The following is a 72,089-nucleotide window of genomic DNA, read 5'->3' on the forward strand; positions in this document are numbered from 1 at the left end:
TTTCTTATTCAAGTTTAAATTACGCATATATGTAATCTAATTTCTATATTGTTCATCACCTGGAACCCGATTGGGTCATCAGTCCTTCGAAGGTCATCAATTCCATGGATTGGGGTTGAGATCTGTTGGACAGTCAAGATCGAGGTTAAGCTCGCAGTATAACTGGATTGGATTATAAGCACCACAAATAACCATATTACGAGCACAACACGTCCAAGTGTGCTTATGGTGTCTTCTTCTGCAAAAAAATAAAATAAAAGATGGACTTGTTACCAGCCTGAAGAGGGTACTAATTATACTAATTGGGGAAGTCTATTGAAGTGAGGCAAGAGAGTTCACTTACTGTGGGCGAAAAAAAGAGTAGAGAAACTGAACCTACACCAGGGTATAAAAAAAAATTAATCAGATCAGAGTGTTAATATACTAATTAGATCAAAATTATCATTTTTTACCCTTATCAAAGAACATCAATAGCACAATTCAGGTTGAATGTGTTTTGCAACATTTATCAATGTTAAATTCATCGCAGCTAAGGCTTATTATATCAAGAAGTGAGATTAATTGCAGAAAGATATAAACAAGTGATAAAAGTGTTACATACTATTTTGAGTAGAACTAGGGTTTTCTTAAGCTCACCAAGTCCTTAGTAAGCTTAACTTCAAAACCTATCGGATTGACTTTAAATGACAAATTCAAATCATTGAAACTAATCTACTTCACGGGTGATGCATTTACATGCAAAATTTATAAATTTTCAAATTAATTTAGTATAAAGTCCAACGGACAAAAAATGATGAAAAATGAATGCATTAAAATTAACTTATAAATCTTCTTTGTTTGACCACTTGACTTTATACTAAATTAAATCTGAAATTTATAAATTTGACATGTAAATGCATCACTCGTGAAGTAGATCAATTTCAACAATTTGTATTCATTGTTTGAAGTCATTCTAATAGGTTTTGGAGTTACGCTCACCAAAAGCTTGGTAAGCTTAAGAGCAACCTAGTTCTACTCTACACTTTTTCTAAAATGAAAATTAAATGAGATGAAATTAGAATTTCACCAAAAGACAGTGATGAGCTGCTTTTTTGGGGGGCCTCGGAAATCATCATTGATCCGGTGCTCCAAAATCCACACAACCACACCAACAAGGAGAAAAAATACCCCTGTGATGCCCCACATTGTCAATGTGAAGGGTTGCAAGAAAGCCCATGCATCCGATTTATCTCTCTTCATTGACACCAACACCACCAGCCCCGACTCGGCGAATGGCTGAGTGAAATCAGCAACTCGAGTTCGATTTGTAACGATTGCAATGTCGCCTACAGCACCATCAAGTTCCTATATAAAAAAAAAAGGTTGGACTTCCAAAACTTAAAGGGGGAATTTCATGTATACCCCGCACAAACTTTGAAATTACGTATTGCCCTGCTAAAATTCATAATATCATATTTACCCTTCTAAATTTAAAAAATTCACAAATATACCCATTTTATTGTCTTCTTTGTTAAAACTCATTTAAAATTTATAAAGTATTCATTTTAATGTAGCATGTTTCAGAAAATGTTAATCTACTAATTGGTCAGTTTCTAAGGGCAAACTGGTCATTTCTCATGCTTACAAAAGCATATACCTAAATGTCACTGTGTATGCATCCCAACAGGTTTTGGTGCTATTGAAGATGGCAAGCAAACAGAGGATATCTTTTCATGGGTTAACTTATGCTAATTACCGACAGTTAAACCATGTTATGCTCGTAAAACCTTTTTTTTTTTTTTTTGTGGAAGTAAAGACAATATAATAAGTCTTAGCACAAAAATAGATGCTCACATTTGAGACAACTGCTTGCACAAGCTCGCTGTAGCTTGGGTTCTCTTTGCCATTTCCGAAAGGTATAAACGTGTAAGTTATGGGATATGGCAACAAGTTCACAGCTGCAACAAACACATCAATGCAATACCCGGTAACCGTACCAGTACTCCGTACCTCTGTCACAAACTCATGGAAACTAACACGGTAAGGAACTCCAATTCGTAATTGTCTGCCATTGTTACCAAAGACCCAACCCCGTGGTATTTTTATATCCCCGCCTGGCCAAATTACAGGTTGTAACTGTTGATTTGACCAGGTTGCATTAGGCGGCTTAGTATAAAGTGTCTCAGGAGAAACAACTGATAGACCCGAATAGTTTGACCAGAACCCGATAACCCGAAACCCTGTTCCAACTATGTTTAGTATGTCATAAGCTGGTTTGATTAGATGTCTCTCGCCATTGAATTGGACTGGTCCAGTTACTCCTGTAAAGGAGATATTTTGGATATTATCAAGTAATATTTGACCACCATCAAATGCACTCATGGCGTCTAGGTGTAAAGATCCATTGTTAGGTTCTGATATTTGCAATCTTGGGTCAGCAGAAAAGGAAATATTTCCACCATTATTGAAATATGCATTTAATGCATGTGCAATTAACCAAACTGTATCATATGCATACAATCCATATGTATTAAGTCTTGTAGTCTCGCCAATTTTCTCTCTCTCAACTAATTTGCCCCAGTTTGAGATTAACGCACGTTTCTGTTTTGAATCCGGAGTGTGCTGGCGCAATGCAACAACCCCTTGAATCAGATCCATAAATCCATCATCAGCATGCGGTGCTGAATCCAGGTACGAACTCAACCAATCAGTTACAATCCATACATACCCTTGTGACATCATGCCGAGATACTTGGCAACAGAGAAAACCAACAACCCGGAACTCAGATCTGCATGTAAAACTATAACCCGCGATTCCATTAAGGCCAACCTGACAAGCAAGTTAGCTATGTCACTCCTATCAGCACCGGGTCGTATACCAGATCTCTTAATAATCTTTAACCGTCTCTCGGCAAGCTTGTCGGCCAAGGCAGCAACGCCATTTCTTCCGAAATCATCATCTAAATAAATAGCAATGACTTCTTTCCATTGGTAATAGTCGATCAAGTTAGCAATTGCTGTCATTTGAAAGAGATCGCTTTGGGTTGTTTGAATCAAAAAGGGGTACTCAAGAGAAGAGAGTGTGGGGTCTGTGGCTGCATAGGAGAGGAGTGGGACCTTCAGCTCATTTGCCAAGTGAGTAATAACATGTGCAATAACCGAGGACTGTGGGCCCACTATTGCCACTACATCTTTCTCCATGAATTGCAGTGCTGGGAAGCAAAAAGGATAAATTTTCAAATAATTGTGCGATAATTTGGAAATTTTCCCTGCTATACAGGTACCTGTCTGTATAAATTACTGGTACTGACTTGGTTATTGATGAATTGAACAGAGTATTATAATATTATCCAGCAACGGGACCAATAACAAATTACCACTAATGCTAAATGGTAAATCAAGGTACTGACTTAATAAAAAGCCTTCACCTTGGATTTTACATTGTAAGGTACATATCGTTACAGCAATGGTAGTTTTTTTAGGCTTATCCTTAGCTGAATTGGGGCGGTCCGATGCCCGGTAGAGCCGGTCGATCTGCATCAAGATGCGCCCCGATAGCATTACGATTCGTGCGATCAAATGCGCACCAATCTTGATGCCGATCAAACAGCTCTCACTAGGCATCGTACCTAATTTGGTTCGATGCACATCAGACACCCCCCCTCCCCCCCACTATCCCTATCCTTGGGTTTTAATTTAAGCCTCAACTTGGTCTTAGCCTACAAGGTATGTACCAGTATTGTACCGATTGGTACGATAATAAAAGAGGCTAGAGAAGGTTATGCGTACCTTGTATAATGCCATCAAAAGCATTGCATTTTGAGTCTTGCATCTCAACAACCAGCTTGGTGCCATTTAGAACAGTGGGATCATTATTTACATCATTTACAGCAGCTGAAATTGCAACCTTGGCAACTCGGCCGATTGTCGAATTGAATGTGAAGAGAGCTCCTATATTCACTACCTTTGGTTTTGTGGTAGAATTGGTACTTAACCCAGTAGACATAAGGCAACAAAATATGCCTAAAGAGAGAAGAGATTTGAGCCCAGGAACTAGCATTTTCAATAATGATTTGTTCTTAAGGTGAAGTTTTAATAGGTTTTTGGGTAACTTTAGAAAATAAATGGGTTTGTCACAGAAGGATTTCTGAACTCGAGAATAAAACATAGAAAAAGAAGCTGTTTGAAATGGCTGAAAGTAGCAAAGACATGCAAATGTTTAAGTTTAACATAGTACAATTTTGGGGAGGGCATTTAAGAGGAAATGACAAAAATCCATTTTATAGTTTTGCCAAAATTAGAGAAGAGAAAGCTTAAACTAACAAAAAAAAAGGAAGGAAATTCGAAAGAAGTAGTGATTTGATTCAAACTTGAGAACCCAAAAGAGAAACAGTTTGTGGAATTTTATAGGTGGAAAAATGGGGCTCACGAGGAACTTAAATTAATAATAGCCGATGGTGACATTAACCAAATCAATAATTTCGAGAGCTCTCTCTTTCCTTCCCTTGCGTGATTGGATTGCAGGAGACATTAGAGAGAGAGAGATGCTGCCATAATTTCAAATCAGCTCGGTTTTTCAATACGAAACGATAATTTATAACTCCTAAAGTAAAAGAAATTTTGAGTTTAGATCAAGGCCGTGTAACTGTCTTTGGCACGAACACTAAAGGGATCCGATTATAATCTGACTGTCTAGATCTAAGCTCAAAATTTACGTTACTGCAGAAGATGCAAAAGGACAGGGCTGGGTTGATCTGACCCGTTGATTTCAGACCACACTAATCAGTAAATCGAGGGAAGGGACTGTTTCTCTATTGGTCAGACATTATTCCCTTCAGATCTGGAATAAGGGCGTGTTTGGCATGTTAGAATTGTACAGTATGGTTCCTTAATGGGTTTCGATGGGTTTGCTTTTTGTCTTCTAATGGCACTGTTCTCATGGGAAAAAACAAATTGAGTTGGAGTTCATTTTTTTTTTCCAATTAGCTTAACGGCTGCTTAATGTGATTATGTTATTTTATTATAATTATTATAATATTAAACTAGATTTAACTAATAGTTTCAAATTTTAGTGCTTCTTGATTTGTCTGTAGAGTGTAGCACGTAATATATATATATAGAGATGGGCTTTGGTGCATTGCAATGCATAGGTCATGGTGTGCATTGGACCATAAATCACCGATTCAAAGTTCAAATGACCGATCCAAACCGTTCATCTTGTTCTCCATATTAATATGTGCTTGGAGACCAAATTTTACATTTTTTGGAATTTTTTTACTATTTATTAAGCCACTTTGAAAATCGCTGATCCAACGGTGGCTTCTGATTTTACTGTTCCAAACAGTCACCGTTGGATCAGCGATTTTCAAAGTGGCTTAATAAATAGTAAAAAAATTCCAAAAAATGTAAAATTTGGTCTCCAAGCACATATTAATATGGAGAACAAGATGAACGGTTTGGATCGGTCATTTGGACTTTGAATCGGTGATTTATGGTCCAATGCACACCATGGCCTATGCATTGCAATGCACCATAGCCCATCTCTCTCTCTCTCTCTATATATATATATAGAGGTTGGCTAAGAGCAAAGTGGTAGTTCCTGAGCTTTGGTGCTACCAATTCATTTTTTAATTTTTAAAGTTCAAAATGTCGATCCGAACCGTTCAAGTTGTTCTCCATATTAAATTGTGCTTGGAGACCAAATTTTACATTTTTATGAATTTTTTTACTATTTATTAAGCCACTTTGAAAACAGCTGATCCAACGATGGCTTCTTATTTTACTGTTTTGTTAAGCCACCGTTGGATCAGCGATTTTCAAAGTGGTTTAATAAATAGTAAAAAAATTCAGAAAAAAATGTAAAATTTGGTCTCCAAACACAATTTAATATGGAGAACAACTTGAACGGTTCGGATCAATGTTTTGAACTTTAAAAATTAAAAAACGAATTGGTAGCACCAAAGCTCAGGAACTACCACTTTGATCTTAGCCAACCTCTCTCTCTCTCTATATATATATATATAAGAAAAAAAATTTAAAAATTATTAATATCTTATTTTTTATTTGTTTATAAATATTTTATAATTTATTTGTACCCGTCTTCTTATATTCTTATTTTATTTAATTATAAAAATATTTATATTTTATAAAATAATAAGTAATAAGTAGTGTTATGTTAATTTTTAATCTATATTATTTAATTACGTTACTAATAATGTTATTAACAAAAATAATTATAAAATATCAAGCATTTTAGAAATAACAAAAGACTTCCCACAATTAATTCTATGGTACAACCGAACACCTATTTCAACACATTCTTATAATTAATTCTGTGCGTTCCCGCACTCATGGGTTCCCGCTTTTTCAAAAATGGATTTCCATCCCCATCAAATCCCATCCCGTATAATTTCTTGACATCCGAACAGGCCCTAAAGGAGATTTTTCTTGTATGATTGCTGTACGAGTTACTGACAGGCCGACCCCATAGGAATTGAGCACTTATTTTAATGGAATTGCACTTGGGGGCCCATTCATCAGTGAATCGAATCGGACTTTGGTGAAACATCAAACAATATGATGTTTGTTGTTGTCCGTTTGAATTGAATTGCGGGCATGATGAAAGGACCGACATTTTTATTTTTACCCAATTAAAAAAAAATTAATAATAATAACCATGATCCAAGAACATTTTTAAAACTACCCAAGCCGTGGAATTTTTTCACGGTTTGGAATTAAAATTTCATGGTTCCAGCTTTTTTTTTTTTTTGCAAAACAGAATTTTTTTTTTGAATTGAAATATTAGAAATGTTGAATATATTTCTTTGAAAATAGATGAAATATAATATAATTTGATTTATTAGAAAGACTGTAACAAATAACTCGGATCAATATTTTTCAGGCCGGATTTTTCACGGCTGTAAGAAAAATTAATATATTTCATTATGTGTTATTATAAAAAAATAAAAATGCTTGGATTCTGAGTTATTGATCCCGATTCAAAAGTCACTTCTAGGTAATACAGAAAATATTGTTATCTTTCTGGTACATTTAATTTCTAAAAAGTTGTATCTATTTTGATAATTCTTTTTGAATAACAATCATTAAATAACATAATTTTTTTGTTTTTTTCAAAAATAGATACAACTTTTTAGAAATTAAATGTACTAGAAGGATGATAATATTTTTTGTATTACCTAGAAATGACTTTTGAACCGGGATCAATAACTCATAATCCAAGCATTTTTATTTTTTTACAATAACACATAAAGAAATATATTAATTTTTCTTAAAGCCACGACAAATCCGGCTTGAAAAATGTTGATCCAAACTATTTGTTGCAGTATTTCTAATAAATCAAATTATATTGTATTCCATCTATTTTCAAAGAAATATATTCAATATTTCTAATATTTCAATAAAAAAAATTATGTTTTGTAAAAAAAAAAATCAAAATTCAATGAATTCAAACCGGTTTTTTTTTTTTTACAAAACATAATTTTTTTATTTTTTATTTATTTAAATATTGGAAATGTTGAATATATTTCTTTAAAAATAGATGAAATACAATATAATTTGATTTATTAGAAAGACTGTAATAAATAACTCGGATTTTTCGCGGCTGTAAGAAAAATTAATATATTTCTTTATGTGTTATTGTAAAAAAAAAATGCTTTGATTCTGAGTTATTGATCCCGGTTCAAAAGTCACTTCTAGGTAATACATAAAATATTTTCATCCTTCTAGTACATTTAATTTCTAAAAAGTTGTATCTATTTTTTTGAAAAAAATAAAAACTTTAAGTTATTTAATGATTGTTATTCAAAAAGAATTCTCAAAATATATGCAACTTTTTAGAAATTAAATGTACTAGACGGATGACAATATTTTCTATATTACCTAGAAGTGACTTTTGAATCGGGATCAATAACTCAGAATCTAAGCATTTTTTTTTATAATAATACATAATGAAATATATTAATTTTTCTTACAGCCGCGAAAAATCCGACCTGAAAAATGTTGATCCGGGTTATTTGTTACAGTCTTTATAATAAATCAAATTATATTGTATTTCATCTATTTTTAAAGAAATATATATTCAACATTTCTAATATTTCAATTAAAAAAAAAAAAAAATTGTTTTGTAAAAAAAAAAAAAAAGTTGGAACCGTGGAAAAATTCCACGGCTTGAGTAGTTTTAAAATTGTTCCTGGATCATGGTTATTATTATTAAATTATTTTTTTAATTGGTTAAAAATAAAAATGTCGGATGAAAGGATGTTGAAAGTGTAATAATTTATAATTCAGATCGCGTTCAGTAGGACGTGAGACTCCAAGGATTTGTTTATTTTTTTTGGATTGAAAGTCGGTAAACACTTACATTAATATAAAAAAGTATAACGTAGTTATTACATAAAATTAGACAACTAGTGTCTTGTGAAAACATACAGCTAATAGCTAAAAAATACACAGGAGATCTCAAGGAATTGTGGAGTTCAGATTCAGTGCTGTACCCTACCGTATAAAATGAGACCTGTATCATCTTCTATTCTTCTTTAAACTTACACGAATTTTAAAGCAAATCCCCTATAATTTAAATAGATACCTACTAATATCCCAACTGCGGTGTTAGTCTATGTAAGTTTCAGTATATCATTAGACGAAAATGAAACCATGTAACTAGGGATGCAAACGGATCAGATACGGATCTGATAGTGATAAAATCATATTCGTATCCGTTTTTAATTTTTGGATACGGATACAGATCGGATATTAGACGGATACATATGGATACGGATTGGATATCAGATATCCGTAGATATATACATAAATATTTTCATAATTTATTATAAACTATATGGTATATATCTATTATTCAGATACAGATAATTAAAATTAAAAATCATTTCCGTAACCGTATCTGCATGGATATTCAGATATCGGATATCCGTATCTAATTTTCGAATACGGATACGGTCGGATAATATCCGACCCGTTTGCACCCCTACATGTAATGTAACCCATCAATCATTAAATATGGGAAGGTAGAAGGCTTTTAGTTAAGTCAAATATTACTAATATCTCTTTTTGAGTAAGGCTACGCTACTTCGCGAATTAAACGGGTTGTTTTAATTCGCGCTCATATCTCCATTTTTGAAGTCCAAATAACCGATCCAAACCGTTAGATGTTTAATCTATATTAAATTGTGCTTGGAGACCAAATTTTACATTTTTTGGAATTTTTTTACTATTTATTAAGATGGTTTGAAAATCGATGTTTTTATTAAAATTCTGCACCATTAAAAAACAACAATTTTCAAACCATCTTAATAAATAGTAAAAAAATTCCAAAAAATGTAAAATTTGGTCTCCAAGCACATTTTAATATAGATTAAACATCTAACGGTTTGGATCGGCTATTTGGACTTCAAAACTAGAGATATGAGCGCGAATTAAAACAACCCGTTTAATTCGCGAAGTAGCGTAGCCTTACTCCTCTCTTTTTTATGTATATGTAAACCTGCATATTTGTACTACTAGTATCATACCCGTGCATTGCAACGGGGACATATTATAAAAAAACAAATATATCAATGAAAATAATAATTATCTAAAAATTAAAACATATGTTAATAGAAAATTTATATGATTCTGTATTTTTAATTAACTTTAATCGTGATCTTTGATAACAATTTGATGATGTGATGATTTTTTATTTTTAAGTACCAATGATATCAAATAATAGCTCGATTCGAATCTAATATCAAATATTATACAACAATTCAATATCAACATATAATATGATGTCAAAAAACATAAATAAAAAGTGTTATCGTGTGTATGTATAGAATATACATACAAACACACACATATTATAAGAAAAATATATATTCACACACACATTCCAATTTATATTCTTTTTTTGTTTCCAATTGAATACACACACACACACATTGATATATTCTAAATTGCCCACACAAATATGTATAGAAACAAAGAAAGAGAAATAAGGAAATAAAAAAAATGATTTCTATTGTGATCCGTATATAAACGAAGAAGTAAGGAAACAATAAATAAGAAAATGGAATGTGGAGTCTTCTCAATTGAAGAGGAGAAATATGGAAATAAAAAAAAATAAGGAAACAGATAAATATATCGCTAAATTTCAGAATTTATTCAATTTTAATTGTAACGTATCGTGTGGCAGCATATGTGGTGGGTATGTTTTTAACTAAATTTAGACTTCTATACATAAAACAGATGCATTTAATCAAAAGAAAACAAATTATGTAATTGGAGAGCTGAGATCAAATCCGAAGTTTCATCTTTCAATCGTAGCCGTTGGCGGATCGGACACCCAACGTGCTTAATAATAGAATAGAGATAGAGATATTATTGTTTGAATAAAAAGCCTATGGACTAGTGTATTGAAAATGGACCGGATCGGGCGGGTACGGATCAAATCCGCGCAGGCGGGGGTTGGCATGGGTATGGGTTGTTCGGGTCCACGGTTTTTTTTTCTTTTTCCTTTTTCCTTTTTCTGTTTTTTTTTCTAAACCAATAAAATATAAATCAAAATTCATTTAAACTAATGGTTCATTATTTCTATAATTTCGTTATACAATTCATTATTTCTTTGTTTCTTTGTTCAGAGTTATTTATATAATGGTTCAAATAAAATTTTTTCTCTTACCTCTTCGTTGTTTTGAACAAAAAATTTACTGTTAAAATCTACATCCATCAAAATTTAGGAGGATATATGAAGTATTTACTCATGTAACATAAAATATTTATTATTATGTCTCAGAGTATTTATCATTGGGTGAGGGGATTATTTATTTAATGGTCTTCAGTTGTGCGGGGACAATCCAAAAAAAAAAAAAAATTTTGTGCGGGGATAAATGACAAGCATTTATGAGGGGATTATAAATTTAATGGTCCCCAGTTGTGCGGGGACGATTCAACAAAAATGAAATTTTGTGCGGGAACAATTAATTGATTGATTTATTCTTTCGTAAATAGAGTTTATTGCAGAGGGTTTAATACCTGACAAATTCAAGATAAATACTAACAGTTTTTTAAACGCTCATTAATGATTGAGCGGTCCCCCCATGTTTTTTTGACAGTATCTGCAGGGATAAATGCGGGATGGAGACTGCGGGATTGTTCTCAGCATCCTAATTTGATAGGTTTGCATTTGCATAAAATTCACAATTACACATAATTCATGATATATAATTATATTTAAATAAGGCCTATATATATTCTAAAATAAGGTTTTTCTAATTATGATAAACATATTATATTGCAGATTACATTTGATAATTCCCAAATTGACCCGTATATGTGATATTTTGAGTAACTGGCAAGTAACTAAAAATCTTATCCATCTACACGTGTCATCAGGACCGGTCTTGATCCAGGATACCTAGGGTGATGGTCCTGGACCTCAAAACTAAAAAAAAAAATATACATATATGTTAAAAGCGTAAAAATAAAATGGAACTCCATTTTCAGACAGCGAGCCGACGAGGCCCAAAAATTTTTCTAACCTTTTTCGTTTCTTCTCCAAAAAGAAAGAATCATAATCCTTCCTTTTTTTATTTCGTTTTTCCATTTTTTTTCGTTTGTTGCTAAAAAATATTTCTTCACGTGGAAACCTAACAATTCAACCAACTAATTCAACAATCAACAGCAGCCGAATTTCTTCACCCAAAATATTGAAAGTCTAGTTTGGCCGTAGGAATAAAAAAATTGAAATCTAGTTCCGTCGTTTCTTCTCTATAAATCAATAAATGAGGGAAGAAAAAAATTAACAAATCTAGTTCTCAACACGAGCAGCAGCAACGAGCCAGCGATTGGATTGGGTAAGACAAAGCGGCGGACCGCGGTCTCTGGATTGGACTGTCTCTACCTCATTGTCTAAGTTTTATCCTTCTATTATTTTGTTTTATTTTTTAATTTAAAACAATGTTTTCTAAAAAATATGTATCAGGTAGTGTAAAAAGAAAAAAAAAAAAAGAGAGAAAAAAAACTAAAACTTCAAAAATGTTATATTCAAAAACTTTGGAAGAAAATTATTAACTCATTGTATATGTAGGTAGGTTAATCATTAACTCATTGTATATATTTTATTTTGAGGGGTATTGGTTTTATGTTCTTCCTATTTTGTATAATATATTGATATATTAATAAAAAAAAATTGTTTATATTAAGATCTCAAACTTTTCTCTCGTCCCGGATCCTAAAATCTTCAGGACCTACCTTACGTGTCATGTTTCTCACTAACCTTAATTAAAACAAAACCCTTGCCCATGCTTAAAATGGAGACTTAATTAAACACTCTTCTTTTGCATTTTGCAACTCGGTTGGTTTTATCTTTTGACTTGCTTTTCATTTTACACCTTTTTATTTTCTATTGACCTTACCATAAATTGTTTTATTGAGATTAACAAATTGAATGCTGATTATTGCCATATTTATAAAGTAGTTGATGCCGTTTAAATTTGTGAATAAGGGCTTAGTTAAATATATGCTGCAGAAATAAAATTTCTTAACTATTATCATAAATTTGACAGTTCCTCTGTAAAGCTTCTTATCCAATGTAATAAGTCAGATAACCTTAACTAAATACTATTCAAAAATAGAATTAATTGTGAATAAAAATTGAACCGATATGGTCCGATACTCCGGTTAACTACCATGTTTATGTATTACAGTTATAATAAATTGATCGGCTATGTCATAAGTAAAATTTCTCAATAAATTACAGTGTGTTGGTAAAAAGATAGCACCTTTTATTTTATTGTGATATAAATTACAGTGTATTGGTAAAATCCACTCAAAAATTAAAACTCAATAATAAATTAGTTGCATCATTCCAACTAATAAAACTCTTTTAAATTTGAATTTTAAAAAAAAAATTGAATTTTTTGGCGGTTCGGGTGGGTACGGGTGGGCAGGTGGGTGGTCTGGTCCGAGCGGGTACGGGTTTGGCACGGTCCGGATTATCACGGGTTTTTTTTTCAAAAAACCGGTCCCGGTCCGTTTTAACCCTTACTCGGGTTACCCACCTATCCGTTCCAAACCCGGCCACCGGTACAGTCCGGTCTGGTACTGACCACGAGCGGTCCGGTCCGGATCTGACCTGAGCGGGTTATTTCAATACACTACTATGGACGGCTTTGTCAAAAAAAAAAAAAAAAAAAAATCTGTATAATCTCCTATTCTGGACATAGAAGATCCGCTCACCTGACATATATATTCTTCTTTAACTATTACCAGAATCCGACAAAAAGAAACATCTGAAATCCAATATATATGGAAATTGGAAAGCAACGAATTTTAAAATGTGGCTTAAACGCTAAGATCGTTGCAGATATTGCGAATGAATACTTCCCGGCCATTTTTATTAATAACCCAAAAAAAAAAGTTTTTTACAAAAGTAACCCCAAAATCTGAGTTTTTCCAAATATAACCAAACCGCCAGGGATGCTGGTGGTCCACTTCTATAGCAGACCGCCAGGGACATGAGCGGTCTGCTAGGGACCAGACCGCCAGTGTTCTGGGCGGTCCGCTTTTTTTTTTTTTTTTTTTGTGAAGTTTTAGTTTTTTTTTTTGCTTAGGGTATTTGCCAAAAAATTAATTAGAATGTTTAAAACATAAACAAAATTTTTATTAAAGAACTGGGAGTTTAAAATTAGAACAATTATAATATTAGTCTGAAATTTCGAAACAGTCAGACCTAATCGAATTTTGAAATTTATATCTTATAACTTAAATTATATATGTATATATATAGTTGTATGTATGTGGAGTTATATACATATATTCTTCTTTTATTAATATCAAACAAGTGGAGGGGCTATTTAGCAAATTTTCAAAATATGCAAATCAAATATTCATCTTTTATTCTTCTTTTATTAATATTCTTCTTTTAGGCGATTTTGAGGCGATTGCTACATGTATTCATTGTTATATTTCATTTTGATTTGATTTGCCAAAAATAACGGACCATTTCAATTTTGGATAATTTTGGGCGATTTTGAGGCGATTGCTACAGGTATAAGACCGTTTCGATAGAATTGCTTAGTTTTAACACTTGATTAGTTATAATTTGACGAAATAGACACGTTGTAATTTCAGAAGACCGTTTCGATGTAAAGTAAAAAAAACATAAAAACCAACATAAAATATAAAATAAAACTGCAATCACAATAATGCTATAGTCCAAAATACATCATAAAAAAACTGCAATCATTTCAAAATACATCATAAAAAATTAATCGGTTACAAGCAACAACATTTAATTTACAAATTTAACCGATTAATTTTTTATGATGTATTTTGAAATGATTGCAGTTTTTTTATGATGTATTTTGGACTATAGCATTATTGTGATTGCAGTTTTATTTTATATTTCATGTTGGTTTTTATGTTTTTTTTACTTTACATCGAAACGGTCTTCTGAAATTACAACGTGTCTATTTCGTCAAATTATAACTAATCAAGTGTTAAAACTAAGCAATTCTATCGAAACGGTCTTATACCTGTAGCAATCGCCTCAAAATCGCCCAAAATTATCCAAAATTGAAATGGTCCGTTATTTTTGGCAAATCAAATCAAAATGAAATATAACAATGAATACATGTAGCAATCGCCTAAAAGAAGAATATTAATAAAAGAAGAATAAAAGATGAATATTTGATTTGCATATTTTGGAAATTTGCTAAATAGCCCCTCCACTTGTTTGATATTAATAAAAGAAGAATATATGTATATAACTCCACATACATACAACTATATATATACATATATAATTTAAGTTATAAGATATAAATTTCAAAATTCGATTAGGTCTGACTGTTTCGAAATTTCAGACTAATATTATAATTGTTCTAATTTTAAACTCCCAGTTCTTTAATAAAAATTTTGTTTATGTTTTAAACATTCTAATTAATTTTTTGGCAAATACCCTAAGCAAAAAAAAAACTAAAACTTCACAAATGAAAATATAAAAAAATCAGATCTCTAAAATAAAAAAAATAAAAAAAAAGCGGACCGCCCAGAACACTGGCGGTCTGGTCCCTAGCAGACCGCCCATGTCCCTGGCGGTCTGCTATAGAAGTGGACCGCCAGTATTCCTGGCGGTTTGGTTATATTTGAAAAAACTCAGATTTTGAAGTTACTTTTGTAAAAAAACTTTTTTTTTAGGTTATTAATAAAAATGGCCGAATACTTCCAAAGGAGGAAGAATAATTATTGCGAACCAATAGAACAAAAAAGCATGTGTTGAGTGTTGACACAAATTGGATAAACCAATAGAACAAAAAAGCACGTGTTGAGTGTTGACACAAATTGGATAAACCAATAGAATGGCATCATCACCCAAGTTTGTCGGGTAGCAAAGAAGCCTAATAAGTAATATGGCACTAATAATTAACTAGAATATAACAATCTTAATAGTTCTAATCATCTATACTCCATACAATTAAGTCTCTTAGATAACTAGTTCAAAGTCTAGTGGTAAAGATACATGATCTTTATGTGAGAAGTTATGGATTCAAAATTTGAATGAAAAAAATTCTTTGTTGCAACAACAAGAATATGTAATTTGAAGGCTTGATCTTAATTTTTTTTTTTTTTTTTGTAAATCTCTAAAATTTTCATCTATTAGGAACATAAAAAAAAATCATTAGGTGATAGGATGCATCACGACGTAGAAAGGAGTCTGCATCATCTATATTAACTCAAAGAGCATCTTTCGAGTTAATAAATATTGGCCGTTTAATTGTAAACGGAGCTCATCGGGCGATCCAAGTGTATTAACTCAAAAGATTCCTTTTCAATTTAATGCAGAGGATACGAATTCAGGAGAAAGCAGATTCCCATTGTCATACCTGGAGCGGACCCACTCATAGCTTTCCAGTTTCCATTTTTATTTAACTTTATGGGACCTCCTACCTATTTACGATATTTTATCATTGCATTAAATATCACCAACCAAATTCTCAGGCGGGTCGGATTGGATCTCTTTAAAATAATCCAAATTTTGAATTTTGGATCCGGGCCGTCCGATCATAATCCGTATCAATTCCATCAATGTAGAAATTCACAGACAGTTCTTTTAAAACTGGTTGGATGGTTCGAATCCAAACTAAAAAAAAAATGAGCTAAATTAGGGATCCGAAACGAACTTAGATCTAGCGCGGTAGCGGTACCTTACGGTGTAGAATGAGATCTACATCTTCCATTCTAATCTAGCATGAATCTTAAAACAAAACTTTCTATAATATATAAATAGATCCCGAGTTTGGCTAATATAACATCAGTGTCATTTGAGCCTATATAACACTAATTCTAAAGTCTATCAAATTGACTTCGAACGACTATTCCAAACTGTTCAAATCGATTTACATTATGAGTGATGCGTTTACATACAATTTTTTTATATTTTCAAGTTTCTTTAGTATCAAATCAAGCGGTAAAAATATTAAAAAATTAATGTATTAAAATTAACTTAAAAACTCACACATTTGACTGCTTAATTTAATACTAAATAAATTCGAAAAATTATAAATTTTGCATGTAAACGCACAACTAATGAAGTAGATCGGTTTGAACGGTTTGGATTCACCGTTTGAAATCAATTTGATAGGTTTTAGAATTGGTGTTATATAGATTGAAATGACACTGATGTTATACTAGCCAAACTCATAGATCCCAAAATAATTTTGATTGGGCTGAAAACTATTCTAAGCGGTAGGATACCCAGAGAATACTCATCTCATCTCAGTATACCAGTAAGGCAGTAACAGTCAATTTTTGTTTTGTTTCAGGTTGTTGGTTTCAATCAATTTCAGAATCAGCTAGCAGACAATATAGGTTTGTCTAACCTGGCGCGCTTCCACCATTCCGACATTTCCAACCACTCTACCAACTTAATATTTTTCCTTTTTCTTTATATGAAAAAGTACAGTGATCAACTAAGATTATATTCTGAGATATAAGCAAAAACTCCAATATACACGATTCTAATCTGAATTTTCAAAATCCAGAAAAAGACAACTACGTATCCCTGAATCCACCTAATTATTCACTAAACAAATCAAACAAGCATCTACATACGCCCAGAGGTGCACAAAATGTTCATAGTTCGTGATTCGATTGAGTTCAATTCGAAAAAAAATTCGGTTTGAAACGAATCAACCTAGCTTAGGGCTGTAAATGAGCCGAATTTGAGCGAGTTATCCCCAACTTGAACTCAGCTCATTTAATAAACGAGCAAGTTATCTCCAACTCGAACCCAGCTTATTTAATAAACGAGCGAGTCAACTCGAGTTGAGACGGTAATAACGAGCTGTAGAGCCAACTCAAACTTAGCTCATTATCAACTCGAGTAGATTCGCAACTCGTTTAACCAATCAAGTTATTTGATATTGTTATACACTAATATGTGTTTATCTATACACAAACAATTGAAATGACCTAGTAATAATTTATCTAAATATAAACAATCTAACACAGAGATAATAGGTCAACTCAAAGCAAACAACAACTTAGAATCCAACAATTTTTCATATAACTTAGTACATAAGTTGAGTTATGTAACTCGAGTTATAAATGAGCGAGTTGAACTCAACTCAAACTCAAACTCAGCTCATTTATTAAACAAGTCAGCCAACTTGAGTTGAAACTGACTCGAGTTGTAAATGAGCGAGTTAAAGCGAGCCATTAATGAGCGAGTTAAGAGCGAGTTGCGAATTCGATCAATTTTGTACAGCCCTAACCCAGCTCGATGATGAAATGAATCAAATTCAGTTTGGTTCGAAATTGGTTCAAATCAGACTCAAACTGAGTTTAACTCAGTTCGAAACTCTTCTTTTTAGTTCTAAACCCTGCTTCAATTTCAAACTAGTTCGATTCAAAACTGGTTCGAATCAAGTTCAAACTCTTCTTTTCAGTTCGAAACCCTGCTTCAATTTCGAACCAGTTCAGTTCAAAATTGATTTGAACTCGAACTCAAACTGGATTTATATTCAGTTTGATTCGTTTGCAGCCATACATACGCCAACAATGAATTATGTCATACATAGAACTTAATTGTCAAATACAAATATATGATGCCCGAGAGGCCGAGACAAAATCACAGCTCTCATGAGCCAGATCTAGTTTTCTTACTAAAATAAAAAACAAAACAAAAAAATAGCTACTCTATATATCCTTCTCGGCTAAAACATTAGAATACATGGATTAATTAAGCAGACTTACTCAAGACTCCAAGCGGGGTCTCTTTACATTACTTTGATCAATCTTTTCCGCATTGTTTATCATTTCAATTCCATTTTCGATTTTATTTTCATCTGGTTGGCGCTGAAATGCCCATCCAGGAAAATCAGATTCTGAAAAGAGAGAGATCGGTGTGGTGAGCGACGCAAGGCTCTAGAATGCAAGTGGGACCTGTCACACCTCAAACTAGGAATACTAAATTACAGTGTGATCAATCTCATCTCGTGCTTAATTAATTATTAAGCAAGCAAAGTTAATGATAAATAAAATAATAAATCAAACAACAGAGGAAGCATAATAATATAAACTATCAAGCATTAGTCACATAGTATATAAATAAACATACATATCATACAATACGATCTGTTTCGGATCCAAAATAACTTCATCTAATGAAGGGAATACATGATCTATCGAGCCCGTATATATAACACAAGAAATACGGGACTCGTAAACCTAATCAAAAGCCCAACTCTAGCTAATCAAGCGGTGTGGCCATCGGGGACAGCTTCTGACAACTCCTGCTGAGGATCGCTAGATGTTGTACCTAAAACCCACGAAATAACTTGTGGGTGAGCGACAAATCACCCAGTATGTGACCCAGAATTATCCCCTCAGGGATCTACGGTCAAAACACTTTTATTTATAAATCGTGTTCAGTTTTGAATATAAATTTAAAATATGCACAAGTGTGAACCTATATCAATATCTAAGAATTTACAATACTTTTAATTTATACCATGATGCGGTTAATCTATTATGCCAACATGCAAAATAAACTCAAAGTCAAAATACAATATCGGATAGAAATCAAGTCAAAATCCAGTATTTCTAGCACTGTGTGCCCCAAATATAATAATAGTAATAATAATACGAATTAAGTAAATCACCCCGTGTCGTGCCAATAATATCAAAATAATAAAATAATATAATCCAAGGACTGTGATCAGAGTGCAATGATACACGTTGTCTAATGACATCGTGCATTACCCACAAGATTAGCATTACACTAGAACACTAGCCGATGGTTATACCTTTGCCAATAGGATCAAGTGATCCGTAGCGATATAATCCAAGTACTGTGATCAGAGAATAATGATACACGTTTCCTAATGGCATTGCGCATTGCCCATAAGATTAACATTACACTAGCATACTAGCAGATGGTTATATCAAAATCCGGTGTGTCATCTCGCCTAACGATTCATCACCCAAACATATAAAATAGGAGAAATCATACAATGCAAATTGTAAAATTGTTAATCTCTTCCCTCATGAGCAGGAGAGAACTCTACCGTCCAGCCAGACCAATAGGATCAGGGGCTCGCATCCGGCCCTGTGCATCAAGGCTCGAGTCCGGCCTTATGCACCGCACATCATTTTATAAGACCCGCATTGGGCCTTTGGAACTTCCGTTCTAGGCAAAGTAGCTCCTAATGTAAGGAAGGAATAAATCCCAAATTGTTCGTGCCACAGAACTCGAGATCGGAATTGCTCACATCAAATAAAAATGATATATAATTAAAGATTATACATATAATATAAATCTTAAAGCCATCCGAGAGTCAAGTGATGCTCGACTCAGTGGCAGTCGGGCCGTCCCATGCCAAGTGACACCAAGACGGAACGAAGTCACTCGGCTCTGCTCAGCTCTCACCAATGCATGCGTATGTACGTAAAATAATAATATATTGTCTTCTACGAGAAGAAGACAACTAATAACCTAATATTTTAATAATCTATATATAATATTATTTAATTATTCTACTTCTAAAATACAGTAAATTTGGATTTTTCATGGTTTATGCAATTCTACCTACAGTGCAGAAAGGGTAAACGTGCTCTACAGTTTTAATGCATCTACTTAAAAATAAAGTGCGGATGTCAGGTCCGATGGATCGAATGGTAAGAGTACGCCCACGAAAAAGATAATTCAGTTATCCCACACCTCTATGGCTGAAGACGCGGCGGCAATCCCTCAGCAAAATCAGCGGGATCCGCGTATGCTCCGAACTGCGTGTCAACCGGATCAGTCCACGGATCAAACTTGTATGGAATCTGTTGATATAAAATTACTTAATTTACACTAATTAAAATATACAGAAATGAATAAATAAATATGAATTTGAACTTGAACTTATCTATATATTTATATTTCTGCAGTACTTGGTATTGAAAGCCCTAAATTTATACATCTTTAATCTTTTAGTAAATTTATCGTAAAAAAATTTAAAATAGTGGAATGCTATATGCTTCTCTCCCTATAAAAATCATTTTGTCATTTGTTGATAAATTGAGTAGTTTTATTATATTTGTGGGAGAAACTTTTAATTGATTCAAAAATTTATTTTTATATTACGTTATTTAATATGTATGTGTGAATTTTCACTATATAAAACATGTTTTTTATTTTAATATTTATATCTCATAAATATATACATATAAAAAACAATTGAACCAGTTGATCCATTGGTCTGACCGGTGAACCATTAATCCGAAGCTTTACTGGGTTGACCTCCGGTCCAGTTATGATAACATTGTGCCAAAGCAAAAGTAATACTTGCTAAAAAATGGTTAAATTTCAAGACCCCTAAAACATATCATGTCATCGAATTCTAATCCTTAAAATCATTAGTTGTCCTCAAATTAACCATTAATTATCATCAAATATATTATATGGCTGAAATTTAGTCAAAAATTTACTAATAAATGACTACTGTGAGATTATCAAATTAATCATTTATTTATTTATGTTGAATTTTATTTAATAGTATATGTCGTAATTTAAAATTTAAATTTCTTCTTCAATACGTTTTTTTTTTGGGAGATGAAGCTCAAAAAATGAACTTTCAAGAGGGATCTCTCGATAGCCTAAAGGGCAACTCAAAATACAGAATCATCAGCAATTTGTAGTCAGAATAAATAAAAAATTAATAAAGAATTAAGAATATATTTTCTAATAATAAAAAATGTGAATATATTATCATACAAAATTTTGGAAATAGCTCCAATTGTTCAATTTTTGTATAAATTGTAAACATACAAATTTGAACTCTCGACGTGCAATGTTTCTCAGTAGATGATACTGAAATGAATTTAATACCAGTAACAGAAATAACAAGGTCATGCAATCAATGAAGAAATGTTATAAAACAAAAACCAGGGGATTCCAAGTACATATAACCTGCTTTAATTTAGATATCACTACATATATTGCCAATTCCTCTAAAAAATATAAACTAAACTCTATATACTACTACATTGTACATATGTTGCCAGTTCCTCTAAAATAGATTTAGATATTGCCTTCTACACTAAAATATATATGTACACAGGCTATACTACATGCCTCATTGCCTCAACTCTTTCAATTATGCACAATTATCCCAATAAATAACAAAATTATAATATGCTTTTTTTCAATTTTCTTTCCCATTTTGCATTGTAATTTCAAACTTTTTTTTAGCTTTCGATATCATGCCTGTTAGTCGATGCATCGGCTTGTGACTTTCTCGATCCACCGGTCACCGATTCATCCTTGGTATCCACAAATGAAAGAAACGCCTGAAGGCTGCGCTTCGGTGTACCGAGGCTTGAGCTTGCTGACCTGGATGAGTCCGGTTCGTTCTCTTGTGCATGTTTGCAGAATTGTAGCAATAAAGTGATAAAATATATTGCCAGAGCAATTAAACATGCAATGCCACAGATTAGAAAGAGTCCAGAGAAGCTGTTGAATTCGAGTCGGTTCGCTTCGAGCAGGTCGATTTGGGTACTGCATGGGGGTCGAGTGAGCCACTTGTTGTGGATCCTTTGGAGGTCCCCATTATCTGATAGTTTCAGAATTGCTGTTGAAAGGTCTACTGCTAGCTCAGAATCTCGCGGGAAAGCCTAAAATATTTACAGACCAAATTATGTGAGTTAAAAGAAGATAAAGTATCAATTAGAGATCAATGTAATAGTATTAATTAGCAAATATAGCTGTAGCCTTTAATATTATCAATTAGCAAATCATGTAAAGGGGAAATATTTTACTTATAAGTAGTTCTTTTCCCTCAAAATTCAACATGATACCAGAGTTTCTTTTAAATTCTCAAATAAATCCCCTCGCACATCAAAATTGCAGAAAGACTCTTATGCTGGAATTTTCAAAAAGCCCCTCTACTTTAAGGAATTCAAAAGTAAACCCTGCTGTAACTTCCTATCCAACATTTGCTGTTAACTGAGGTATAGAGAGAAGATGAAAAACAATCCAAGATTGCCCAAGTTAGACTGGTTTGCATCAGAAAGTAACTGAAGGGGTCAATCTTTAATTCTACGATAATAGGGCGTAACTCATATTGCCCATCAGGTTAAGTTTTGAAACTTACTGTGAACTGAACATTGGAATCAACAAAAGAGGAAAAGGAAAGAAAGAAACTTATAGTAGCTTTAAGGAACCTAATAACAAAAATGAAGTGCTGATAGTGACCGAGTCCGTATCCTATGAGATATCTCAAATTTTCAGTGACCAAGGGGAGGCAGAAGAAGAAAAAAAAACAAAAGCATAGCTGAGATTCAAAAAGATCTGACAAAACTGTGAAGTAGAAAAGTTAAAGAAGGGACAGAAAAGGTATACAATCTTCAAAGATCACCTGTCAGTTTAAAAAGGCATGGTGAGTCAAAGGCTCAAGGTATAAAGCTACAGTTGAGTGAGGCTATGGCACTGTGCACAGCACACATTGGTCATACTATGAATCAATATCGTTGTTTATGAAGTTTAAATAGTCAATCTGAACCGTTCAACATGATCACCATATGAAAAATGTATTTGTAGATCAAATTTTACATTTTTTAGAATTTTCTTACTTTCTTTTACTATTTTTTTCATATTTCTTTTGATCAAGAGATTTTCTAACTATCTAAACAAATAGTAAAAAGATTCTAAAAAATGTAAAATTTAGTAGTGTAGCCTCGCTCGCCACAGTTTGACAACTCCTATTTAGATACTGGTTCAAACTTAAGAAAAATTGATTTATGTAAAAAAGAAACATACAAACCCCCAGCCGCTTTTGAGAATTCAGACCCTACAACCGTATAGTTGCACTGTTTTGACAGGAAAAGGTCGATGTATGGCCGTTCGTCAATAATAGCTGCAACTCCACCATGATGTGGGCCCAGCTCAAGAGCTTTTGTGTAAGCTTCTTTTGTACCCAATGGCTTCAGTCTCGATCGCGAAAATCCTAACTCCTCTACGAGATAGTTTTCCGTAAATGATCCGACCTGTTATGTAAAGAGAATATTAAATTTTCAGATGTGGATTTTATGCAAATATATTCTTCATCGGTTGCAGGCTCACTAGCAAGTAGACAATTGACTGTGACTAGGTTAGCATTTATCTGATCTAATACTTGAGTTCAATCTAGATTAACACATAATTTGAATGTTTTTCTGGATAGGTAAATACATCATCATGTCTAGGTCAACAGTTCATATATATGGTATGTGAACCCTAAAATATACCAAAGTTGTCACTTGTCTTGAGAAAGGCCAACAACAGCATGCAATCCTCTTATTACTTCGGCATCAATGGTAGGATATTTGCAGGGATATTTAGTACTTTGATTTCTTATTCAAGTTTAAATTACGCATATATGTAATCTAATTTCTATATTGTTCATCACCTGGAACCCGATTGGGTCATCAGTCCTTAAAAGGTCATCAATTCCATGTATTGGGGTTGAGATCTGTTGGACAGTCAAGATCGAGGTTAAGCTCGCAGTATAACTGGATTGGATTATAAGCACCACAAATAACCACATTACGAGCACAACACGTCCAAATGTGCTTATGGTTTTTTCTTCTGCAAAAAAATAAAACAAAAATAAAGTAAAATAACAGATGGACTTGTTACCAGCATGAGGGTATTAATTAATTAGACTAACTGGGGAAGTCTATTGAAGTGAGGCAAGAGAGTTCACTTACTGTGGGTGAAAAACAGAGTGGGGAAACTGAACCTACACCAGGGTATAAAAAAAAAAATCAGATCACAGTATTAATATGCTAATTAGATCAAAGTCATCATTGTTTACCCTTGTTAAAGAACATCAATAGCACAGTTCAGGTTGAATGTGTTTTGCAACATTTATCAATGTTAAGTTCATCCCAGCTAAGGCTTATTATATCAAGAAGTGAGATTAATTGCAGAAAGATGCAAACAAGTGATAAAAGTGTTATATACTATTTCGAGTAGAAATAGGGTGTTTGTAAGCTCACCAAGTCCTTAATAAGCTTAACATCAAAACCTATCGGATTGACTTTAAATGACAAACCCAAGCCATTGAAACTAATCTACTTCACGGGTGATGTATTTACATACAAAATTTATAAATTTTCAAATTAATTGAGTATAAAGTCCACTGGTAAAAAAAAAATTAAAAATGAACGCATTAAAATTAACTTATAAATCTTATTTGTTTAACCACTTGACTTTATACTAAATTAAGTCTGAAATTTATAAATTTGATATGTAAATGCATCACTCGTGAAGTAGATTGATTTCAACAATTTGTATTCATTGTTTGAAGTCATTCCAATAGGTTTTGGAGTTACGCTCACCAAAAACTTGGTAAGCTTAAGAGCAACCTAGTTCTACTCTACTCTTTTTCTAAAAAAAAAAAATGAGATGGAGTTAGAATTTCACCAAAAGGCAGTGATGAGCTGCTTTTTTGGGGGGCCTCGGAAATCATCATTGATCCGGTGCTCCAAAATCCACACAACCACACCAACAAAGAGAAAAAATACCCCTGTGATGCCCCACATTGTCAATGTGAGGGGTTGCAAGAAAGCCCATGCATCTGATTTATCTCTCTTCATTGACACCAACACCACCAGCCCCGACTCGGTGAATGGTTGAGTGAAATCAGCAACTCGAGTTCGATTTGTAAGGATTGTGATGTCGCCTACAGCGCCATCAAGTTCCTACAAAAAAAAATGTTGGACTTCCAAAACTTAAAAGAAGGGCGAATTTCATGTATACCCCTCAAAAACTTTGAAATTACATATCCCCGCTAAAATTAATAATATCATATTTACCCTTCTAAATTTAAAAAATTCACAAATATACCCATTTTATTGTCTTCTTTATTAAAACTCATTTCAAATTCATAAAGTACTCATTTTTATGTAGCAAGTTTCAGAAAATGCTCATCTTCTAATTGGTCGGTTATCAAGGGCAAACTGGTAATTTCGCATGCCTACACAAGCATATACCTAAATGTCAACAGGTTTTGGTACTATTGAAGATGGCAAGCAAACAGAGGATATCTTTTCATGGGTTAACTTATGCTAATTACCAACAGTTAAACCATGTTATGCTCGTAAAACCTTTTTTTTTTTTGTGGAAGTAAAGATGATATAATAAGTCCTAGCCCAAAAATAGATGCTCACATTTGAGACAACTGCCTGCACAAGCCCGTTGTAGCTTGGGTTCTCTTTGCCATTTCCGAAAGGTATAAATGTGTAAGTTACAGGATATGGCAACAAGTTCACAGCTGCAACAAACACATCAATGCAATACCCGGTAACCGTACCAGTACTCCGTACCACTGTCACAAACTCCCGGAATTTAACACGGTCAGGAACTCCAATTCGTAATTGCTTGCCATTGTTACCAAAGACCCAACCACGTGGTATTTTTATATCCCCACCCGGCCAAATTACAGGTTGTAACTGTTGATTTGACCAGGTTTCATTAGGCGGCTTAGTATAAAGTGTCTCAGGAGAAACAACTGATAGACCCGAATAGTTCGACCAGAACCCAATAACCCGAAACCCTGTTCCAAATATGTTTAGTATATCATAAGCTGGTTTGATTAGATGTCTCTCGCCATTAAATTGGACTGGTCCAGTTACTCCTGTAAAGGAGATATTTTGGATATTATCAAGTAATATTTGACCCCCATCAAATGCACTCATGGCGTCTAGGTGTAAAGATCCATTTTTAGACTCTGATATTTGCAATCTTGGGTCAGCAGAAATGGAAATATTTCCACCATTAATGAAATATGCATTTAATGCATGTGCAATTAACCAAACTGTATCATATGCATACAATCCATATGTATTAAGTCTTGTAGTCTCGCCAATTTTCTCTCTCTCAACTAATTTGCCCCAGTTTGAGATTAACGCACGTTTATGTTTTGAATCCGGAGTGTGCTGGCGCAATGCAACAACCCCTTGAATCAGATCCATAAAGCCTTCATCAGCATGCGGTGCTGAATCCAGGTACGAACTCAACCAATCAGTTACAATCCATACATACCCTTGTGACATCATGCCGAGATACTTGGCAACAGAGAAAACCAACAAGCCGGAACTCAGATCTGCATGTAAAACTATAACCCGCGATTCCATTAAGGCCAACCTGACAAGCAAGTCAGTTATGTCGCTCCTATCAGTGCCGACTCGTATACCGGCTTTTTCAATAATCTTTAACCGTCTCTCGGCAAGCTTGTCGGCCAAGGCAGCAATGCCATTTCTTCCGAAATCATCATCTAAATAAATAGCAATGACTTGTTTCCATTGGTAATAGTCAATCAAGTTAGCAATTGCTGTCATTTGAAAGAGATCGCTTTGGGTTGTTTGAATCAAAAAGGGGTACTCAAGAGAAGAGAGTGTGGGGTCTGTGGCTGCATAGGAGAGGAGTGGGACCTTCAGCTCATTTGCCAAGTGAGTAATAACATGTGCAATAACCGAGGACTGTGGGCCCACTATTGCCACTACATCTTTCTCCATGAATTGCAGTGCTGGGAAGCAAAAAGGATAAATTTTCAAATAATCGTGCTATAATTTGAAATTTTTCTCTGCTATACAGGTACCTGTCTGTATGAATTACTGGTACCGACTTGGTTATTGATAAATTGAACAAAGTATTATAATATTACCCAGCAATGGGACCAATAACAAATTACCACTACCGCTAAATGGTAAATTAAGGTACCGACTTTATAAAAAGCCTTAACCTTGGATTTTGCATTGTAAGGTACATATCGTTACAGCAATGGTAGTTTTTTTTAGACTTATCCTTAGCTGAATAGGGGCTCTCCGATGCCTGGTAGAGCCGTTCGATCTGCGTCAAGATGTGCCCCGATAGCATTATGATTCGTGTGATCAAATGTGCACCAATCTTGATGCCGATAAAACAGCTCTACCTATCCTTAGGTTTTAATATAAGCTTCAACTTGGTCTTAGCCTACAAGGTATGTACCAGTATTGTACCGATTGGTACAATAATAAAAGAGGCTAGAGAAGGTTATATGTACCTTGTATAATGCCATCAAAAGCATTGCATTTTGTGTCTTGCATCTCAACAACCAGCTTGGTGCCATTTAGGACAGTAGGATCATTATTTACATCATTTACAGCGGCTGAAATTGCAACCTTGGCAACTCGGCCGATTGTCGAATTGAATGTGAAGAGAGCTCCTATATTCACTACCTTTGGTTTTGTGGTAGAATTGGTACTTAACCCAGTAGACATAAGGCAACAAAATATGCCTAAAGAGAGAAGAGATTTGAGCCCTGGAACTAGCATTTTCATTACTGATTTGTTCTTAAGGTGAAGTTTTAATAGGTTTTTGGGTAACTTCAGAAAATAAATGGGTTTGTCACAGAAGGATTTCTCAACTCGAGAATAAAACATAGAAAAAGGAAGCTGTTTGAAATGCCTGAAAGTAGAAAAGACATGCAAATGTTTGAGTTTAAGATAGTATGGAAAAAGATTTAGAAAGTATGAATTGCAAACAGAAATTTCAGTTTAGTACAATTGTGGGGAGGGCATTTAAGAGGAAAGGACAAAAACCCATTTTATAGTTTTGCCAAAATTAGAGAAGAGATAGCTGAAACCAACAAAAAAAGGAAGGAAATTCGAAAGAAGAAGTGATTTGATTCAAACTTGAGAACCCAGAAGAGAAACAGTTTGTGGAATTTTATATTATTACAAGTGGAATGGGGCTCACGACGAACTCAAGGTTAAATAAATAATAGCCGATGGTGACATTAACCAAATCAATAATTTCGAGAGCTCTCTATTTCCTTCCCATTAATTTAAATCAGTAAATCAGGAGGGAAAGGACTTCTTCTCTATTGGTCAGAGTTTAGAAATTGAGCACTTGGGGGCCCATTCATCAGTGAATCATAGCAGCGATTATAGCACGCAAGTAGAACAGTGAATCGAATCGGACTTTGGTGAAACATCAAAGAATATGATGTTTGTTTTCCATTTGAATTGAATTGCGGTTATGAACTTATGATGACTTCATGAGCTCCTTTCTTTCAATCAATTAAAACCATGTACAAAGTGTAATAATTCAGATCGCATTCAGTGGGACCTGCCGACCTCATGGAATTGGAGTGCGTTTCCTCTGAGATATCTCCTATTTGGAGGTAGCCCAGGGGCAGTATTATTTTAGCTTCGAGATTCGTGCAGAACGTATTTGAACAGTTCAGATTTTCCAAAAAGTCACGCAAAATATGAGATATCTCAGAGGATAATTCATGGAATTGTGGAGTTCAGATCCAGTGTTGTACCCTACCGTATAAAATGAGACCTTTTTTTTTTTTTTGAAAAATTTGGCTGTAGCAGCTAAGAAAATATAAAATGAGACTTGTATCATCTTTTTTTAACTTACACGAATTTTAAAGCAAATCTCCTATAATTTAAATAGATACCAAATTTATTTTGACTCGAGTGAAAGCTAATTCTACTAAGTGTGGTATCTCAACTATGGTGTTAGTCTATGTACGTTTGGATGCACTAGAGAATAGCTAGAATAGCTACTGTTGAGAATAGTAGGAGTAGGTTAAGAATAGCTACTATTTAAGAATAGCGCTAACTCAAAGTTATTCGAAATGTTGTTTGGATTGAATATTTAGAATAGCGAGAACAGCGATTGAACATTTGAGAGAGTACGTTTGCTATTTAGAATAGCGAGAATAGCGAGAACAGCGAGTACAACACTATTCTCGTTGTTCCTGAGTATGTTTGGATGGATCAGAACAGCACTATTCTCGCTGTTCTCGCTGTTCTCGCTACATCCAAACATACCAATTTTAGTTAACTCAAATATTGCTAATATATACTCTCTCTTTTCTGTATATGCAAACCTGCATATTTGTACTATATTGTTGTTTGAATAAAAGTCTATGGACAGCTTTGTCAAAAAAAAAAAAAAAAAAAACTGTGTATAATCTTCTATTCTGGACATAGAAGATCCGCTCACCTGAGCGATTCTTCTTTAATTAATACTAGAATCCGACAACAAGAAACATTTGAAATCCAACTATATATGGGAATCGAGAAGCAACGAATTTTAAAATGTGGCTTAAACGCTAAGATCGTTGCAGATATTACGAATGAATACTTCCAAGGGAGGAAGAATAATTATTGCAAACCAATATCACAAAAAAGCATGTGATAAAAAAAAGAGTCAACACAAATTCGATTAACCAATAGAATGGCCTCATCACCCAAGTTTGTCAGCTACCAAAGAATAAGCCTATGGCACTAATAATTAACTAGAATATAATAAAAATAAATAACTAAATAAGTGTGATTTTTTGCTGGATCAAGCAAACAAGAATGCCAGGATCGATTCTGCTGCTCTTCAAATAGGAGAGCAAAATTATGTTATTCAAATTCTAATTATTGATTTTTTTCATGCACAAATCTCAACATAGATAAACAGTTCGATTTTGAATAACAGGGTCCTGCTCTCCTATTTGGAGAGCAGTGGAGTTAGTTCCAGAATGCCAATGAATCCCTTAAGATTCATTTTGATAACACGGTTATGAGTAGATCTATTAAAACATAGTATCATTTAAAATAAACACATAAAATAAATAATATTTTCGTTACATCCGAACCGTACAGAGCTCAACTCAGAATCTAATCATCTATACTCCATACAATTAAGTCTCTAAATTTTTCATCTATTAGAAATATTAAAAAAAATTCATTAGGTGATAGGATGCATCACGATATTGCATGGTCCCATTACGATATATCATGACATGTCATGTGATATATACGCACTCGAGTGAGAGAGAGGTCGAGGAGAAAGGAGTTCGATTGTAAGCGGAGCTCATCCAATCCCCCGTTTAAAATATAGGAGTCTTTAATATTAGTGCGGATCTAATTTGCTTGAATTTTTTCACTCAAAAAATTTGCTTGAATTTTAAAACTACTAGGACGGTCCAGGTGTATTAACTCAAGAGATTCATTTTTTTTGAGATAGAAACGAGGGTCAAGCCCTCCTTTCATTTTTAAGTTAATGCAGAGGATACGAATTAAGGAGAAAGCATATTCCCATTGTCTTACCTGGAGCGGACCCACTCATACATAGCTTTCCATTCATTTGACTTTATGGACCTCCCTATTTACGATATTTTATCATTGCATTAAATATCACCAACCAAATTCTCAGGCGGGTCGGATTGGAATCTCTTTAAAATAATCCAAAATTTGGATTTTGGATATATTCCGTATCAATTCCATCAACGTAGAAATTGACACAGTTCCTTTAAAACTGGTTGGACGGTTACGAACTCAGATCTAGTGCGGTTGCAGTACCTTACGGTGTAGAATGAGATCTACATCGTCCATTTTAATCAAGGCATCAAGCATGAATCTTATAACGAAATTTCTATAATATATAAATAGATCCCAAAATAATTTTGATTGGGCTGAAAACTATTCTAAGCGGTAGGATACCCAGAGAATAATATCTCAGTATACCAGTAACAGTCAATTTTTGTTTTGTTTCAGGTTGTTGGTTTCAATCAATTTCAGAAACAACTAGCAGACAACATAGGTTTGTCTAACCTGCTGCGCTTCCACCATTCCGATATTTCCAACTACTCTCTCAACATAATATTTTTCCTTTTTCTTTATATGAAAAAGTACAGTACAACTTAATTGTCAAATACAAATATATAATGCCCGAGAGGCCGAGACAAAATCACACCTCTCATGAGCCAGATCTAATTTTCTTAATAAAATAAAAAACAAATAAATAGCTACTCTATATATCCTTCTCGGCTAAAACATTAGAATACATGGATTAATTAAGCAGACTTACTCAAAACTCCAAGCGGGGTCTCTTTACATTACTTTGATCAATCTCTGCCGCATTGTTTATCATTTCAATTCCATTTTCGATTTTATTTTCATCTGGTTGGCTCTGAAATGCCCATCCAGGAAAATCTGATTCTGAAAAGGAGAGAGATCGGTGTGCTTCTGTAGAATGCAAGTGGGACCTGCTTTATCCTTCTCCTTATCTGAAATATAATAAAAGTTAGTTCAAATACCATCTAATTTCATTTTTCCTTTCCTTTTTCAGGTGTCACATGTACCAAAGTTTAAAGAGTGAGGCTATGGTACTATGCATAGCACATATTAGTTCGTACTATGGATCAATATCTTTGATTTCAAAGTTCGAACAGTCAGTCCGAACCATTCCACATGATTTCCATATGAAAATGTAGTTACAGACAGAATTTCACATTTTTAGATTTTTTTTTTTTAGATATGTAGAAAACCACTACTTTTTTAGAATTCAAGTGATTTTCAACCTATCTAAAAAAACAGTAAAATTTAATCTCCAAGTACATTATGAACAGTTCGGATCAGCTGTTAAGACTTAAAAATGGAGAAATTGATCCATAGTTTGGACCAACATGCGCTATGCATAGTACCATAGCCTCACTAAAGTTTAAATGCATGATATGTAGGTTAATATAATACCTCGTCTCTAAACACAGTAGCATAGGAGCCGGAACTAAAATCTGAAGCTTTCATTTCTGTAGTCTTGGCTTTCACAGTTAAATCATTCTCAAGCGAAGCAACAAATCTGAGAAAATTATCAAATCAGAAAGACGACAAAGGATAATAAAAATAATAATAGCTTTGACAAAGCAAAATGGTGTTACCGAGACACTGCTGGAGAATAATGGTGTCGGAGAGAATCAATTTCCCATAGAGAGCTTCCTGCCAAATTAATACACCAAATGTCATTTATGTTGATACAAGACGAGTCGAATTCGAGATGTTGGGTGCAAAAACAGAATTCTAATATCTAAGTTTACGGATGACCTTTATGTTGATGCATAGCACAGATTAGTCCGTACTATGGATCAATATCTGAGTTTTGAAAGTTCAAACAGTTGATCCGAACTGGTCATCTCTATATAAAAATGTACTTTTATACAAAATCACGACTATGGATCAATATCTGAGTTTTGAAAGTGCAAACTAACTTTTACATATTTTAGAACTTTTTACTATTTTTTTCAGATAGGTAGAAAATCACGACTATTGAATGGTCTAGAATCTTTAGATCAAGTGATTGTCTACCTATGTATAAAATAAAAAAATTGTAAAAAATGTAAAATGTGATCTACAAATACATTTTCATTTGGAGATCATGTTGAACGGTTCCGATGAACTTTATGTACTTTGAAAATGTAACTATTAATCCATAGTACGGGCCAATATGCCTCACTCAAGGAAGAGAAACAAATATCCCAGAAAGGCAATAGAAGACTTACGCATGGCATTAGACTTGACAGGATCTGTTTCGTCATTGTTGAATGGGTCAATGCCAGGCCTTTTCTTATGCTTTCTGGGTTTACAGTCGGTCTCCTTCGCATCATCAATAGATTCATTTACTTCACCAGAATCAGCATCTTTCTTCTCTTCCTCGGTCTCCTGGAATATAAATAGTAAGCTATTAAACCATAATTCTCAGATATAAAATTCAAGGAATAACTCACTATACACAAACTACTCATGGTAAAGATCATGATTGGTTAACAACTTGAAGGTATAAAAAGTTGAAGGGGGCTATGAGCCTACGATGCTTTGGGAAGTAAAGCCCCTATTTTACTTCAAGCCCATATCTTAGTTTTCAAAGTTCAAATAGTCGATCTGAATTGTCCAACATAATCTCCATATTAAAATGTGCTCGGAGACCAAATTTTACTTTTTTTTGGAAAAGAATTGCTATTTTTAGAATTTTTGAAAATCACTGTAACCATAAAAAAACAGTGATTTTCAAAAATACTAAAACAATAGTAAACAATTTCCAAAAAAATATAAAATCTGGTCTCCCCGAGCACATTTTAATATGGAGATCATGTCGAACGGTTCGGAAGTTTAAAATTGCACAATATGGACGGGAAGTAAAACATGGACTTTACTTCCCAAAGCACAGTAGCCCACCTCTAGAAACTTTGGATTATTGTTTATTGCCAGTAAAATTACATATGGAGAAAACACAAGAACTGGGCAAGGCTGCAATCTGGTAAAGTGACTCATACTGATGCAAAGTTGAAGTAAAAAGGGGGAGTAATATGTGAAAAATCAGGACAATAATTTATTTCCATCTCATTAGCATTGGGTTTAATTGAGGCTTTATAAATGCAATCAACAGACAATAATTTAGTTAAGGTTTTATTACTACGGTGTCTGTGTCCATGTAAGTATGAGAGAATAGATAGATATATAGATAGTGAGAGAGAGAGAGAGACCCAGTGAACAAGGAAATTTATCGAGGGATGCCGACGTAAGAGATTATGAGTCAGTGCAATAATGATAAGTGCTCCAGATGGCGGTACAGAGAGTGCTAATCTACTCAACTTCTTTGCAAATGACGCTGCTAGATATGCCGGCAGATACGATGATTTTAAGCATGAATCAAGTAGCTGAAAAGAACATAAAATATTCTCACATTAGCATTGATTGCCATACTACATTACAGTAATGTGAGGGCGATGGATGCATGATTTGGTTCATCAATTTATCAAAATTTATTCAAGTTTTCAATATAAAAGGTCCAGATTTCGGTCCAGATTTCACACAAGATATCCACATGCCTCCATTTTCATGCCTTCCCACTTTTAAATTATTTATAACAAAAATTCTAAAACTCAAATAAGGAAATAAAACCATTAGATGTGATATGTATTGGTTTCTCTTCACGCACATAAAAACTATAACTTTTCAAAAAAATTATATATATGAATTAATACTTGTAAAATCGACGTCAGGAATTATCACATCAATGCATTTTTGTAAGCTTTTGATGCCAATAAAATTATCAAAATAAAGTCGAAATGTCGTTGTCATCTTTTGTGCGCATAGAGCAAATGATACAGATCATATCTAACAATTTTATTCTGATATTTGAGTTTCAAATTGAGCTATTAAAGTTTTAAAAATGACAGCAATAGTGGAGGCACCAAAAATGGAGGCATTTAAACCCAACTCTTTATTCAAAAAGGTTCAAATTTCAAATGCTAAGATCTTATAATATCAAGTTCCCGTATCCAAATTGCACCAGAAATGTCACAATCAATCAATAGCTATTTCTTCTAGCACTAATACTACTTACTTGAAAGAAGACAGCACGATGCTTGGCCAAAAAAACAGATGGTGTCAGTAAAGCATAAAGCTTTTCATAAAACTTGGGATACTCCAAACCATGTTGTGTCATGAGAATAAAGAGGCCACTAAGTGCCATCACACTAATCACTCCGCCAATATCATATGATCTGGTTAAGAAGTCACTTTAATTAAACACAACAATGTCAGTGTAAAATAGAGAAAATTAAGTAACTGGTAAGAAAAAAATAAAAGAGAAAGATGTCTAACCATAAAATAGCAGGATTTGACATGAATGGAATCACGTTTTGATAAAGTGTTGCAAGGACCTGAGTGTTAAGTTGATGCATATCAGTCATGTTACAAAAGTTAACTAGAAAATAATACAATAGGGTTCCTTTCCGCAAAACGCTCCCGAAGTTCACTATATTTGCAAATAAGACCCCCCCCCCACCACAACAAAACAACAAATTTTAATTTTTGAGGATTTTGTGATAAAAGCCAAAAGTGCCACTTTGCTTTTCTTATTAACTGAATTGACCTGATAAAACCAATTCATGTTACTACAAATTTAGAACCCATTTAATAGGGTACACCTTCAACATTCTGAGCATAAAATGGTTGGGTATTGTGCAAATATTAAAAATATTTAGGACAATTGTTGCAAATAAAAAATATATATATCTCATATGAAGGATAAAGTGATACCTCCTTGTACAAGTCAAGTGGAAGTGGTACTTTGAGGAAAGATAGCCAGGCTTTTGTGAATTTTAACTTTAGTTTTTTTGTGATGACACTTGTAGAAGAAGGCTGTCAATGGAGAATTTTTTAGTATTAACTTATTATAAACCACAAACAAAAAATAAAGCTTTTCATGAATAGAAACTAAACCTTGGTAGACGTCTTTGTCTCCTTTGAAGAAATTCCTGAAACCAGCAAAGAATCATTTATTAAGAATAGACCGTGTTAGAGTTGCTTTAGGTTAGAAATCATATTATTCATCTGAAATGATTTATACAAAATAATTTACTAAATATCGATAAAATAAAATCACCGTTTTCGCTCCACATCTCATAGTTAGGTTCAGGGCCAAGATCTAGAGGAGGTAAACTAGACAAAACACTGTATGCATTGCGAATGGCAATTTCATTTCTGTAGGACAAACAAAAAAGAGAGGTAAATTATCCAATTAAAAAGATCATTTAAATAGAAAAAACCTCAATAAAAAAAAATGTACACCTGAATTTCAACTGTTCTTCGCTGTCTGAAGTCGGCATTTTAGTCTCTGTGTTAAAGAAGAACAAAAACAATCAGTACATGCAAATAAGAACAGGAAGGTAAATAGTATTTAACCAGAATAGATAGCAAATCACCTGTTTCTTTTGTGTCAATAGACTTCACAATTTTCTCCATGCTTGTATAGGTGAAATAACTACAAAAGATATTTATTACATAAAAAAAACAGTTAGAATAAAATACACCATAAACTTATGTGGTTTACCCAAACAATACTTATATTGAACTAACATTTTGTAAGGAAACAAAAAAGAACTACGATAGATGTGCTACATTTTAGTATATAACCCTTTTTTCTATTAACATTCTGTATAATATTTTCCCTTACAATTGCTTTATAAGTCTACTCCTGCAATTAGCTTCAAAAGAGTTTAATGCTTTATAAAAAGTTGCACGAATTGATAAATAGCAATCATATCACATCGAGAACAGATTACAACTTACCGAACATCAGCATACTTGAAAAATTTGGACTGAAGCAAATTCAGTAAGTCGTCTATGGGAGATGCAGAATGGATCTGCAATGAACAGCCTTCAATGATTAGCAAAATTCATCCTAGTATCTAACATGTTAGTATCCTCTACAGTACCCTACCATGTAGAATAACTCATAGCCGAGCCAAAATCATTCAGTGCCAGTTTGGGTTATAGGGGTCCACTTTAAGATTTGTGCCATGTTAAAACGGACGGTGCAGACCTCATTCTACATGGTAGGGCACCGCACTGGATCTGAATCCAGTATCTACCTAGACTACCAGGACCTTAGTAGTGCCTCGGCTTAATCAGAACCTTTACTGACATGGATTAAGCTAGTTACTACTTACAACTTAAATTACTAACCATAGAAGAAATGCATACCCAAACTACATAAAAGCTTCATCTTACAAGCGGGAAATTTCATGTATACCTCTTAAAAACTATGAATTTACATATTTTCCAATCCAAATTCTATCATTACATGTTTACCATCCTAAATTCTAATAACTCACATATTTAACCAACATAATTTAAATATATATATCAAATATACCCAAAGCTCAATTTAATTACATATTTGGAGGGGGGGATACGTATTTCATAGTTTTTGTGTGGTATATATAAAATTAAACTTAAAAGAAATCATCACATGAGAGCGGGGGGGGGTTTGCGTTGCTGTTTATGCTGAGGAATTGTGGGATACGAGTGTAATGGGACTTTGATTTACCAATAAAATTATTGGCAGCTCCTGTCAACATTTTGAAAAAAAAAAAACAGAGAGAGAGACTTGCAATGCTTTTTATGAGGTTCTGATAAAAGTCGAACTGAAAACTTCCATTCTTCCCTAGCTTGATAATATCCATAAACGTATCCAAAACAACTTCCTAAAAATCAAAAGATTAAACAATTATTATAATTTCATCAATTCTTCTATATATATCAACCGAGTTAATGAAAAAGTTTTCACATTGAGTGCATCATCGGTCTCAGATGACACTGCCACCTCAACAAGTGACCTCATAAACTCATTAAATCGCTCCTTTAGCCATGATTTAAACACAGTTTCCGGATCCTGGTCGTCTCCAGTTGATTTCATCTCTGAGAGAAGCGGCACAAAGAACGACTGGATAGATATCATCGCCTCCACAGCGAATTCACGGGAGTGCGGTGAGGGTGAGACGAAGGAGAGGAGCACGGGGAGATTGTTGAGGTGGACCCGGGAGGAGAGGAGATCATTTCCCAACTTCCTTACTTCGTCTAGCGTCACCGCTTTATTATTTTTTTCTTTTACATCTCGTTTTTTAGGGGATTTTGTGGAGGATTTTTCCTTTCTCGGTTTCTTTGAGGGAAGAGTAGCCATGGTCGGGACTCGGGAGAGACGGATAGTGGCGGCGTAGCGGGAAGAGAAGAAGGGTTCTATTGAGGTTTTGTTTTAGAGATTTTAACAGATTTGTTTTGGCTTCATGCAGTGAATCGAGTATAGAATCAAAAGAGCTCTGCATTCGATTCGTGCACTGCATGAAGTCAAAACTACTATGTTAAAATGGAGTGCGTGTCCTCGGAGATATCTCAACTTTTGCGTGACCGACGTGTCCGGTGCCTATTCGGGGGTGATGTAGGGGTCAGTATTATGTGTGCTTTGAGATTTGTGTAGAACGTATTTAAACTGTTGAAATTTTCTATAAAGTCACGCAAAGTTTGAGATATCTCAGAGGATACGAATTCGTTAAAATGTGTATCGAGGTTTTGTTTCAGACTTTCAGCTCCGATGTGCATCGGACCAAAACCTTCCAATGTAGTTTATATCCATCCGATGTGTTGTGCAAACATTTTAAGATTAATGTTCACTAAAATCCACACGAACTTAAAAAGGATCGGACGGTTATGATCGGGTGTCGTACCGAATTTAGTCCGATTCCAATCGAACCGTCCTCCACTCCTGCAGGGGACTGGATTTGGGCCGAGTTTTCAAATACGGGCTTCAAAATAGATCAAAAACTAAAAACTTCATTTTGGGGGCAGTGTTTTATTTTTTCTTACAAAAAACCGCTGTTTTGGTGCCGATTTTTTTATTTATATCCAAAAAATAAATTGAATTTTAAAAACTAACTGAACTGGTTGTCAAATTTTAAATCTACCCAAACCGGTTAACCGTTAACCGGACAAAATTTCCGGTTAACGGTTAACCGGACCATTTCAAAGGATCCGGTTAGCCATTTAGCGGAAAGACGGGTTCGATTAACCGTGAACCGGACAGAGTTGGTTCGGTTAGCCATTTAGCGGAAAGACAGGTCCGGTACACGGTTAACCGGACAGGCCTTTTTTTTTTTTTAACACGTGGGGGTCATGCTACGGGGTGTCGACACGTGGCTAACCGAACACTGTACACCCGTGGAGCTGCTGAAATTGTGTTCGAATTTGAGTGAGAGTTTGCCATTTCCCTTTTGTGCTTGTGTGCGGGAAGAAGAGAAGAGAAGAGGAAGCTTTCAGAGAGTAATCAGGTTTTTTTTTTTTTTAATATTAAAATAGTTTATGATATTAATTAGAATAGTTTAGAATATTGATTAGATTGTTTAGAATCATGGAATATTGTTTGGATTGTTTAGATTGTTTAGAATTATTTGGAATATTGTTTGGATTGTTTAGATTGTTTAGAATTATTTAAAATATTGTTTCGATTGTTTGGAATTATTTGGAATATTGTTTAAGATTATTTGAAATATTGTTTAAGATTGTTTGAAAAATTATTTGGAATATATTTCAAATATTTATTTGAAAAATTATTAGAATAATTATTTGAAATATTATTTGGAAATAACAAAAATGCATGTCTCTGTACCGAAAAGTGAAATTGAAACTGTTCTAATAATTATTTGGAATATTATTTGAAATTTATTTGGAATATTTATTTTGAATATTATTTGGAATATTGTTTGGAATATTGAAAGATTGTTTAGAATTTGTTTGAAATATTATTTGGAATATTGTTTTGATTATTTTGAAATGGTTTAGTTCTGTTTAGAAAAATTTAAAATAGTAGCCTGAATAATTTAGAAAGTTGCAAAATAGTGTAGAATAATTTAGAAAAGTTCCAAAATAGTGTAGAATAATTTAGGAAGTTCCAAAATAGTGTAGATTAATTTAGAAAATTTTAAAGTGGTGCCCGAATAATTTAGAAACTTCCAAAATAGTGTAGAATAATTTAGAAAAGTTCCAAAATAGTTTAGAGTAATTTGTAAAATACCAAAATGGTGAAAATTAATTTAGAAAGTTCCAAAATAGAGTAATTTGTAAAATTCCAAAATGGTGAAAAATAATTTAGAAAGTTCAAAATAGTTTAGAATAATTTAGAAAAGTTCCAAAATGGTTTAGAGTAATTTGTAAAATTCCAAAATGGTGAAAAATAATTTAGAAACTTTCAAAATAATGTAGAATATTTTAGAAAAATTTCAAAATGGTTTAGAGTAATTAGTAATTTGTAAAATTCCAAAATGGTGAAAAATAATTTAGGAAGTTGTAAAATAGTGTAGAATAATTTAGAAAATTTTAAAATGGTGCCCGAATAATTTAGAAAATTCCAAAATAGTCGATAATAATTTAGAAAAGTTCAAAAACGGTCTAGAATAATTTAGAAAATTTTAAAATAGTGTAAAATAGTATAGAAAATTTAGGTAATCTAAATTGGTTTAGAAATAATTAGAAACATCCAAAACGGTTTAGATTAGTTTAAAATTTTTGAAAATAATGAATTAACTTTGAATTAATTTTGTAGCATGGCCGACGAAATCAATGATGAAGTACCTATGGCGCGGGATACTTTTAGCGATCTGTTGTGGATACCGCATAGCAGTCGCAGGGTGTGTCAGGCTTCTGAGGAGGTAACATCTCCTGCAACCTCCTAGGTTTGCATTTGTTCACTCCAGCTATGAACCTATCGCTAACCTCTCTCTTACAGCCCACGTGCTTGTAGAGATTTTCGGCAACATGTTGAGAGCAATACCGGTGCATACATTGATCGGTAGTCTCATCCCACCCGAGATTTGGATCCTGGAACACGGCTTTAATTTCCAAATGTCTATCCGATATGACACAAAAGAATCGATTATCTCCAATTACTTCCAGCCTCAACCATCTCATAAAAAAAACCCCAGTTGTCAGCCCTTTCTTTCTCCACAATTGCAAAAGCCACTGGAAGTAATTGGTTTTCGGCATCGTACATACATGCCATCAGCAGCCTACCTTGGTACCGTCCCGACATTAAACATGCATCGATACTAATCACTGGTCTGAGGAACGGTATCGCTGCAATACAAGCTCCAAATACCCATGCCGCTCTGTGGAAAAGCCTGTCAGTTTCTCCATCAATCGGGGTCGAGGTCACACAATACTTAGTTCCTGGATTGTTTCTTTTGATGGCTTCTAATAGTGGAGTAAGCAAGTTGTACGAGTTCTCCCAACTCCCAAACAGATTTGCAATAGCAAGCTCACGGCCTCTCCATAATTTATTGTACTTGGGGGTTACCTTATTATATTTCTGCATGACGATATCTCGGATATGATTTATAGGAGAGCACACATCCCTTCTAATAGTCTTATCAATTGCAAGGGCAATCATCTCTGCTGTCAGCTGACAATGATCAGTACGTGTTGCTGATACTCTGCACGTATGAGGATACGCTTGTTTGGTAATAATCCAAGATTCTGAAAGACCGTTTTGCTTGGCGCATAATTTAAATTTACAAAAAACATCTCTTCACACCACCTCGTAACGTATGGGTTCGCTTCTAAGAATCTTGCACTCACAATTCTTATCGAGATGGAACTCATTGATTGTTATCCTTAGAGCCGTTTTTGACTCATAAACTACACCCTTAGCCAACGGATTATCGAATGTTTTTTTTGAGCTGCCGAAAAAATCGACATCCGCAGGCCGAAAACCGGATATGTCATTGAAACTATCAACCGGATGTGTCATATTTTCTCGACCAGTTATCGGGTACTGTGATTGACAGGATTGTGTTTGACGAGACTTTGATTGTGACTAGCTGAGCGGTTCAATATCATCGTCGGAACCCAATGACTCATCTGAGAGCATCTCATCTCCACTTTCCAATCTATCAGAATCAATTTCATCCACAGGTACATGCGAATAATCATGTACCTGTCTACGGACCCGACTGGTACTGGGTCGGGGTCTAACTAGTAAATCCACAGAGTTTCGACTGGTACTGAGTCGGGGTATAACTGGTTGATCCACAGAGTTGCTACCGATACTGGGTCGGTGTCTCATTGGTACATCCACAGAGTGTCGACCGGTACTGGGTCGGGATCTAACTGGTATTGGGTTGGGATCCACAGGATTTCGACTAGTACTGGGTCGGGATCGAGATTCAGGAATCTGACTGGTACAGTTCGGTGTTAGTGTAATAATCTAGAAGTCAATAATACGATAATTTATCATAAAGCTTTGTTCATGAATTGGATGATTAATATCATTTTGTTGCCTTGAGTATTATTGAATTTATGGATCATTTCGAGTTCATGACTGAAATTGTGAAACTCCATAATATAGATAATATATACTCTTAAAAAGTCACTGACCAAGGTAATTAGCAGGAACACTAATTACCGCGATAAGGTTAGTATGTGGATTAAAAGATGGTTAAGTTTTACAAACCACCTGACACGAGATGTCATTTTAATCACATAGATACATGTTCTAGGAACATGGTATTTGACAGACCCCGAATGAAACATTAAATAGAATTGTGTTCGTGTCATTTATGTTTTCATTCAGTGTCACGTTCTACAGTATGAGGTATTTATCGTTCCCACTGAGAAATATGTATGTGTGATTGTTATCTACCGCTGTCCGTAAAAAGCAGTCATAACGGTAGCTTTTCCATATGTATAGCTTAGCTGAGGAAGTGATAGTTTACCAAGAATACTATTTGTCCCTCGTATCTCTATACGATCTATGGCATCACTGGGCCCCTTGATAGAGTAAGATTATCTGCTAGCGGTATAATTACAAGAGTAATTATATTTGATAATCTGCTCAAGATCAAGAAAAGATTCAGTTAGCAAGGATGACACACATCTACCTTGAAACTAATCTGATAGCTATGAGACAGAAGAACAGACACAAGTAAATTGTTTACTGGATCGTGATATTGTACTGTACAACATCATCTGTGTAATTGGATGGTCATGATGTGTTGCCAGATGCCACCCATGATTATAGAAGTTAAAACAGTTTTAACTCTATTTACCAACATAACACAGATCCTATTGGGTCACGCCATACAGGAGTTAATCGGAGAATCTTATTGTGATTGATTATAAATTAGTTATGATCAATAGTAAGATGGTTATAATTAATTATACGTGTTATAATTAAATTATAAATGTTATGTAAAAATAACAAGCAAAAACATTGGTTAATTTATAAACGTGTGTGACACGTTGTATAAAAGTTAACCGATTAATTTATAAATGTGCAGGACACATTGTATAAATTACCGAAATAACAACCGCAAGAAAAATATATATAATTGTTCAGAATAATTATACGAATATTATTTGTATTCGGGCCGAGGGCATTCGGGTCTTTTCAGATTCGTCTTATCCGCATGACATGTCATCGATCCTATCCAGATGACACGTCATCGATACCGAAACAAACAACCGAAGAAAAATATATATAATTGTTCAGAATAATTATACAAACATTATTTGTGTTCGGGCCGAGGGCATTCGGGTCTTTTCAGATTCATGCTTATCCGTATGACATGTCATCGATCCTATCCAGATGACACGTCATCGATCTTATCCACATGACATGTCATCCTTATCCATTCAATGGCATATCTTGTAAATAGGCATAAGTTGAGGGGTATTTCGGTCTTTTGCGAACCTCCTCAAAAGCCTATAAATAGAGGGGTGCATGTAGAGAGAAAAATCACTAATTCACTTGTATCGTTTCGTGCAGAATTGAATCGGTATTTTCTCTCTTTCTCGGTTTCTCTCCCAAATAGTGTTTCGGTTGAGAAAAGAAAGTTATACGTAGTTGACGTATAATCTTGCGGGTTGTTGTGAAGTATATTTACGGGATCGATGAATAGTGTTTTACCAAATTTAGCGGTATGTCAGTTTTGCATATTGATGAAACTGAGCAATCGAAAATTCGTGTTTACGGGTTTTCGTCTTTTCCCCGTGAATAGTGTTTTTGCATAATTCCGCGGTTTACGGTATTTCTGGCAGAAGAAATAAACCGCTCTCTGGTTAGTCCTGGTGGATAACCGATAGAGGTATCACACGTGTGATACTCCGAGTCGATTCCTTCCCTGGTGAGGCTCTACTCGCTCGGTCTGCATTCCAACTGTGATTTGGAAACAAGGTATAAATATGTTATATTAATCTATTTAATTGGTAAGTAGATTAAAGTTTTAGAAATCAATCATGGAGTAGATCTGTAAAAGGATTAAATTGGGTTTTGATGCCAAAGGAATACTGAAGGTGGACCGCCTTGGAAAGTTTCCTGACATACCCCGTTTAATCCTGAGCTTAAGTTGGCTGTAGAAATTTTTTTTCTACGGTCATTCCACACCTTAAGCCTAAACGGGTTTCATGTTAGCACCGCGCAAAACCCAACATTCGGTTCCAATTCTACATATAACTCGAGAATTGGTAACCTTTGTGAAAAAGACGACACAACTCCTAACATGAATTCGAACGATTGTTGGTCCATTACCGGTACTAATTGATAGTCACGTTGTCCATCGGTGGACATATTAAACCTGGCTTGAATTTCCAGATTTGCTTGACTAGCATTGTACCCAACAAATTTATAAATTTCATTATGAAGATAATCAAAATTGTGGTTCACGGTTAGCGGTAATGAGTATTTAGCTCGGGTACTGTAAAAGACCGCATCATCATTGTATTGGATTTCCCCTTCAATAAAATTTTTCGCACAAATGGTTGTCATTTTTAGTTTCGATTGGTCTGGCAATTTAAAAAATAACAACATATAAGTAATTATAACTTGTCTGGACCTCTAAAAATTATTCTATATCATTTTCCATTTTTCTAAATTATTCTAGACCATTTTGGATATTCCTAAATTATTCTACACCATTTTGGAATGTTCTAAAAAATTCTAAATTATTTCGACAATATTCTGAACCGTTTAAAATGAACTAATTAATTATATTATCAATTAAAATAAATAAAAAATACCTGAATCGAAGAGCCGATTGATCAGACAGTCAGAGTTCCGTAAGGGTTCCTAAAACAATTCTAAATCATTTTAGAATTTTTTTGTCATATTCTAAACTATTTTGGAACCTTGGTAGCTACTACCAAGTTTTCAAAAAAAATAGAATCCGTAATTTGTTATTAATTTTGAGTATTTATAAAAAAATCAGTATTCTTTATCTGTTTTGAATATTTTCTGAATTAAATAAAATTGATTATAAAAAAAATAATAAACTACAATTTATAATAAATTAAATAATAAGTAACATTCTTTCTCCATTACTTTTGATTTATATTTTTTATAACAACAATGAACAATTTGTCAATTTATTTTATTTATAACAAGTTGGTCAAAAAAAAAATTGTGGTACATATTGAATAACAGTAATATATGCAAATATTACGGTTATAATATGTTGTATTTTGGTTGGAGATCATGTTTTAACTTCTTCGTCTCCAACAAAAAAATTTCAAAAATCGATAGTTAAAAAATTAACTTATATAATTTACAAATTAATTATAAAAAAAAATTACCTCCTTTTTTCTTCTTTTCTTCCATTCGTCTCTCAAACAGCGGTTTTTTTTTCTTCCTTTTCTTCCGTTCGTCTCTCAAACAACGCTTTTTTTTATTCCTTTCATCTCTCCGTCGGATTGATATATATATAGAGCAGATGTTAAAATATTTCTGGTATACCAAAAACCGAACCAAAATGGTTGTTCGCTAAACGGCTAACAGAACCGTTCTTTCCGGTTCACGGCTAACCGAACCAGCATTTCCGGTTAACCGTTAACCGGACCCAAACCAAATTTCCGGTTAACGGTTAACCGGACTATTTCAAAGGGTCTGGTTAACGGTTAACCGGAAATTTGGTCCGGTTAACCGTGAACCGGTTTGGGTAGTTTTAAAAATTGATGGCCGGTTCGGTTAATTTTTAAAATTCAATTTATTTTTTGGATATAAATAAAAAAATTGGGTTTTGGTGACACAACTAGAATTAAATTTTAATCTATGCTACGGAATTTGTGTTCAATTGTCTTAATCTAAAACTAAAGCTAAGGATTCTTAATTTAAAGGTAGAGCTGCCTTAAAATCTAGAAAGATAATTAAAATCCGGACAAAAAGAGACTAAGAAGGTGATCTTAATTTTCGCTATGCAACTAATTTTTAACAAAATTAAACGAGTAATAAAGCTAAAGTACATAAAAGAAAGTTTGAGGAGACTTAATCCTGTGTTATTGGACAACTGTGAATTAGATGGACAAAAGAAACACTGTCTGATAATTAATTACTGTATATGATCGATTAATTATAATTTTATGGACAATATGATATTTATAATTTATATTTTAGTATACATAAATATATGTAGTTTAAATAAGAATCCTTTTAAGGTATTTTAAAATAAAATACGTACATTTTAATCTAAAAAAGGAGTATCCAGAAATATAAGCATCTGAAAAAGGATTTTTAGTTGGCTTGAAATTAAAATGTGCATCTTCTTATTATTTTGTACTTTTTAATCAAATAAAAGGTTTTGAAAAATCATCATCTTGTTGTAGAAAATAAAACATAACTTAATCTCTGCTCTTAGTTATATACATTTGTGAAGCATTAACAATACAAAAAGAAAATTAATCAATTTACTAAATTATAAAAAATTCTCTAGCCATTAAGAAGCAAATTATACCCGATTTTTTTATTTATATCCAAAAAAATATATAAATTTAAAAAACTAACCAAACCTCTTGTTTAATTCGAAAACTACCCAAACCGGAAAAAAAAATTCCGGTTTCAATACCAATTTTCGGAAAAATTTTTTTTCCGAAAATTGGATATTAAATCCGGAATAATTTTTTCCGGATTTAGGATTTTTTTTTCCGAAAATTTTTTTTTAGGAAATTTTTTTTTCGGATTCTTTTTTTTCATTTTTCACTTTTATAATTTATTTATTTTTTAGTCAGTATGTAAATTTATTGTATTTTCAGAATAATTTTAATCAAATATGTAGATGAGATGTATAATTGTGGCAATTTGATAAATTTAATGACTTTAGAGCGGTAAATAACTAATTTCATGTTTTGTGGTGACAATTTTCTAATTTTCATGTTTTGAAGTGGCATAAAAAAAAGTTTCCCTAGAAATAAAAATTTGGGTCTAATAAATATAAATCCGAGACACTTCCTTTAGAGTGCGCATCCCCTGAGATATCTCATATTTTGCGTGACCTACGTGTCCGGTGCCTATTCGGGGATAGCGCAGGCGGCCAGTATTGTTAGAGCTTTGAGATTCTTGCAAAAAGTCTTTGAACGGTTTAGATTTTCTAAAAAGTCACGCAAATTATGAGATATCTCTTAGGATGCGAATTCCTTTATGAGGCAAGGAGGGATGGATCCGCGGAGGTCAAGAAACAAAATCCGGCTGAGATCACGATCCAGTGGACAAATTAGGTGCGGTGTTCCAATTATGAAATGTTTAATACAATTATAGTAAAATGTAGCAATCCAATTTATATTCTCCTTTTTTTCGTCAGATTATATGTATTAAAAAAAGAATTAGAAAATCAAACAAAAAATTAGAGGAGAATAAAAAAGTAAAATATTAATAGTTGTCACCCACTCCTTAAAACATTACCGATTTAGGAATATTTTAATTTTAATTCTAATCATATTATATATCTTCTTCGTTTCTGACTCTTGTGAGTTGTGACTTGTGAACCACTCTCCAAAGTGCTATTAGAATTAACAGCTCTGATCTCTTTTCATTTTTGAGTCCCTTTGACAGTCACAATTTAATTAAACCCTCTCAGACATTTTGACAAAAACCTTCCCCAGTGGAGCGATCGGAGAATGGGCTGGCGTTGACAAAAACCTTGAACGATTCCACCGCCATAGCTATATGAAGAGAACACCGTGGTTTGGCGGGACCCGGATGGGAAAGCATCGATACCACCGGAGCGGCAGCGGTGGCGGTGGCGGTGGCGTAGCCTCAATCAGGGTCTTCTTAATCGCGCTTCTCTTCTTTTTGGGTACCTCTTTAGCCTTGTCAATCCTCTATCGTGCTGGATGGTTGGCCTCGCCATTTGGTCGTTTGTCTACTGACGGTCATTCTTTCGATTCTATTACTCTGGTTAGTTTTCACGAAATCAACTTTCTCTCCTTTTAGCTTCTCAGATTGGTTGCCATTGTTTGGGTTTGAACCTAAGATGCACAATTACGTCAACATGTGTTCCATCTATGTTACTGGATTTTTACCTTTTTATAGGATAATGAGGACATAAGACTTGAGCAAGTTTTAAAAGCGGCTTCTATGAGGGATAAAACAGTAATTTTAACCACACTTAATGCTGCATGGGCCAACCCTGGTTCGGTCATAGACCTCTTCATGGAGAGCTTCCGTGGCGGTGAAAGGACACATCATCTCCTAAATCACCTTGTTATCGTCTCATTGGATATGAAAGCATACAAGAGATGCATGACCATTCATGCACATTGTTTCGCACTGATAACAGAAGGGGTCGATTTTTCGGGAGAGAAGAGCTTCATGTCCAAAGGCTATTTAAGAATGATGTGGCGAAGGGTTAATTTTTTTAGAGTTGTTCTTACAAAAGGATATAGCTTCATTTTCACAGTAAGTTTTTTCTGAAATTTTCAACCAAGTATTATATTTTTTAGTTGTTATGTTGAAGTGCAATCCCTGATTTCAGTAAATGTCAGGTAACAATAACAAAAGTATGTTCAAGCTGAAATTCTTGTTTAGTTCATATAAGTACTGTTTCTGTTGAAGTGTATTTTTTTTTTAATATTTTAATGCTAGTCGAGAGTTTTTATCTGAAATAATTTTGATGCAATTTTTTGAATTGTTTCAGGATGCTGACATCATGTGGTTTCGAAATCCATTTCCATATTTCCATCCAGATGCCGATTTTCAAATTGCTTGTGACCATTTTACAGGTGATTCAAGCGATTTAAGAAACACTGCTAATGGAGGTTTTGGCTACGTAAGATCAAACAACCGAACCATAGAATTTTACAAATTTTGGTACACCTCTCAGTTGAACTATCCTGGTTTCCATGACCAACACGTGCTCAATTTCATAAAGCATGATGAATTTATTACAGATATTGGGGTTGATATGAGGTTTTTGAGTACTACATATTTTGGTGGAATTTGTGAACCTAGCCAATATTTTGACAAGGTTTGCACCATGCATGCGAATTGTTGCATTGGGCTGAAAAGTAAGATACATGATTTGAAGGTTATTTTAGAGGATTGGAGGTATTATCGCTCCTTACCGCCAAATTTGAAGAAAGCTTATGCTTTTTCATGGAGAGTACCACAAAATTGTAGGTGAGACACATTATCATTCTAATTTGTTAAATTTATTAGTATTTGCCAGATGGAATTCTTGTGATCTACCACTTTCTGAGTCTGAATCCTCTGAAGTAACTCAAATTTTGAGTTTAGATCCGGACTTTCAGATCAGAATTCAGGCCAATCTGATCCTTGGTGGAATGCATGGGGTCCCTTTAATATTCTTGCCAAAGCAGATCGAACAGTCCAGATTTAAACTCAAAGTTTGAGTTAACTCAGGTGATATGAATTCCCTGGTACATTGTTGTGATGTTGTTGGGTTGATTTGTACAGCCTTGATATGCCGAACCAATCATCACCTCCTACGAATGGGATAGATTGGAAATGATGCATGGACCTGAGTTCTACTCCTGTGCTGAAAGGAGGGCTTCTCCCGGTTCACCAGGTAAAAGCTACTATACAGCAGAAAGTCTATGAACTTCTTTCTTGGGACTAGGCAAATTTCACTGCATACGGGTGACAAGTAGGTCATATCAAATCCATAACTTCTATGGTACTGGACCCAAGTCACATTGGTTCCTATTTAGAATATTGGGAAGGGGGGGGTGCATTTTGAGATTTATCCGGAAAAACGAACAACTCAGATCTCATTCTACTCGGTGCAGTATTGCATTGGATCTGAATTCGGTCATATCTGGGTCAGGTCATTTTGGGTTCATCTTGGGGTTCTTTTGTTTCTCAGGTTGTGTTTTTGTTTGGGTTGTCGCAGGTCCTGTGTCATTTTGGGTTCGGGTTATCCGGGATCAAGCGGCCTGGATTGAAGCTAGGTTTTGAGTCGGGTTGAGGAATTAAGTGGTCATGTCTGCGGGTCAAGCTTTTGTTCAGCTCGGGTTTGGGTCAGTGTGGGTTAAGATCTAGTCAGGTTGGGGATCAAGGTAAGGTTAGGGTTTAGATAGTTCGGATGACTCCCTTTGGTCAGGTGAGATTTTGCCACCGCTAGCGCCCCATGTTTCTAAACCTTTTGAAAATAAGATGCACCAGTTTGTAATATTTGCAACTAATATCCAGAATAATTTCAAACAACACCCTTGTTATATATTTTTTTTAATGCCTTATCACTTTATTGCTCATATCGTGCTTTTTTATAGACTGTTTTGATGGAGCGACCTATAGAAGTAATCTTATACTGCTTTCATGACGGATATATTTCAATTGCTGAATTGAATATCTGCACAAGGTTCGGTGGCACAGGGAGCATCATTTGTCAAAAGAATACCGACATGCTACCAGAGTTTTTGGATTGGTACTCGCTGATATCTTTAGAAGTCAAGTATATGATGTCGTTTTGCATGATAATTGCGAAAACTAACAAAATGATAATCAAAATCGAAAAGTAAAACAATAGAAATGTTACATCTAATTTAGATAGTTCGTGTATCAAACTTTGGTGCAATTTGAAAATTGTTAGGTTATTGATCAAAGTACTAATAAAATTGAACTACTAATATTGCGAATTTAATTAAAGCTGATGCACAACCTATCTAAGCTATATATTACATATCTGTTGTTTTACTTAATTGATTGTAATTGATCTTTCTTGTAAGTTATTAAAAGTAAATATTCCTAATGAGTAGCTTGTTTACAGAAAAGGGCACAGTGGTTTCACAAGGTGTCAAATTATAGAATTGATTTAAAATTTCAATTAGTGGGTTACATAACTTCGAGTTGAAAACTATTCATAATTTTGTATTGAATTAGTGCTTCCTGAAGTAAATTGTAGCAATAGTGCAAGCTAGGCTTTTAGCAGAGCCAATAATACGAACTCATATTGCCCAAGGTAACAACATATTTCTATTTAGATCAGAATATGCTCGAATATTGTAGAGGCTATGTGCATTCCATTTCAGGTCGGATTGGTTCAGATTCTGATTGGACAGTTCGGATCTAAACAAAAATATTCTGTCACCCCAGAGGATATGGATTCCTAGGAATAGTGCTTTCATAGCAGGGTATGCACCAATATTTAATCTTTTCCTGAAAAATTATTGATTCCACTAATTTGAATGCCCTTTTAGACTAAAGAATGATGCAAATACATAGTTTAATATTTGTCGTATATTTTTAATCAAAATAATAGATATCAAGTTGTAGAAAGTTAGATTTGGAACAATCAAACAACTTCAAAGTACAATTATATTGAAGATAATATTCCTGGAAAATGGTCCCATATTGCTATGGTTGTAACTCATTGGGCCTAGTTTAGATGTCTGGCATGGATTTTAATAATGAACTGCAAATAGCCCCTTTATTAATATACTGGGCCTAAATTCTACTCGATTATCCTTCAACGTAACAAATAGGAAAATTTTCCAGTGTGCCCATACAAAAAAATTTGTGGATATTTGTCTATTTTAATTTTAGAATAACTAAATATATGGGTAAATAAAAAAAATGGGGATAAAAGAAAGAAAGTTAAGTTTGTAGGGGATATTGGATATTATGGTGTTTTCATGAGGATATTGGTTATTTTGAAAGTTTGAATGGGTACAGTGGAAATTTTCCCTAAAAAATAAGACTTGGTACTCTACGTACTGTGTACAACAAGATTCACACCATTTGTTTTTAACTTTGTACGAATCTAAAAAATGAGACCATATAATTTAGAATTCGTATCCTCTAAATGTAGAATGAATCTAGAGCACCCGATCCGTATTGACACAAATATTGAAGATACCCTGTGCGTTTCAACTGGGACCGAATTGGCCCAGATCATGAACAAATGACTGAGATGCATTAACTCAAAATGCAGAAGATGCGGATTCATAATTCAACCTGGCATCAAAATTAGTTGCCTCGGTTGAACTTACTCTGCACTGTAGACAGGGCTGGACCCAAATAGGTCCAGAGTAAACACTCTACCCTTGAATTTTGGCAAAAAAAGAAAGAAAAAGTTTATGGTTTTCTAGATTAGTGTCTACTTATGATGAACAAGTTTGTCGACCTCTGTTGGAGTCCGATATTTCTTTCCAGTCCAACTCATTTTGTTCACGGCCGCTGACGATACTCACCCGTTGTAGATCGACTACGGCCCCATGGTCTAATCAGCAATAAAGAAAAGAGATTTATATATATATATATATATATACTCTCGTCTCTTAATTTAAGATTAAAATGCCTTGATAGGAAACAGATATGTTAATTAAACATTGTAGTGATCACAGATAAACAGTAAGGAGGCACATCATACCTTGGCAAATCAGAAAATATTTTTGCTTAAACAAATAATAATATTCTGAAGTGGGTTTCTCTTTTACTTGTCCAGCGAATTCACAATATTTTTATTGCAAAAGTAGAAAAACATTTTGTATTACAAAAACTTGGTTTTTGAATTTTGAATAGAGAAATATAAGAGCTGATTGAGACACCAAGTGAAAGCTGACAACAGTACCTCTTTCTCCAGTAGCTTTTTTAATTGTGCTTAGCTATCTTTTCAAATTGTTTTTTTTTTTTTTTTTTTCATTTGATGATAAATCTCATCAAAATTAGCCATCAGCAAATTAATAGCATTGTCCGATTTGCGGTGCTCAGAATATATAAAAACAATTTTTCATGATTAGAGTATATCAGCACGTATAGCTTATATATACAGCACAATATCTCAGAGTTTTGGCTTGTTTCATGTGTGGTCCTTCTCACTGTTTTTGCATGGGCTGATGGTTTTTTTTTTCCCTTTGTTCTCTGTACACTGAACGGATCAGTCTCCTATTACTCGAATGCCTTTTGTTCTATTCTGATAAGTAGTAAAACAAATTACTGCATGTAATCAGATTTAATTTGGCATTGAGCATTAATGGGTGTAGAACAAAAGTTAAGCATAATTTTATTCTTCATTTATTTCATTCATTCAGTTACTTATTTACTTCTCTGTCTGTTTGTTAATTAGCTTATTTGTTTATTTATTAGTAGTTTGCCATACATAATAATGTATATATTATGAGGGTTGAGCAGGGTTCAAATGCCTTGTGTCTTTCATGTAATCGTTCCACACATTTATATCTTTGTCAAAGTTCAAACAATCAGCTCGAACCGCTCAACATAATCTCCACATTATAATGTGCTTAGAGACCAAATTTTATATTTTTTAGAATTTTTTTGCTATTTTTCTAAATATGTACAAAATCACTGTTTTCGGATGCTCCATAATTAACTGAACAATGATTTTGTTACTAAAGATTTTAAACAATGAAAGTATAAAAGATAGAGACAATTTACATCACCTCTACAAAAATCTGTCACCATCCTCGAGGGTAAAAGTATTTTTTGCTGACAATATCTTTGCAAATACTCTTGTCGGTTATATCAATTCGCTCGGATATTGCAATTGACCTCCATTAATTTTTAAATTGTGTGTTTGTATATAATTTAGAGTAAAATACTAATATAGTGTAAAATTGACTCCATTCATACACACTGAATCATAGTGTAAAATTGACCTCGAGCATGAAAATTTTATATGATTAACCCCTCAATACATGTTTGACTTCCATAACTTAGACGTTTGACTTCGCCCCCAAGGGAAACCTTCTCCCGTGGATAGCACTTATAATAATACTTTAAAATCTTGTATTTCATTAGCATTTAGGTCATTTAAAATCACTAACGATATGGTGGGTGGGCTCCAACACCGTCAAAAATGTAGGCTCTGTTCATCAGGATACCATTTAAGGTCGTAGCTAAAAGTGGATTTGTTAATAGCATGTGACATATGACAGGGGAATGAATCACCTTTCCAGTTACCAATGATATCATTGTATCTGTGGGTTTTATATCTCTTAATATGGTGCATAATTATAGCGCACTAGGCAGTATGAACTTCTTTTTTAATGAGGTTTTTAGTCTTATTACAATGCGCATTTAAAAGAGTTGATATACGCTAACTTTTAGATTATTATCATGTATTAGCTAGTGATGAATGAATTGGTTTGTATGAGAATTCAATGACAATTCAATTCTACAGTGACCAATTGAAACTAAGCTGACACAAACAAAACAAACAATGCAAACAAAATAGATATCAACAAAACCGAAAAAAGAAACGGAGACTCGGTCGTAGTTAAACCTCGTATTAAACTCCTGTTTGAACTTTGAGAATAATGCAAGGAGATATATATGTTGATAAAGAGTATAAGGTGTTAATAAAACCAGTACTGGTACAAGAGGAAACAGGGGGGGCCCAGTAACAGGGGATAAATGATGGCGTCGTACCAGTAACGAAGGAAAATTCCATTCAAAGTTATTAACCTTTTCCTATGTGGGAAAGGACACGATCATGGTTCATGGACTTGCATCTTGGTTTCTAGTATTTCTGTGGCATGACCTTGTGTGGATTTGTGTGTATTTTCTCATTTTGGATCCTTCATCAACTTACCTTTATCTTCTTCTTTTTTAGTAAAGCATTTATTTATCATGTAGACTCTAGCTTGTGACTCTTTTAATATGAATTAATTATAGTATTCTAAGTTCATAGAAGAACAAAACCCAATTGTGTGCAAATCTATTAATTATAGTATTCTAAGTTCATAGAAGAACAAAGACAGGAAGTGGGGTGGGCCCATGTGGCAGCCTTTTTTTTGGTTGAACTTCTGTAGTTCTGTTTGTGCATTATGCTCTGATCCTGGTCTCCCGCTGACTATTCCCTGTTAGAAATTTTCATATTAAAAATTATTTTTTTAAGATTTTTAAGATAAAAAATTTATGTGAAATCAACCTCATTTCTGCTATAGCGTGAGACGCGCGCACCACCGGATTGAAATCTGCTCCGAGAAAAGGAGCACCATCCTATATTTACATCACAGCTATAATTACATCTGATTTGTTTTAATATATTATATTAATGTAAAAGAAAAAAATTATTGAAGCCGTGTGATCGATTTTAGCTGCAATTACATCTAATTTATTTTAATAGATTATATTGATATAAAAAAAAAAAAAAATTGAAGCTATGTGATCGATTTTGAATGATTCAGATGGAAGAATAGAAGGGTACTCCTTTTCTCAAGAAAAGAAGCAGATTTGAATCTGACACCACTTGCAAAGCAAATATGCAATGATCATCATTGGTTATCAACTAATTATCATTGATTAGTCTTCCTAAGATTTTAATTTTCTTATATTAAGAGAATAATTATGGCAATCTAAAGTGATATCCAGAAATATTTGAAAATCAGATGCAAACAAACAGATTCTCCTAACTATTGTTTGATCATTTAAACTCTATTTAGTTAATTTTATTATTAGTAATTTGTGGGCTTGATTATTTAATTGTTTGCAAACTTCCATGCACACTCTCCCTCTTGATTTTTTAATTTTTGGAAATTAAAAAAAAAAATAAACTTTTGGAAAATAATAGAACGGGTTCACCAAGTGTAGGTTTGTGGGACAACACGAATAGTGTGGTTCCATTATTTTTCAGATCTTAAATTCCATACTGACCACATATTTGTCTTAAAACTGATATTGGTGTGGTTCCATTATTCTGTCCTTTGCGGAATTGATTGGTGCAGTTCCAGTGTTTTTCAAATCTTAAACCCCATTATGACCACATAATTGTCAGAAAGCTGCTGGCAAATGGGAATAGCATTAATGATGCGGTTTCATCAGTCTTTTATTTGCAAAACCACATTATTAGTACAGTTTCACCTATTTTTCAAAGCCAATAATAATTAATCTATTTTTTTTTTAAGATTCAATTTTAAATTTTGAATATGAATATATGATGATTTATCCGAGTGCTGTTTCTTTCTTGCTCTGAATTCTGATTGGATTGTTTTCGTGGGCCCTCCTTCCTGACAGATCCGCACGCTGGGCTTACGGCTTCATTTTGCAGTCTGGTCTCCTCCAAATCCAATAGGCAATAGATCCTGTTGAGCTCTTTCAAGAAATTACTGACGGGTGGGGCCTCCACAGCAACTCTTAAGGAAGTTCGTAATCCAAGGAATTTTTTTTATAAAACGTAAATAAAATAAAAAATAAAAACGAGTTGATTACCCCATTACACACAAATTTCACAAAAAAAGGTGGTAATTTTCGGTTACCATGGAGCAAACCTTATTTTTGTTTTTATTTTTACTCCACGTAACCAAACTTTTTTTTTCGGTTACCCTTAAATCGAAAAAAAAAATCGGTTACTCATGCCGTTCCGTGACGGAGCCAGCTCTGCCGTGCCATTTTTCCCACTCTAATTGTAAGCTTGCAATATGTCCAAATTAAAATCATATTAGCATTTGAAACATGTCGAATTAATTGCAAAAAACCTTGTAGTTATATATATATACATACATTATCTTATTATTTCTGACTGTGTAGCATGCATGGACAAGATTAAAGTGATCTGTTTCTATATTTGTGAAACATCATGAGTATCATAAAAAAGCATATGATATCCTTTACACTGCAATACTGCATGTGTATTCATAAAATAAAAGCATAAAAGAAAAGGTGTCAAGTCCACATGAAAACGCCAAAGCCAGAGAAGTATCAGACTTTATCCTTACGTATGTAAGGCAACCTACAGGAATTTCAATGACCTAGCCAGGCTATATAGGCTATGCACAACAGCCTCTTCAAATATAAAAATAAAAAAAGGTCCATATAAATATATATTTTATTCTTATTTTGAAATTGCCTCTTGAATACTTTCAACTTTTGTGTCGGGTCGGACTTAATTTGGATAAAATTTATCCAAAATCCTTTGGACAGAACCCAATAATTTGTTTATTTAATTAAACAATAAATAAAATACAGTAAATTAAGTAGTATTAAATGGAAGAAAATTAAAAAAATAAAAAAATGGGTAGGGGGGCACAGGAGGAGGCAGAGAGTACAGAGTAGAGTTGTACAGTGGAAGCAAATATTCAGAGGTGAATTAATTGAGAACGGTGGCGTTTGGTATTGAATTTGATCCGATCCGACTCAGTAAATCACGCTTTGTCCAGTTGCCCATGCATGATGCATAGCAGAGTTCATTTCAATTTGCAAGTTTGCAACAATACATCGTTTGCAGGGATGAGCAGCAGCTGTTGCTGCATCAGTAGTATCTGTACGCCTTCCTGTACACGCCAATAATTACGGCGCTTTCCTTGCCTTTTATTCCTACTTTTTTCTTCGTCCTTTTCTTCTTTTTACAACCTTTTACCATCCTTCAAAACCAAAACCAAAGTCAAGCAAAATCTCATCACATGCCTCTTTCCTTTTACCAGTTCAGATTTTTAACAATGTAAACAATGAAAGATATGTATCGTCCTTTTTATCTTGGCACAACTCTTATAGCGGACCCCAGAGAATGTACATCTTCCGTAATATTATTTACTGGTGTGGTGTCTACTGTCTAGACTCTATTCTAGAGTGAATAATATTTACTGGTATCTTGGCAGTTGGCACAAATCTATTCGGGGATAACGCAGGGGCCACTATTATTTGATCATTGAGATTTGTGCAGATCGGGATCGGTTGATATTTTTCAAAAAGACACGCAAAACATGAGATATCTCAAAGAATGTGAATTTGTCCGAGTTTGAATCAGAAGTAGACGAATTTGTTCATTAGTGATGAACAATAGTCCAATAAACAATGGGTTAAAATTTTCTTTCGAAATCTAGAAATAAACAATTGTCTACGTACCTCCGATTTTATTTGAGCATGCCACTGCTAGAGTCCACACAGTGTTGAAAAAAATGTGTCGTGACCAAAATGTCAAGGGGTGGTCACGGCACGTGAGTCACGCTGTGACTCGCGTGTTGTGTCCAAATGTAACTGGTCACGTTTCTCACGTTTAACTATTTTTTCATAATTTAAGTTAGTTTATTCAAGATTCACCATTTGATTAAGACATAACGGTTATAATTACACGTGACTCGCGTTATTACGTGCCGTGACAGAATCTTTCGCGTGCCGTGCCGTGCCGTGTCGTGACTAAAATGTTAAGAGGTGGTCACGGCATTGAACAGTAACACGTGCCGTGCCGTTCTATACCGCCGTGCCATTTTTCCCACTCTATCCACACATCCTCTTAGCCTTAGGTAATAAATATTTTTAGTTTCAATATAAACCGTCTGATATAATCTGACCAATTCAGCCGAAGACTATAATGCACGGGGATTCGTGTTAGTATACAAGGAACGGACCATATTTTAACTAAAAAGTTATGTTACCTCAAGTATGAATTTTGTTGTCTAATCCTTTACTTATTCTGGATTTATTAGTATTAGACTATTAGTTGAAGGCTTGAACTTGAAGCGATGGGAATTGAGAAATGGAGAAATAAGAAGGACCCAAAAAGGGTGTAAAGCTGTTGTGCAACCTGTTTGTACCCCCAAAGCCATCATTCCAAGTGCAGAGTTAGGACACATTATTCCCTCTGCTGTGCACCTATCCCTCTTAGGTGGCGACAAAAGGAATTTATTCCGGGAATTAATGCCAAACAGGGTACTAAATTGAGAATAATTATGGTTTCCTTTTATTTTAGTTTCTCCTCCTCCCCCCCTCTTTAATACCAACTGTGCCTTGTGCCCTTGTGCAGTGCAGACTAGTAGTACTAGTAGCCTACTAGCTCCTTTTTCTTTCTCTGGATAAATTCCTTCTTTCTTATACCACACGGTACATACATGGTATTGAAGACACTGTATTTATCCTATTTATATCGATATGACACATGATGCGCATCATTATTAAATTTGCCTTAAAAGTTTAACTGCAAATAAATCATTCGAGTTCAAACAAATTGGGTTTTGAATTATTGTTCTCTACTCTGTGTAAAATACTTTTCAAATATTTTTGGGTGTAATTTGATAGAGACGGTTATCATACTAATAGTAAATAGGTATGTTAATGTCATAAATTACGTACATAGCTTTCTTAATTCAACCTGCCGGGGAGGGAAAAAGAACTCCAGTCTCAGAAGCAAATTGTATTAAGAGGTGCCAGTCAAAGGAGGCTACATGCATGCATCCTTTATTTCCTATTCCCAGTACATGTCAGCAGGTGAAGGGGAAATTTGGTATTCAAACTACCTTCGCCTTCCCATCATATTGCCTCCCTATTCCTATTCCTATTCCTATTCCTTTACCAAAAAGCAAATTACGCTACAGCTCTACAGGTTATGTTTGATTCTTATATTAATTCGTTTGAATGAGTAAGATGTTAAAAATTAACTTATATTTGTGATATTGGGTCCACATATGGATTAAAATTTGTCCGAAGAGGTGATTTAACTTATTCTGTCTTTTGAGAATCAGTTTTTTTTTATCAAGTGGCAAAGAAAATATTTTATGTATGAAAAACCTTTTTTTTTTTGTGGTTCTAATTATTTTGCAAGATAAGGTAAGTATCATATGTCCTTTTTCACATTGATCAAAATTGTGAAGGGTCTTCATTAATTTAAGCGGGTACCAATTACCAAACCAAAGTATCTTCACCTTTTATCTACTTTTACTCCAAGGTTAATTCTGAAAAAGTGAAAAGTAAATGTGAATTGAAAGATTTGCCAATTGATTTAGAGAGGTAAATTCGCGTTTCCATTTTGGAATGAGCGTCACAACGCCATAAATGAACGCCGCGCGTTATTTAATGTTATGGGCACTACATAAGTTGAAGTGTCGGCTGACGTACGCATTAAAAAAATTAGATAATAAAAAAATATAATATATCAGATCAACCTACACAAGTTTTTAAAAAATGGAAAATGAAACAGAAAAAAAGCTCCAAGATATTTGTATAATTAGAAACTATTTAATTAGTTCTACATAATTCACATTTAGCACAAAGTAAATATATATGCAAAATTAATTACCTGCAAATGTAAAGTTATTTGGGTTACTGTTCACCTATAATAACCCCTCAATTTTCTTCCGTGAGATCTCAATCTAACGGCTTATCATTTTTGCGTCCTCTGATGGACATGTCTCTCGTATATATCTAATAGGGAAGTGTGGGAAAAATGGCACGGCGGAACATGCCCCATCACGGAACGGCACTGTTCCGTACTGTGACCACCCCTTCACATTTTGGTCATGGCACAATACGGCACGTAATTAATCACACGAGTCACGTGTAATTAAGATCGTTAGGTCTTAATCAAATGGTGAATCTTGAAGAAATTAACTTAAATTATGAAAAAATAGTTAAACGTGACTAGTTACGTTTAGACACGGCACGTGAATAGTGACGCGCGTGCTGTGACCACCCCTTAACATTTTGGTCACGGCACAGCACGAGACCAAAGTCACAGCGTGTTAGGCACGGCACGGCACGTTTTTTCCACTCTATTAGAGATGATATTTACTTAGTTTTCAATAAAAAAAAAGGGATAATATTTAATTAGCTGATGAAATTTTCATACTATGTACAACTTTCACTCTCATATATTAAATGTTCGATTGTAAATCTTAATATTGTATATTTTACATTATTTTTTTTTAGTAAATAATGGAGGTAAAGCCATTCAACTATTTAATATCTAAAAAAAAAGTTTTTCATCTAAGTTTCGCATATGCAACATTCCACGCAGACACTGTTATCTTTACCACCAGATCAAAATCTAGTTCTCAATAAACAATATAAAGTGAAGCTATGTTGCTTTATAATGTACATATCAGTTTATACTATAAATCTGTGTTTGTTGTTTATTAAAGTCTAAATAGTTTATTCTAAGTGCGCAAAATTATCTGCATATATATAAAAATGTACTTCAAAACCAAAACATTTTTATAACCTTTTTTATTTCTTTATATAGGTAGAAATCACCTGATTAATTTAAAGATTACCAGACTAGTGATTTTTTTACCTATATAAGAAAAATATAAAATTTAGTTTCGAAATATATTTTTATATAAAAATCATATATATATATATAGGGCACGGCTAAATTGCTGCCGGCAGCATTTCTGCCAGCGGTGTTGCCGCCGTTTTTTTCATTTTCTGATGTCCAAACAACAAATCCAAACCGTTAGATGTTTAATCTATACTATAATCTACTTGGAGACCAAATTTTACATTTTTGGAATTTTTTTACTATTTATTAAGCTGGTTTGAAAACTGCTGATTTCAATGCTGCAGAAATTTACTGAAATCAGCAGTTTTCAAACCAACTTAATAAATAGTAAAAAAATTCCAAAAAAAATATAAAATTTGGTCTCCAAATAGATTATAGTATAGATTAAACATCTAACGGTTTGGATTTGTTGTTTGGACATCAGAAAATAAAAAAAACGACGACAGCACCGCCGGCAGCAATTTAGCTGTGTCCTATATATATATATATATATATATATATATATATTAGACAGTTCAGTTTAATTGTTTACACAATAAAAATGAAAATATGAATACATAATACGGGAATTGGGATGAATTAATTTGTGCGTACGTTGCAAAATACGTAAGCACATTGGATCGGATTATATATATGAATAAATTTCAAACAACGTCTCCAGATGGCCAATTTATTATTTTATTGCTTGACACGTAATACTTATTACATAGATTATCTTCATGTGACTGCGTCGTATATTTTCATAATTATCGATCTATTAGGGTTTCAAAGGAGAATGCGCCAGGTGTTTCCTCCACACACTTGTGCTCGCGTAAAGACCAAACAATTAAGTAGAGGTGCAAAAGTTTTATATTTCAGTCTATGCCGCATTTCTCTATATATCATTATATCGTATGGAGAGAATTGATATCAAGGTGGACAACAAGAATGAGAGACAAAAGGAGAAGAGGCCAGAAACAATAGAGACATATTATGAGAAAACTAATTAATTGTATTTTTTATTTTATGCATTACATAGAGTATAAATGAGATATATTTATAACAAAATAAATCCCTAAAAAAAAGAACCTTATGTAATTACGTCGTATATTTTCATAATTATTTTTATGTGACTACGTGGTATATTGTCATAAGAATCTCTCAAAATTAGATTAAATTTGTTATTATCTCCGTAAACTTTCTTTTATTTTAATTATTTTTCCTTTTTCTTTGAGCTAGAAAGAATATTAATGACAATGCTGCATTATTTATTAAAATTTAAAACATATGCATTGAGTGTTTTTCTTTTTCTTTTTTAAAGTCACGTAGTACTTCTTAATTCTTATTCTACTTAAGAAAATCGTTTTTTAAATGTTTCTATTAGCTCTCACTAACTGTTTTTAGTAATAATTGCTGATGTAACCATTAAATAATCAAAAATTAATTATACGAGTGTACAGATTTTGAAACTGAAATTAATTTAATTTTTATTTGATTTTTTTTTAGAACAGATTTTAATTTATTAATTTTTTTTTTCATTTTTACTGATATAAATACTCTCAAGTTTCTAATTGGACTGATTTTTATTAATTAAACTTGTAGTGGCACAGAGAGGCCAAATTATACGGTTGGGATTGACAGATCAAGTCAGAAGGCGCCAGTCTTTTAATAATTTATCTTTTGTGGGTCATATATAATAACTCATAAATCATGAAAAATATACTGTTCATTAAAGTACGCCTTCCATGTGTCGTTCCAAGGTTGATTCAGCCAAAAAATAATAATTAAGGAAAAATTAATTAATTATATTTTGATTATGCAAAAGAAAGGAAAAGGCAACTAACAATGTTATCCCAAATATTCGGAAAGAAAAAGTCTTCCTGATTAAATCACTCAGATTGACTTTGATTGCAAAGTTCATTATAATAATAACTATAAAAAAATAACAAGAAGAACAAACAGCGAGAGAACAGTGGCATTGACTAGTACATTCAAAGGAATATATACATGAGGAGGGTTCAAATGCATTCAAATTTTTGTGCACTTAAATGCATTTTATCTTTCAAATTTGTTTTCTCTGTTTTTAAAGTCCAAACAGTCAATCCGAACTCTTAGATGCGATTTATATATTAAGATGTGCTTGGAGACCAAATTTTACATTTTTTAGAATTTTTTTACTATTTATTAAGCCACATTGAAAATCGTTGATCCAATAGAAACAGTAAAATCAAAAGGCACCGTTGGATCAGCGATTTTCAAAGTGGCTTAATAAATAGTAAAAAAAAATTCAAAAAATGTAAAATTTGGTCTCTAAGCACATATTAATATGGAGAACAAGATGAACGGTTTGGATTGGTCATTTAGACTTTGAATTCGGTGATTTATGATCTAATGCACAAAAATGCCTATGCATTGTAATGTACCATAGCCCATGTCTATCTCTCTCTCTCTATATATATAGAGTCCGGCTAATATCATAATGTTATAATTTCAGTCTATGTTATAACGAGTCAGTTTTTGAGATTTTAAAGTCCAAATAGCCGATCCGAACCGCTCAACACAATCTCCATATTAATATGTGCTTGGAGACCAAATTTTGCATTTTTTGAGATTTTTTTACTATTTATTAAGCCACTTTGAAAATCACTGATCCAACGGCAATAGTAAAATCAAAAGACACCGTTGAATCAACGATTTTCAAAGTGGCTTAATAAATAGTAAAAAAATCTCAAAAAATATAAAATAAAAAAAATTATAAGTATTAATTATTGTTAGGGTATGGACTATGGAGATAGATGTTCAAATGTAAATATTCATAAGTGTTAATTAATGTTATGTGTTTATGTTATGGATCTTATTCTGAACTCTTTTAAATCACCTCAATCAAAGAGAATAGAACTAGGGTGTTCTTAAGTTCATCAAGTTCTTTGATGAACGCAACTTTAAAATCCGTTAAATCGGTTTCAAATGAAGAATCCAAACCGTTGAAATCCATCTACATTATGAGCGATACGTTTACATATGAAAATTTTAAACATTTGAACTAATTTAATATAAAGTCAAGCGGTCAAAAAACATTCAAAAAATGAATGCATTAAAATTAATTTATTAACCTTCTAATTTTGACCGGTTGACTTTATACTAAATTAATTTGAATATTTAAAATTTTCACATGTAAACGCATAACTTGTAAGGTAGACGGATTTCAACGGTTCAGATTTATCGTTTAAAGTGATTAGACGGATTTTAAACTCGAGTTCACCGAGAAACTTGATGAACTTAAGAACATCCTAGTTCTACTCCAAAGATAGTATGGTGGAAATACTGATAGAATGTAATGTAGCGAACCAGTAGATGTAGACAGCATCTATAGCTTAAGCTTGGTCTGTTAATGTACGGTGGTATATATATATATATATATATTTTTGGATGATCGTACATTCGTACGTAGAGACAATGTTTGGTCTATATTCGATTTTGCATATCTCGTAACAGATTCCTAACGGCCATTTTTATTAATAACCCACAAAAAAAAGTTTTTTACAAAAATAACCTCAAAATCTAATTTTTTTCAAATATAACCAAACCGCCAGGGTTGCTGGCGGTCCACTTCTATAGCGGACCGCCACTATTCCTGGCGGTCCACTTTTTTTTTTTTTTTTTTTTTTTTTTTTTTTTTTTTTTTTTTTTTTTTAGAGATCTGATTTTTTTTCTTAATATTTTCATTTGTGAAATTTTAGTTTTTTTTTGTTTAGGGTATTTGTCAAAAAATTAAGGACTTGGCATTTATTAAAATTTTAAATTTCAAGTTCTGACAGCTTGGGCGGTCCACTAGGGACCAGACCGCCAGTATCCCTGGCGGTCCGCTAGCTGTCTTATAAGCACGTTTTCTCTCTCTCTCCATCACACAGTCTCATTTGTTAAACCACAGAGAAGAAAGAGAGAACGATTTTGGCGATTTTGAAGCGATTTTAGGCGATTTAGAGGCGATTGCTACAGGTATTTTATTTTTTATTTAATTATTTTCTGTTTAATTTTTAATTAATAATTATTATACCCGCAGTATGTAAATACTATAAATTAGTCTTTAATTAATATTATAATTAACTTTTAAATTGCAAAAAATAATGAATCTATTATACTGTAATTCTTATGAATTTTTTTTTTAAATGTAGTTTGTTAAGGAAAAAATGCTGGTTGCACTGTACGTGGGCGGTAAGCTAACTAAGGGTGTAGAGGGCGTGTATTACTCGAAAGATGCCTCATTCGGCTTGCAGGTTAATGAAAGAACCACATTTATTGAACTTAAGCAACTAGTATACGAAAAGACTGGTGTAAACCCCAACCGGTATGACTTAGAATTGGCTACCCGAATTGACACACAACGGGCTGGGGCGGGTAAACCTTACTTTGTGAGTTTTCCTATAACAGATGAGGAGTTGTGGAAGGCTGTGTACCAACAATTTGAGTCTAGGGGGGTCGCGATGATAGACTTATATTCCAGGAGGGTTCCCCAGGCCGGGGCTAGACCTTTTAGTGCGGCTGGGGCTGGACCTTCTAGGGCTCCCCCTGTTGGACCTTCAGGTTATGACAATTCGGCTTATGACAGCCAGGGGTACCACCACTCCCCTCATGACAGCCAGGGGTACCACCACTCCCCTCATGACAACCAGGGGTACCACAGTCCCTGTTATGACAACCCGAAAAAACTGTATATGTATATATGTATGTGTATGTGTATGTGTATATGTATGTATGTATATATGTATGTATGTATGTATGTTTGTATATATGTATATATTATACATATATTATAAAAACCGAAAAAAAAAGACCAACAAGCTGTCAGAACTTGAAATTTAAAATTTTAATAAAGACCAAGTCTTTAATTTTTTGACAAATACCCTAAACAAAAAAAAAAACTAAAACTTCACAAATGAAAATATTAAGAAAAAAAATCAGATCTCTAAAAAAAAAAAAAAAAAAAAAAAAAAAAAAAAAAAAAAAAAAAAAAGTGGACCGCCAGGAATAGTGGCGGTCCGCTATAGAAGTGGACCGCCAGCAACCCTGGCGGTTTGGTTATATTTGAAAAAAATTAGATTTTGAGGTTATTTTTGTAAAAAACTTTTTTTTTTGGGTTATTAATAAAAATGGCCGGATTCCTAAAGACCCCCCCCCCCCCCCCCAGGCTATTTTTTACACAGGTTAATCTTAATTGTATTTCTTAATAATTATCTCTATACCTACGTACGTTGTCATAATTAATAACGATCAGTTTATTCAGTTACGTAACTAAAGTTTGCAAATAATTTACTTTAATTATATATCTCATTTAATATATACTGTGGACCAATTCATGATGTTTGACCTTCCAGTGGGATCTATATTGACCCGCTAAATACAAAAAAAATGTATTTGAATTATATTAGTTTCTAGCTTTATTAAATAAAAATTTGAAATATCATTTTATTTGACATTATTGAATAAAAATATTAGCCCCATCAATGACTGCCTTTTTATTTGACATTATTATTGTTTATAAAAAAAAATATTTATCTGAGTTTCGAATTCGTGATCTTTTATACAGAAGGTGTTGCTCTTTGCCAATGAAATAACATGAACCTGTTATTTAGATCTCAACTGTTGATCTTCGTTAAAATTCCCGTATAATTATTTTTCATTGAGATTCGTGTATAAAAAAATTAGAACGGTTGGAATATATCGGAATAACATGCATGATTGATGTCATTCCTTTGAAATAACAATATTATTTCCTGATTTTTATGGTTGATATTGTTTTATAAACTACTAATTAAAATAAAATAAAACAACTGAACTTGGATATGTCCAAACTCCATTTTGACTTTTGAGCCTGTCGATCGTTTTGTTGGTCTATTATTTTATTTTTCATTGGCCATGAATTTTCTAATTTAATGGGGACATCTAGTTGGTTGCAATTTTGATACTTTTATTCTAAGGAATGCATTTTTTTCAACACTCATTGACTTGAAAAGTATACCATTATAAGAGTACGGCTAACGCGCTTCCTCTAGCATATGGGCCGAAATGCTTCCGGTGGAAAGTTGAAATTTCAAAATCCAAAAAGTCGATCTGAACCGTTCATCTTCTTCTCCATATTAATATCTGCTTGGAGACCAAATTTTACATTTTTCTGAAATTTTTTACTATTTATTAAGCCATTTTGAAAATCGCTGATCCAACGGTAGCTTCTGATTTTTACTGTTTGGTAAGCCACCGTTGGATCAGCAATTTTCAAAGTGGCTTAATAAATAGTAAAAAATTTCAGAAAAATGTAAAATTTGGTCTCCAAGCAGATATTAATATGGAGAAGAAGATGAACGGTTCAGATCGACTTTTTGGATTTTGAAATTTCAAATTTCCACCGGAAGCATTTCGGCCCATATGCTAGAGGAAGCGCGTTAGCCGTACTCCCATTATAATTATGTTGAAGGAGTTTTCTATAACAATTAATAATGTTCATTAATTTTTTCAACGGTCATAATTGCCTTCCTACCCTTAAGAAATTGGATAATTAATGCATCGTATATTTCCCTGTCATTACCGCTGCTTAATATTTATTCTGTCGGAAGTTTGAAACAAGAAAACTGTAAATTATATGTATAAAACTTTAAGAATGATTTTTCAAAAACATTAATTCAAATAAAATTGTAGATATGTTATTTGAAATTTAGATAGATAAACAATCAAATATCATAAAATTATGTATTGCTTGACAACATTAATTTGAGACCACTAAAATTTCAATTCTTGTTGTACAATAAAAATATGAAGCAAACTATGTCGTTTTTTTTATTCACATACATATATGAATAATATAGATAAATAAACTTGTCAGAATAAATAATTATTAAATTTCTCCTCAACTTTAAGTATCTATTTTATTTAGAAATATAAAACATATATGTTTTATTAGTTAGTCGACAAGATAGACCTTTTCTCATGCATCTCCTACGTACTCTTCAAATCTATTTCATTCGATCCTTCCTCACGTCAATGCATATATATATATATATATATATATATATATATTCCTAATAGAAAAAAAAAATAGATATTTCTTCATGTGATTGATTTGAAAAGGCCAACTCCAACTATAAATTTACAATTCCTAGCTAGGGTTTCAGAGTTCAGACTGAGACAGCCATAGCTCATACTGTCATACATACGTATATATACCTATCATATCTCATTAGTTGACTTTGTGACAAGATGTGGCGTACGTACGTAAACAAAGAATGAGAAAATAAAAAATAAAAAAATGTATTTATCTACATATATTCTTCAGTCTATCACGACTAGCTGTTCAAAACCTGGAAAATGATATTCTCTCTAGAAATTAAAAAGATTTATGTATAGAGATGGATGTATATATGTATATCTTTATAGCTTCTGTACAGACAGACGTACGTACAGTTCGCAGAACAGAGATATTAAAGAGAGAGAGAGAGGAAAAGGCGTGGCAAGAAAATCGTGGGTTCAGAGATTCTATAGCCGTTTTCCTTGGCAAACAGTAAAATCTCTATTCTTCTCTTAAATTTTAATTGTACATAAACTAACTGGACATGGTTCTTTAAATAAATGCTCACACCAGTACAAGACCAGTAGCATGGTGAATTGGAAAACTACTAAAATCTTTCTTTTAATTAAAAGTTGCAATTACCTTTAATTAGTGCTGATGATTTTTATATTTTGAGTCTTAAAATAGGTTGTATTAAGTGACAAAGCCACATGTTGTCAAGCTTTTTTTCAGAAATTTTTTTACAAAAATACATGTGTTTAAAAGAATTATACATTTTATTTTGTCCTGAAATTTTTTGCCCCCCACCCTATCCTACTTCGTGGCCCCACCTCTAATTGTATATTATTATAACATATAACATTTGTTAAAAAAAAATTACTCAAAAAGAATCCTATAATTTAATCCATACACTGATATCATTTTCTTCCTAAAATATCCATAATACCATCCAATTACCAGTCTAATTTTTTTTCCTTTTTTTTTTATTGTAAACGATTGTACATAGTTCAAAAAAAAAATTATGGCATATATAATTTTGATTTACATTATTTTTTTCAAGCAAGTATATATTCATCTTTGATTTGTACATGTAACTTGTACATACAAATCTTTCAGTAGCTTAATTTTGTCAAGAAATAATGTCAGGATTGCTAGATAGTGCATCTTTTTTCCTCTAATGTCCTTTTCTTTGTGGAAATTCCTCTTTTGTCCTTTAATTTACTCTTAAGTTTCTCCACTCTTATATATTTCCAAATTAGGTTTAGCAAATTAAATAATTAAACGTTTTTCAATGCATATATATATAACACAGCAATATGAACTGAAATGTAATTATTCTTTTGTACTGAAATTCTTGTTTTTGAAAGTAAGATATTAGTAAGGATTTAGTATAGCTAATAAAAATTATGTAGTTACAACTATACCATCTTTTGCTAAATTTTTACTCTTTACTTTAGACGGAATTAATAGTACAAATTGTGCTCAATGAGCCATGAATTTATACAAAAGTCTCAAGTCATATAATTTCTACTAGGAAATAATTTCTTTTTCTTGGAGGTAAATTTGGTTCTGAATTGTTCGTCAATAACGTGATAACACGTGTAAGAATCTTGTAAATTAAAATCCAAACAAGTACTATAAATCCTGATTCACGCAAAATTCATACTTGTTCAAATTTATTAAATATAATTAACACACGTTAATTATGTCATGTCGTGACACTGTCAAACAAACCAGGTAACTTATTCTAGAATATGACATGCGTAGATTATGTCAATATAGATCGACAGGAAAAAGATATATACTATTACTAACTAATTAGCAATACATCTAGATCTTTTTTTTTCCAATTTATTTGGTCATACATTTTAATTTCTTAAAGAGGCAATGGAATGGGTCTAATAGACCAAGTCCAGCTAAGAACATCTAACTCCGTATTCTCTCTCATAAAAGGTAGTCAAAATAGCTGTCCCACTGTCATAATTAATAATTATTTGAAGTAGGCTATATTCATGCGACGACATTGAAAATTTCTTACTTTCCCACGCAGAGATGAACAGCTAATATATGATCCCATCCTGTCTCGCTAGGATAAAATTTTAATTGTCTCCTTTCCATTTGTCTCCCTCTTTGTTTGTTTGTTTGATTTTTTTACTTTCATTTTCCTGAATATTTCTTCTTCTTCTTCTCTCTCTCTCTCTCTCTCTCTCTCTACCTGTTTTGCATTAAATTGTGCTAATAATGACTATATCGTGTGATGTGTAAGCCTCCCCCCTTCAGTGTTGCGTTTATCCTAGACAACCCCAACGATATATCTTTACAAGACCTCATATAATAATATATAATAATACCTTAATTTAACCTTTGCAAAAGAGAACACCACTTGAGAAACCTTGCTACTAACTGGAGGAAAGAGAGAAAGAAACCGAGAAAACTTGCTTCATTGAGTAGCTAGCTAGGTCTTTGGTTACTGTTTGCTTGTTAGGCTGTTGAGAAGAGAGAAGAAATAATGGGAAATTATGGTAGAAATGGAGCAGTTAGACCATATATTAGGTCGAAGGTGCCTCGGTTGAGATGGACACCTGATCTGCACCGTTGTTTTGTGCATGCCATTCAAAGACTAGGTGGCCAAGATAGTATGTCTTCTTCTCTTCTCTTCTCTTCTCTTCTTCATTACTTTTATTTGCTAAAGAGTTTTTAAGCTTTGCAAATAACACTTGTAGTCTTTTGCAGAGGTTAATTTGCTTTATTTTTGCTCATTAATTGTTTATGGGATCTTGGACATCTATTTTATTTTTCTGTTTCCTTTTTTCAAGCCCATTTAATTTTGCATTCATTTCATAATAATATTATTAATTTGTATTTTGTAGAAGCTACACCTAAGCTTATTCTTCAGTTGATGGATGTAAAAGGTCTCACCATATCTCATGTCAAGAGCCACCTCCAAGTAAGAAAATTTTCACCTTAATTTGCTTCCTTTTTGCTTGAAAATTTTAATTGTAGCTAATAGAAAATAATTGTTTTGGTGTTGGGTTTTGGAACAGATGTATAGAAGCATGAAAAATGACTTGGGCAGGAGAGGTAACATTGCTTTTCTATTCTATTTTCTGTTTCATGCTTTAATTAAATTTCATTTATGAATGAATATATACGCAATATCCTCCTTGGTCTTCTCAAAGTAGGTTCTTGTTTTTGCCAACTCCTTTTATTAATTGTTATAAGTACTGTTTTATTTTCCACATGGATATTAATAGAATACTGTATAGTTAAACATTAATTGAAATATATAGAAAGTATTTTTCTTTATTTCCATATCTGCCCCCTCACGTTTAGTTTCTTCTTTCACCAAAACAAACAAATCTATATATTCTGCTATGGCTGGAAGAAGAATAGAATATAATGTCCAGTCCCTTTTGCTAATCTGGACCACTGTTTGTCCATTTTTTTTTCTTTGTATTTTTCTCTAATGAAACATGTGGAATAACATTTTTTTTTAAAATATATGACTTCAAATATATGACTTAAAATGTATGAGCTTATATTTTAATGAAAAATGGTGTGACCTATAGCAGCTATATATTAATGAGAAATGGTGTGACCTATAGCAGCTATAAAAAGATATGACTTAAAATTTAAGATCCTAATCCTATTGAGTATTGTCTAAAGATATATAGAGCCTTTTACTATGTACCTAAACAAATTAAATGATAGATTCATAGTAACCAATAATTGCTATAGGAATAATGATGAGCAGTAGGAACTGCTTTTGAGAGATTCTTACCTTTATTAGGGCTTCAACTCAAAAAAGATTGCTGATCAGGAATTGTTATAATTGTTAATTACAGAGATGCATGAAAGCATAAGACAACAGGATCATGAATCTAATCATGGTACTAGTGATGAGTTAGAGAAAGGGGGAGATGGTCCATGCATTTCTTCCAACCCCAGAAAGGAGCTTCCATCCCAATTTTTATACTCCCCTAATCCATCTCTGAAAAGGTTAGTCTGTAACTCTATGTACCCATTATATATATATCAAAGCATACATATCACCTTTTATCAACTTTTTGGATATACTCAAGAGGACATTGGTTTTGTTGCACCTATTTGGTCCCTCAAACTTATGTGATCGATGTTACTTGTTAATGCCATAATATATAGGCTTTATATTTTCTTGTGACATTTTCCACTAGTTT

The 72,089-nt window shown here is 33.3% G+C and overlaps 4 protein-coding genes and 1 pseudogene across 6 annotated transcripts in view; 2 read left to right on the forward strand and 3 right to left on the reverse strand.

Annotated features, from left to right (window-relative positions):
- LOC144558605 (glutamate receptor 3.1-like) overlaps positions 1-4,422 on the reverse strand; it is a 7,064-nt gene extending 2,642 nt beyond the window's left edge. Inside the window, exons 1-5 of the mRNA XM_078307450.1 lie at positions 3,769-4,422; positions 1,834-3,191; positions 1,067-1,344; positions 344-375; positions 60-238 (exon numbers count right to left, since the gene is read on the reverse strand). Of these exons, the coding sequence (XP_078163576.1) occupies positions 60-238; positions 344-375; positions 1,067-1,344; positions 1,834-3,191; positions 3,769-4,147 (2,226 nt within the window). The 5' untranslated portion in view covers positions 4,148-4,422. The remainder of the gene's footprint in view (positions 1-59; positions 239-343; positions 376-1,066; positions 1,345-1,833; positions 3,192-3,768) is intronic.
- Positions 4,423-21,393: 16,971 nt separating this feature from the next.
- Positions 21,394-28,033, reverse strand: LOC144558606 (glutamate receptor 3.1-like; annotated as a pseudogene). The gene is made up of 7 exons (XR_013512947.1): positions 27,567-28,033; positions 25,693-27,050; positions 24,947-25,224; positions 24,229-24,260; positions 23,928-24,106; positions 23,300-23,526; positions 21,394-22,155 (listed from the first exon to the last, which is right to left on the reverse strand). The product of XR_013512947.1 is annotated as a glutamate receptor 3.1-like (transcript).
- Positions 28,034-31,170: 3,137 nt separating this feature from the next.
- On the reverse strand, positions 31,171-37,900 carry EMB2762 (CCAAT-binding factor). Its single transcript, XM_078307452.1, is given in 16 exon segments — positions 31,171-31,519; positions 31,521-31,580; positions 32,047-32,152; positions 32,232-32,289; positions 32,850-33,009; positions 33,831-34,004; positions 34,694-34,868; positions 34,954-35,012; positions 35,392-35,493; positions 35,575-35,609; positions 35,738-35,835; positions 35,923-35,968; positions 36,057-36,115; positions 36,424-36,497; positions 37,248-37,340; positions 37,424-37,900. Coding segments are annotated over 16 exon segments (1,830 nt in total). The 5' UTR covers positions 37,817-37,900; the 3' UTR covers positions 31,171-31,381.
- A 9,599-nt stretch (positions 37,901-47,499) lies between these two features.
- On the forward strand, positions 47,500-50,585 carry LOC144558804 (uncharacterized protein At4g15970-like). Of its 2 annotated transcripts, none has more exons than XM_078307681.1 (5): positions 47,500-47,842; positions 47,978-48,343; positions 48,582-49,063; positions 49,361-49,550; positions 50,176-50,585. In XM_078307681.1, exons 1-4 carry the CDS (start codon positions 47,612-47,614, stop codon positions 49,413-49,415), a joined length of 1,134 nt encoding a protein of 377 aa, XP_078163807.1. In that variant the 5' UTR covers positions 47,500-47,611; the 3' UTR covers positions 49,416-49,550; positions 50,176-50,585. The 2 variants fall into 2 exon arrangements, with proteins under 2 accessions (XP_078163807.1, XP_078163808.1); XM_078307682.1 differs by having other exon boundaries at positions 49,361-49,472.
- A 19,423-nt stretch (positions 50,586-70,008) lies between these two features.
- LOC144558312 (myb family transcription factor PHL11-like) overlaps positions 70,009-72,089 on the forward strand; it is a 2,505-nt gene continuing 424 nt past the window's right edge. The window contains exons 1-4 of the mRNA XM_078307126.1: positions 70,009-70,529; positions 70,764-70,840; positions 70,938-70,974; positions 71,739-72,089. The exon at positions 71,739-72,089 is cut by the window's right edge and continues 424 nt beyond it. Coding sequence (XP_078163252.1) covers positions 70,403-70,529; positions 70,764-70,840; positions 70,938-70,974; positions 71,739-72,022 — 525 coding nt within the window. The 5' untranslated portion in view covers positions 70,009-70,402 and the 3' untranslated portion in view covers positions 72,023-72,089. The remainder of the gene's footprint in view (positions 70,530-70,763; positions 70,841-70,937; positions 70,975-71,738) is intronic.

Source organism: Carex rostrata, chromosome 8 (genome assembly GCF_964058835.1).
Source record: "Carex rostrata chromosome 8, lpCarRost1.2, whole genome shotgun sequence".
NCBI classification, from domain to species: Eukaryota; Viridiplantae; Streptophyta; class Magnoliopsida; order Poales; family Cyperaceae; genus Carex; species Carex rostrata.

What these genes read in the sequence shown, in the direction of transcription:
- LOC144558804 (XM_078307681.1), top strand. Translation starts at nt 47,612, where the DNA reads ATGAAGAGAACACCGTGGTTTGGCGGGACCCGGATGGGAAAGCATCGA. An exon ending in GATATAGCTTCATTTTCACA is followed by an intron (nt 48,344 to 48,581) that starts GTAAGTTTTTTC and finishes GAATTGTTTCAG; the next exon opens with GATGCTGACATCATGTGGTT. An exon ending in AGAGTACCACAAAATTGTAG is followed by an intron (nt 49,064 to 49,360) that starts GTGAGACACATT and finishes TGATTTGTACAG; the next exon opens with CCTTGATATGCCGAACCAAT.